General features: G+C 35.9%; 2 protein-coding genes and 4 long non-coding RNA genes across 6 annotated transcripts; 3 read left to right on the forward strand and 3 right to left on the reverse strand.

The window, feature by feature from the left end:
- Positions 1–11,263: 11,263 nt before the first annotated feature.
- LOC123717643 lies at positions 11,264–12,816 on the forward strand. The gene is made up of 3 exons (XR_006754863.1): positions 11,264–11,359; positions 12,051–12,188; positions 12,774–12,816. It is a non-coding gene; the product is annotated as an uncharacterized LOC123717643 (long non-coding RNA).
- Positions 12,817–15,021: 2,205 nt separating this feature from the next.
- On the forward strand, positions 15,022–16,265 carry LOC123717644. Its single transcript, XR_006754864.1, has 3 exons — positions 15,022–15,167; positions 15,412–15,578; positions 16,060–16,265. It is a non-coding gene; the product is annotated as an uncharacterized LOC123717644 (long non-coding RNA).
- Positions 16,266–22,419: 6,154 nt separating this feature from the next.
- On the forward strand, positions 22,420–25,287 carry LOC123717860. The gene is made up of 4 exons (XM_045674109.1): positions 22,420–22,622; positions 24,049–24,208; positions 24,813–24,941; positions 25,159–25,287. Exons 1-4 carry the CDS (start codon positions 22,477–22,479, stop codon positions 25,285–25,287), a joined length of 564 nt encoding a protein of 187 aa, XP_045530065.1. The 5' UTR covers positions 22,420–22,476.
- Positions 25,288–33,392: 8,105 nt separating this feature from the next.
- LOC123717645 lies at positions 33,393–34,693 on the reverse strand. Its single transcript, XR_006754865.1, has 3 exons — positions 34,291–34,693; positions 33,701–33,783; positions 33,393–33,476 (listed from the first exon to the last, which is right to left on the reverse strand). It is a non-coding gene; the product is annotated as an uncharacterized LOC123717645 (long non-coding RNA).
- A 477-nt stretch (positions 34,694–35,170) lies between these two features.
- LOC123717641 lies at positions 35,171–36,363 on the reverse strand. The gene is made up of 3 exons (XR_006754862.1): positions 36,109–36,363; positions 35,711–35,812; positions 35,171–35,252 (listed from the first exon to the last, which is right to left on the reverse strand). It is a non-coding gene; the product is annotated as an uncharacterized LOC123717641 (long non-coding RNA).
- A 28,407-nt stretch (positions 36,364–64,770) lies between these two features.
- Positions 64,771–65,765, reverse strand: LOC123717633 (protein insensitive-like). Its single transcript, XM_045673725.1, has 4 exons — positions 65,735–65,765; positions 65,309–65,421; positions 65,071–65,214; positions 64,771–64,856 (listed from the first exon to the last, which is right to left on the reverse strand). The coding sequence occupies exons 1-4, from the start codon at positions 65,735–65,737 to the stop codon at positions 64,784–64,786; spliced, it is 333 nt and encodes a 110-aa protein (XP_045529681.1). The 5' UTR covers positions 65,738–65,765; the 3' UTR covers positions 64,771–64,783.
- Between the last annotated feature and the right edge of the window lie 6,324 nt (positions 65,766–72,089).

Below are 72,089 nucleotides of genomic sequence, written 5' to 3' on the forward strand. Positions count from 1 at the left end.
TTCTTTTCAGAACGAATTATTGTTTCATGACGACACGTACTAATCACCTACAGGATTCCCCCTCTAGCGAAGCGTACCGGCAGGCGTATAACGCGGCCTCGGCGAGTTGTTCTTGTAGGTATTGAGGTGTTCCCAGTGTCTTGTTGTTTCAGGTTGTTGTCATTTTGATGTTTCAGGCTATTTGATGGTTCATGTAGTTCGCTCGCACTTGATGTGTTTTGCTTGTTGCAGGTACTCGTTGTTGTATCAGTAGGCACATCTTGCTCGGTGATAGTGTAGGCAGGTTTGAGTCTGTCGATAGAGATATTCATTTCACGGTTAGGTAACTGCAGCGTGAATATCTTACTGTCTCGTTTCAGCACGCGATAGGGTCCGTCGTAAGGTGCTTGTAATGGCTTCTTTACGGCGTCTATGCGTACAAATACGTATTCACATGATTGTAGGTCGCGGTGAACGAATATGGGTTTTGTGTTGCTGTGTGGTTGACTCGGCATTGGTTGTAGGTTACGTATTGCGTCGCGCAGCTGATCGATGTAGCCAGAGTCCATGATGACGTCATTGCAGGTCGTTGATAACAAATCACCGGGTAAGCGTATGTTGCAACCGTAGGTAAGCTGAGCAGCGCTTACGCCGGTGTCACTTCGCATAGCGGCGCGTAATCCGAGTAGGACGGTTGGGAGCTCGTTGATCCAGCTTCTTGCGGTCTGTAGTCTTGCTTTTAATGCGGCTTTAAGGACACGGTGCCATCGTTCGATGATACCGTTACACTGTGCGTGGTATGAAGTTGTACGCGTTTTTTCGATTCCTAGTAAGCGAGAAAGAGATGCAAATACTCTGCTTTCAAATTGGCGTCCTTGGTCCGTTGTTATTGTTACAGGACAACCGAAACGGGAAATCCAACCTTCGTATACCGCTTTGGCGACGTCTTCAGCTGATATTTCGCATAATGGGTATGCTTCGGGCCATCTTGTTGCTCTGTCGATCATTGTCACGAGGTATCGATGACCGCTGGCCGCGGTAGGTAGCGGACCAACGATATCAATGTGAACGTGTTCGAATCGTTCGGTTGGTGAAAAATTTGATAATTGACTTGATGTGTGGCGTTGTATTTTGGCGCGCTGACACTGTAGGCATACTTTTGCCCACTTGCCGACGTCTGCGTTCATTGAGGGCCAAAAGTAACGTTGCGTAATTAATTTTCTCGTAGTCTTGATTCCAGGGTGGCTAACGTTATGTACTGCGTTGAATGCGGTACGTCGGTATTCTTCTGGTAGGTACGGACGTAACTGTGAGGTTGAAGTTTCGCAGTGTAATTTGATATTTGAGACGGGCAGGTTGACTTTCTTGAAACATAAGTTGCTCTGTAGACTGAGTGCTTTAATGGTATCGCTATCGCGTTCTTGAGCTTCTGCAAGTAGATTGTTCTTGCGGTCTGTAGTCTTGCTTTTAATGCGGCTTTAAGGACACGGTGCCATCGTTCGATGATACCGTTACACTGTGCGTGGTATGAAGTTGTACGCGTTTTTTCGATTCCTAGTAAGCGAGAAAGAGATGCAAATACTCTGCTTTCAAATTGGCGTCCTTGGTCCGTTGTTATTGTTACAGGACAACCGAAACGGGAAATCCAACCTTCGTATACCGCTTTGGCGACGTCTTCAGCTGATATTTCGCATAATGGGTATGCTTCGGGCCATCTTGTTGCTCTGTCGATCATTGTCACGAGGTATCGATGACCGCTGGCCGCGGTAGGTAGCGGACCAACGATATCAATGTGAACGTGTTCGAATCGTTCGGTTGGTGAAAAATTTGATAATTGACTTGATGTGTGGCGTTGTATTTTGGCGCGCTGACACTGTAGGCATACTTTTGCCCACTTGCCGACGTCTGCGTTCATTGAGGGCCAAAAGTAACGTTGCGTAATTAATTTTCTCGTAGTCTTGATTCCAGGGTGGCTAACGTTATGTACTGCGTTGAATGCGGTACGTCGGTATTCTTCTGGTAGGTACGGACGTAACTGTGAGGTTGAAGTTTCGCAGTGTAATTTGATATTTGAGACGGGCAGGTTGACTTTCTTGAAACATAAGTTGCTCTGTAGACTGAGTGCTTTAATGGTATCGCTATCGCGTTCTTGAGCTTCTGCAAGTAGATTGTAGTCAATCGGCGATGGACAGGTGATTGCTTCGACACGTGATAATGCATCTGCGGCTGCATTTTGAGATCCACTGACGTGTCGTATATCAGTGGTAAATTCGCTGATATAAAGTAGCTGTCGGGTGCGTCTCGGTGATTCGCTGTTTGTATTTGTTTTTGTGTAAGCGAAAGTTAGCGGCTTGTGGTCGGTGAATATTATTATTTCTCGTCCCTCGAACATTTTGCGGAAATGTTTAACAGCCATGTAGATAGCGAGTAGCTCTCGATCGTAGGTACTGTAGCGAGTCTGTGCGTCGGTGAATTTCTTCGAGAAATAGCCGAGTGGTTGCCATGAGTTGTTGATAAGTTGGTTGAGTGCGGCACCAGCTGTTTTGTCGCTAGCGTCGCTGAATATAGCAAGTGTCGCCTGGTGAGACGGATGAGCAAGTAAAGCGGCGTTTTTTATGCTCTCTTTACATGCTTCATAAGCTTGCGTTGATTCAGTGGTCCAGTCGATCTTAGTTTTGTCACGCTTTTTGACGTTGTGCAGGTAGGTATTTAACGGCGCTTGTATGGTGGCGGCATCTTTGATATTTTCACGGTAAAAGTTTATCATACCGAGAAAACGTCGTAGTTCTTCTACGGTTTGTGGTTTTGGAAAGTCTGTAATAGCTTGTACCTTCTCTTGGGGTGGCTGTATTCCTTCCGCTGTGACTTGGTGACCGAGGAATTTCACAGTTGGCTGGCCGAAAACACATTTTGATGGGTTGATGGTGATGCCGTATTCTTCTAGTCGCTGTAATACGATGCGTAGATGTTTTCGGTGCTCTTCCTCGTCGATTGATGCTATGAGTAGATCATCAACGAAAGGGAATACGAAGTTGAGTTCGCGCAGTACTTCGTGAATAAAGCGTTGGAAAGTCTGTCCGGCGTTCTTTAGACCAGGACACATGCGCGGAAACTCGAAAAGACCAAAAGGTGTGATGATGGCGGTTTTCTCCACATCTTGCTCGCTGACTGACAGTTGTTGGTACGCGCGATTGAGGTCGAGTGTGGAGAAAATTTTCTTCCCTGCGAGTTGGTATGTGAAGTCACGTATGTGTGGTATGGGATACCGATCGGGCTTGGTTATGGCGTTGAGCCTTCGGTAATCGCCACACACGCGTAGGTCTCCATTCTTCTTTGGCACGACGTGAAGAGGTGATGCCCAAGGGCTTTTGCTTGGTCTGCATAACCCTTGATCGATCATGTTTTGGAATTCTTTCCTGACCATTTCGTAACGATGCGGTGCAATGGGGCGTGGCTTGCAGTGAAGGGGCGGTCCATTTGTTTCAATGAAGTGTTCAACGGAATGTTTGGGACTAAGCTTCATTGAAGTGATTCTGGTTGTGCCTGGGAAATCTGCTAGAATGCTGTGGTAATTTTGCTCAATGTCAATACTACGAACTGTAGGTATGTCTGCAGTACTGAGTTGAGCGTTTGTTACCAGTTTTGTTTTCCCGTCGATCAGTCTTCTGTTTTTTACGTCGACAATGAGGTGGTGGTGCTGCAAGAAATCTGCTCCCAGGATTGCCTTAGACACATCTGCTACGACGAATTTCCATGTGTATGGTCTTCGGAGGTTAAGATCAAGTTGGAGTGACTTCTCTCCGTATGTTGGAATGACCGTGTTGTTGGCGGCGTAGAGTTGAAATGGCAGTGGTTTTTCGCGTGAGCCTTTTGCCTTTGGTAGCACGGAGATATTGGCTCCTGTGTCGACCAAAAAGGTAAGTTTCGTTACCCTGTCGGTAACGAAAAGGCGGTGTGATGATTCGGTAACGCCGGTTCCCGCCGCGGCCAGCGTTACTTTTAGTTTTCCGACTGATTTATGGGCTTGAATCTGCATGGTGGTGCGCATTTCTTCGCGTCCATACCGTAGCGATGATGGTAATAGCAGTAGGGCATTGGAGATTTTTTCCGGCTTCGATCTTCCATCTGCGACTCTCGTCGGTTTTCGTTGCGCTTTGTTGATGCGTTCCACGAGCGTGATTGTAAATGTGAATGGTGGCGAGAACGACTGTTGCGGTAGTTGTCGCGAGGTTGTGCTCGTAGCTCAGCGACTTCCAAAAATAACGTTCTTATTTCACCGATGAGGGTGTCGATGGTTGGTTGTTGTTCTGGAGGTGGCACACGGAGTGACAGTGAGATACCGGAGACTTCTTGGCTCGACGCTTGTGATGAAACTTGACGCTCTGCACCGGAATTTTCTGTGTTCGTCATCTTCAATTTTCTTGGTGTTCTTCTCGGGGTCACCACTTTAGGTAGTTTGGTTAGGTTGTTTGGTCCTTATTTGGTTAAAATAAAACTTCCTAATAATTCGTTGAGAAGAGGTGAAGATGGAATGTGGAATGTGTTTAATTTTTAAAAACTGTAGATTTATATACAAAAATTATCCTACCTGGCCACTAGTGGTAACATGTGGTACCAAGATGCGAAGGGTGCGTAGACAATAAAATCGAGGCGCGGCAAAAAGTTGTCCTAACGGTAACGCAATTAACTGTTCTTTTCAGAACGAATTATTGTTTCATGACGACACGTACTAATCACCTACACCTATATAGACTATATATTATTTAAACAAATCATGCTCTGTATTCAACAAAGTGAGATGATAAAGTCGTTCTTATAAAAAAGCTCTGGCGACTTGATAGGTAGATGTGGTATAGATGTTAGTCTAAATATATCGATTATAATTAAACATAAGAACATTAAGGTTTGTGAAATACCTACATATCTTCAACGATATCACGTGACGAAATCGAGTTTTAGATTTTTAAGTGGAAGTGCAGCAAGATATATCGCGCTCCTATGTAATATTTTTTTATTACGGTAAGGTTAGGTTAGCACGATGGAGGGCGGGGCACCCAAATTCGCGAGCCCGTAGCATTTGCTACTCTTGCTATATGGCTAATCCGGCACTGTGCGTAGTTACGGTAACAAATCTTCGTGATGAATCCAGCATCTCACAATCTATGACGTATGTTAGGTAGCTACTTGGGATGATTCGATACGCGTTAAATATAAACAGTCACAAGCTTTACATAAGATTAAAGGTTTAAGAATTCAGTGTAATAATTAAAATAAAATAAATAACTGTTTATAATTAAAATTTACATTGATAAGATCATTGTAATTCTGTATTTTATATAAAGTAGCTGATAAGGTAGTGATAAGTAATTAGCCAGGGTTTTGAGAAAGATATCTCCGGAACTGTTACTGCTCTCGAAGCTTCCAGCCTACGGGCTTCCCGAGAAATTATGCGACTGGATCTCCAGCTTTCTGGCCGATCGGAGCATCAAGGTCGTCGTCGACGGAGCATGTTTCGACCTTAAACCCGTGAATGCTGGGGTCCCACAAGGCTGTGTTCTATCCCCGACCCTGTTTCTTCTGCATATCAATGACATGTTCCAACTTAGCAACATTCATTGCTATGCGGACGACAGCACTGGGGATACTCTTTACACTGGCCGGGCAGGTATTTCTCGGGCAGTTGTCGATGAGTACCGGAACAAACTTGTGTCTGAAGTCGAAACTCTACTAAGTGGAGTCTGCGCGTGCGCGCGTCGGAAGTTTGCGCGTTTTCCGCGAAAAAAATACCCTTTGTCGCTACTCCTCTTTTCGAAAACACTCTCCTTGAAACCACAGTCAGCATCGGAATACTTGGCATTGACATATCGAACGACGTTCAGTTTCGCGGTCATTTGGAGGGAAAGGCTAAATTAGCCTCCAAAAAGCTTGGTGTGCTCAGCAAGGCGAGACGGTACGTCACTCCGGGCCACCGCTTGCAACTCTATAAAGCGCAAATACGGCCCCACAGGGAATACTGTTCTCACCTCTGGGCGGGGGCTCCCCAGTACCAGCTCCTTCCACTTGACCGTATCCAACGAAGAGCGGTTCGAATCGTCGATGACCAATCCCTCTCCGAGCGGCTCGATCCTTTGGCGTTGCGTAGAGATGTGATCTTCTACCGCATTTACCATGGAGAGTGTTCAGAGGAGTTGTTCGGATTAATACCTGCAGCTGAGTTTCATCATCGGACGTCGAGGCAGAATACAAAATTCCACCCGTATCACCTCGACGTCCGCCGTTCCACGACTGAGCGTTTTTCAAGGCAATTTTTGCCGCGCACCACCGCTATGTGGAACCAGCTGCCCACTGAAGTATTTCCGAACCAATTCGACTTAGGGTCCTTCAAGAAAAGAGCGTACAAACTCTTAAAAGGCCGGCAACGCACTCGCGAGCCCTCTGGCATTGAGAGTGTCCATGGGCGGCGGTATCACTTAACATCAGGTGAGCCTCCTGCCCGTTTGCCCCCCATTTTATAAAAAAAAAACTGTTAGAGATTTCGCTGCTGCAGTGCTGCTTTCCAAACTTTTTTTTTAGTTTTGGTCAGCCATGAGCGGACGGCCAAGAGCAAGTTAGGTTGCGGAACTTTGAAGTGAGACATAACACGGAAATACCTACTACTCATAATGCAAATATCACAATTGGGGCGAAACGTGGATCAAAATATCATCCGTATCACCTTGACGTCCGTCGTTCCACAAACTTTCGCAGCTCTATATAATGATGTATAGGTATAAATAAGTGATAACAATCCGAAAATAATATTTTATATTTTAAGGGCAAATGTTTCATTGTTTTTCTTTGTTATTTGTCTCTTCATACCTAATTAATTAATTGCATATTATTAAACATAGTTGGTGCAATTGTGTGTATGTGTCGCAGTAAAGTAGTTAAATCAGAGAGTTAATTGTATCTCTAGACAGTTAATTAAAGATCGATATTCAATCAGCACATTTTGTTTGGTTTATAAAATTTGTGTAAATGCAGTTTTACCTCTTCCACAAATAAGTGAATAAGATCTTCTCTATCTAAATTAATTATCAATTAAAATATTTCATAGCCTCGCAGTGAGCGTAATAGGCTAGTTTCACCATAATCTCTTAGAACAAGTCGAATTGTATTAAGATTGTTTGCCTATGATATACAGTAATAAAATCGTAATTAAATGTAATAATTATTAGTTTAGCTGGCGTTTAAGTCTAAGTATGTAGTACGTGTAAACCTTAGGCAAAGGTGATACATATATGTAGCAGGACAGCTACCACAAAGGAAAAACTATGAGAAGAGATACAAAGTGACGTCAAGTATCACAAGTGAGCATTTTCATACGATGGAGTTTATCCGGTCACGCGTTATCGCGTATCGCGTTTAATATAAATAATTATAGTATCGCGTTAAGTGTAGTACCTTTAACTGGGGCTGCAGTATCCCTAAATCTATAATGCTTAAAAATTATGAAAAATAGTCATACGGTGTATAATCTTCATTTAGACTGTGATGATAATGGAACATGAAGGTTAGGACACTGGTTTGAGTCAATGTAACGTATCTTGTTAATTACTGGTGATTCCTGGGCCCGTATCCAACACAACACGACAAATAAAAATCTTTTGCTCTAATATAGAAACCTCAACAAAGCCACCGACTTCTACCCGCGGTGTAAATTTGTAAATTTTATAGAATAATTATTATACTCGAGCATTGTCCTCAAGATTAGCATAGATTACAAGTAGTGGCACTGTTCCTGTTCTTTGCCTAACGACGATCGTCATTCACATTTTAGTGCTCCGCCACTTGGCACATTTATTTCGTTGAGCAGCACAGCGCATTTTTTTCTTAAAATATTTAAAGATTAGTAACGATTTCGAGTATTTATGGAAAAAACACAAGAGTTTAAAGTTAAATTGCGTATGCACAAGCACAACGTCCTCGACATCGACAACATCGAGGTGATTCAAGATTGGATGTCCCGCCACTGATGCCATCACGAAGCAGATCGCCGTCACGTCCCGCGCATCGTGCTTCCGCTCGAGCCGCTCGCAGCTTGGTCGCTGCCCCATACACCGTCGCAGGAGCCGTCGAGATACGAAGGTTGGTTTAGTTCTGCATCGACGTTTCTACGTGTTCTTTATAAATCAACTTTGCGGTTAATCTCTGAGGTTGTCACTTAATTGAAGAACACGTTATTTACCTACATATGTGGGTACTTTCAACGTTAATATTTAGTGCTGCGGGTCGTCGTCCAATACCAAGACTCAGTCTCGATAAAAAAAACAAAGATACTTATTTTTTCATTTGGTCGAGTTTTTGCTTTTCAAGAAGACTGTTGGCGAGCCCTTGTCCTACCAAATACCTATTCTTCATCATGATATGTTTTATGCTTTTTCCCCCTGACGTAACATTTTACTCTCATCGGCGCATTTGTTTGTGATAGCCGTTCTGGAAACGTAATACATATGTTATATTTTATTGTTCTTCTAATTTAATATACAATAAGATAAACAGAAATGTTTAAGCACAAATATCGGGAGCCGACTTTACAGTTAAACATGGGATTGATGGAGTAATGAATGAAACGCAATATTTTCGGCTACACCACACTTGTCCACGACAGTTTTTATAATGTCATTGACAAGCTTGGAGTCTAGTTTCTCTTTGGCCGGTCTGTTGGGGAACGCTGGTGACCGTTTCCCAGTAAGAGAATGTGTTGCGAGAATGCTGCAATACAAAGTAATACACACTCAACCATATCATTTTGAAAATATAATTGATAATAAGTACTTACTGTCGAGGAAATACGGCTGTCAATAGTTTCCTGGTAGCCATCGTATACGAACTCCACTTAATGGATTTGTAAATTATCACTGGGATTTTTGCGTTTCCATCGCCGATTGTCATCTATAACATTATTATTTCAAAATATATATTTCAAAGTGCATACTTACACTAGCATAAATCAAGAATCGAAAAGATTATTGATTTACTAAGCAAAATAAAAATATTTTTTAACAATATTACATTTGCCATTGTAACAATCAAACATACAGTATTAACAATTTTCTTAACCTACATAGTAATAAAAATGAAGAAAGCATAAATGGAAATCTCAAAATATTTAATGACAATTAAAGAATTACTTACCATATTCTCCTCCAGTGGCTCCGGCGCATGTAAAAACTCACTTTCGTCAGTTACACTCTGGTCTGATGACTCCTGTTGTAAAGAGATTTAATAATATTTTAGATAGTTTCCCATTTAGTTAACAAGACAATGTTTAAGTTATTTTTATGTGAAAAAGGGAATTTTTAGTTATTCTAGTATTATCAAACTTACTGAAGTGCAACTGCGAGTCCGTTTACGACTAGTCGTTGGGCCTTCTTCCTCCATCGTCATCGATGAACTGCTTTCGTCCACTGTTACTGAAGAAAGCCTCTCTGACATACCCACATCTTCGGTTTCCTGAAACGTAGATGGCATACCACATTTTGAATTACAGTTTTGTAGTTCAGGCATCGGATTGATAGGACAGCAATTGTATATATGCCAAACTAAGCCGTTTAACAGCGAATTGATTTCGACCATTCTTTTTAGAATTCAATAGGATCCTATAAAATATAATTAAAGATATAATAATTACAGTAAGTACTTACGAGTCTTTGGAGGACACTGAATTCCGTTTCCCCGAAGTTGTAATAAGGCTTCTGCGGCGAGTATTTCAGCGATGCCCATCTCTACGTTAAAATAATAAATATGAATTTCTTCTCGAACCAAAATAGTAATTAAAAAAGTTTTCAGAACTAAATTTGTCATTACATTTCTATGTTACACATTTTCTGTAGTCTAATGCGAATTTCGTGTACCTAGTTCTCGAATCTCACTGTAAATATAACAGTAGACTCTCGCTAAAAACCACTAGAAGTTTACAGTCACCATTTTATATTTTATCAGGGACTGAAATATATAGGTTATTTGACATCATTGTGTGGGGGCAAACATATTTATGAAATTAGCAATATTTTTCTTCTATTTAGTTGTTTACAATCTGTCAATAGGAAATGTCAACAATACCAATTAGAATAATCTAACATAATAATATTATAACAAGTTTAAGTTTTAATTTTAATTGTTATGAGGATTTTAATAATTTATCGTAAGTATTTCCTTAAAATCATTCAGCAAAGTGAAGTTCTCTAAATAGTGCCTAGATCCCGTGCGGCGACAAATCTTTCTTCTGCCTGTGCGAGGTAAAACAATCTAAGTACAAAATATCAGCACATTTTGATTTAGTTTATAAAATCTGTGTAAATGCGAATTTTTGACTAAATGTGGTTTTTCCTCTTCCACATATAAATGAATAAGATGTTCACTATCTAAATTAATTATAAATGAAACTAATTCAAAGCCTCGCAGTGAGCGTAATAGGCAAGTTTCACCATAAATTATAAGAACAAGTCGAATTGTATTAAGATTTCGTTTGACTATGATATAAAAACTAATCGTAATTACATATTATAATTTTTTTGCCCAATTCTTGATGCTACATTTTTATGTGAGTTACGGCCAACAGCAAAATTCAGAGCTCGAAGTCCACTCTGTGTTTCTTAATTGTGACCTTGAGGTGAGTGTTTAATATAAAACGCGAAATATTAGTTTAATTGGCATTTACATATAATTACGTAAACCTTAGGCAAAGATGATACATATATGTGATGCAGGACAGCTACCACAAAGAAAAAACTAAGAGAAGAGAGACAAGGTGTCGGCAAGTCTCGCTGGAATGCGTGAGCATTTTCATACGATGGAGTTTCGCGTTTCTTCGCGAGTTTCTTCGCGTTTATATATTTATAGTATCGCGTTTAGGATACCTTTAACTGGGGCTGCAGTATCCCTAAATCTATAAAGCTTAAAAATTATGAAAAATAGTTTAAATTATATAAATCTACACGGTTTCTAATCTTCATTTAGACTGTTATGATAATTGAACACAAAGGTTAGGAAACTTCTAGGTTAGATTCAATATAACGTATCTTGTTAATTACCTATAGACAATGTTTTGTACCAAACCCATTGTTTTGACTAGTGATTCCTGCGTCCGTATCCAACACAACAAAACAAATAAAAATCTTCTACTCTAATATAAAACCCACACCAAAGCCACCAACTTCTACCCACGGTGTAAATTTTATAGAATAATTATTATTGCAATCGCTCTTTTAAGGACGTCATCTCCTTTCCTGATAATGAAGTTATAAGATTTCAACGTGAAGAAATTTTGAAGCACAATACACTTCGTAATTGTAAAAAGAAACTCGCAGTGACAGTGAAACTGTGTGATATTCCATCAGTAAGTATTTAGTTTTATTACCTGGTGACCAGCCACTGCCACGAAAGTAACACGAACCTAATAACCAAAAGCTACCCTTTAGTGGGCTATTTCTAATGCAATTCACTTCCAATTGGCAAGTTGGTGATCAGTCTACTGAGAAACGTCTGGGACTTTTGGGTCTAAGGTATGCCGTTTTCCCGCAATGTTCTTCCTCACCGTTCCAGATGTGCTCATAGAATGTTTATTGGTGCACGGATCGGCCGGATTATGTTTATCTGATAAACAAGCTTAGCGAATAGGCATAAATGGCAGGAAGTCTATCGACATGATTATGTAATTTGACGAGTCGTTCTCGGAGAAACTTTAACCACTTGAAACTTTTTCCACCGGTGTCACTTCGACGTGCGTCGTTCCACAACTGAACATTCTTTAAGGCAGTTTTTGCCGCGCACCACTGGTATGTTGAACCAGCTGCCCACCGAAGTATTTCCGAATCCATTGGATTTAGTGTCTTTCCGTTCCGTTCCGAAAAGAGAGTTCCAATTAAAAAACCGGCAACGCACTCGCGCACTCTGACATTGAGAGAATCCATGGGTCACAATATCACTTAACCTCAGGTGAGCCTTCTACCCGTCTGGTTCTATAACAAAAAAATATTGGATGTAAAGGCGAAAATAAAAGCTTTGCTTGATGGGATTATTCATTTCAGAAAACCACGGGTGATGAATTCATACCAATTGAACACGTTTTAGACGCTCACAATAAACGCATAAGGCTCTTAAACCCGTACATATTACGTCTACGGAGGGAAAAACCTTCTCAATTGTATAAAATTCGGAAAATGGAAGTAGGTACAATATTATCTACCCTTTCTTAGCGTTCTGTTGATTAAAAGAAAATCCTGTATATACGCATATGGTTGGTTGATGACCTGCCGAGATCGAAAGTTGTGAACGTTTACCCCAAAGATTACCTAAGCACCCTGCTACAACCTTATAAATAAAATAAATCAATGGCACTACAATCTTTTTAGTTCTGGGCCTCAGATTTCTGTATCTGTTTCATGTTCATTTGTTAATCATGGAATAGGCAAGTAGGTCATCAGCCTTCTGTGTCTGACGCACGCCGTAGACTTTTTGGGTCTAAGACAAACCGTTCCTCACGATGTTTTCCTTCACCGTTTGAGCTTATGTTAAATGCGCACATAGAAAGAAAATCCATTGTTGCACAGCCGGGGTTCGAACCTACGACCTCAGAGATGAGAGTACGCTGTAGCCACTAAGCCAACACTGCTCCACAACCTCATAAATAAAGAGGAAAATTTTGTGAAATGGTAGGAGGTAAACTCTTGATTTACTGAAGTTAGTTGTGGCTATGTTGTTTGGACATTTCACAGGCCCGGAAAATTAATCGATTCTTCCTATGGTTACAGATCGTAACTGGAGTATTCGGTGCCAATATTCAAAAAGGTAGTCGAAGTGTAAGTCTTATCTTTCGAAAATTTATTTTGTCTTTGTCGGCGAGAGAGAGAGAGAGATCCCGTTTGTATTCGCGCTCTCTTTTAATTTAGTATGGATTACGCAAAAAATGTTTACCATGTATATGCTATGTTTGATGTTTTCAATATGATTTTGAAAAAAAACCTCATTCTTGGGATCGGGATCGTTAGAATGAAGACTCAGTTCGCGAAAATTGACATCCGTATGTCAAATGAATGTTATAATTACACTCATTTAGTTAAGGTCTATCAAATTGCTCGAGTACGCTGTGATTAAATGATTATGTCATTTGAATGTGATGTATTGATGTCTCATCTCTAGTCCAAACATAGACACTTGATCCGTCTTTCCGCCATCTTGTCGTCTTTGCATGAACTAAAGAAAATTATGAGTTTTGATTTACAGCATTTAGTCCATAAGAAATATTCCGAGGATACAACGTCTACAAAGTATGACACTCTAGATAATAGTGGTGTATATCATGTGGATACAAGCAATGCTTTCTCAGGTAATTTTACAAGCTGTTTCAATCTCACGTTTAGTAATGCTATCTCTACCGGGTTAAAAGGAGTAACTGCGAGTGACGGGCCTTCATAAACTTATTTATGTGTTGATAATTTACAATCATACAGAAAATTGTTTTGACTCTAATTTGAGTTACTTCTTCAAGAATAGCGCTAGCCGCGGGTGTTGCAGGTGTCCATGGGCCATCGATTTATCGCTGTTTTCAAAGTGACCCTAAAGTTAATAAAACAATTGGTCGAACGAACGTAGCGTTAAAGACGAGAGATTGTTATATTGAGTTCCAGTGAAAGTCTAAAACAGCTGCATACTTCTAAAGTCCACACTTTATTGCGATATTTAGCATGATTCATAAGAAAGGTTTTTGTTAAAAGATTTAAGCGTCACTAGTTACCATAATAGCACAAAAGGGAATGATTAATTTTTAGATTTGCATCGTTTTAAGCTATGGCTTAACAGTGATCAGCCATATCAAACAGATTTTTCTGTCTCGTTATGTCAACATTTACCTAATCGTGGGATAAAGTATATATTTCTAATATAGTCCTGTGGAACACTGTGTAGGCTGTAATACCAATGCCATTTGAATTGTAAGTACAATCGTCATTTTCTAGCCAATGACAACGCTAAATATCTTTTTTTATAATCTGTAGTCTGCATCCAGTATGGCATCGTTTTAGTGCTCTGTAATATTTGAAAAAAGAATTCAGAGCGCCGATTGGACTTTTGGCGGGAACTCCAAACGTGGCGGTCGATTTAATTATTGTTTCGTTAAAATATTACCAAAACTTATTTTAGTCAAGTGTAAATAATTGTATATTTTGTTAATTTTAAAAATGAATGAACCGGAAGACCTCGAATCGTTCCAAAATTGTTGTGAGTGCTTTTCGTTTGACAGACTGATTCTTGTCAGTGAAATTAGTGAGATAGTGCAAAATCAAATGATAGAGCAAGATCCCTCCCGCCGCCTGAGTGATATGTAAAAAGGTAGATCCTATTACGTGGCTCTACATAAATTCATCAAAAATAGAGTTGTGAAATTATAATAAGCCGAATTAAAATACTGAAGACTTGGTTAAACTCCAAAAAAAAAGAATTCAGAGCGCCGACTTCTAATTTTAATAATAAACAATTCCGTTTCGCTTAATCCGCCGTTGACACGTCGTATTTTTAAATTATTATTGATTTTCTTTTTTAGTTAAGTTTAGGGTCAGCCATGATACCCGAAGCACTGTTGCTCATCGGCCTATGCCAATTGAGCACGGGGATTCCTTAGTCATTTTTATAAATACTGTATATATACTGAAATAACATCCCATATCTTAATAGTTCTTATTAAATATTTATATTAGAATTTTTGCGTGAAACGTTAATATTAGTTTGATAACGTAATAATGTAATATAATAATATGATATTTTATCGCTAGAAATAATATAAGAATTAACTAATTGAAATGACTTGTAATGTAAAAACAACAACATCAATTAATTGAACCATATTCTTGAAAATAAATTATTATTCTTATTCTTGAAAATAAATATGAAATCTGAATTCTTTCAGAAGACAGGGCTCAAATGTCATATTTTGAAAATACCGAATACCAGTCTGTCATACATAACAAAGGTAAAATATTATTTCATAGTGGTAAAAACAAAATAAATAACTTAACAAACGACAATCAATATGTTTTATATGAAATTGGAAATGCCGAACTTTGGTACAAATCTCAAATAGAAGTTTTCGAGAAGATGACACTGGAAGGCAAAATAATGTGGAATGATTTGACTAAACGCGAAATCGCAAGGTAATTGTAATTGATGGAAATACTTTCATCACACTTGCAGCACAGTATCTGGCGAGCGACTAACCGTGGATACCGCTGTTTAACAATTGGTCTTTATTTCTATGTATTATCCTTCGTTACTTTTTGGAAGTAGATTAAGGAATCTAGTACACATCCTTATTTGATCCCATAAAATATCTCACGAGAATCTAAAATTCCGAGGACAAATGAGAGTCGTTCATATCAAATAAAACATTTGTTTCAGTGTGAGTAGTTTAGATCCTTTATGGAAAAACCAAGATATGAGTGTAAGTTACCTTACCAATGATGTCGTGAAGAGAGAAGATTTCGACTTGCCCTCAGGTGGCTTGTGTTTAGTCCTACCATTAAACTATGCGCGGGAAAATTTACTTCCAAAAGATATAAATATTAGTAAGTGACAAATATTATAAATCTATTTACATTATATTACCGTGTCGAGAGCACGTAAGACAGGCCGTCATGTATAATGAAAAATATAATGAGTGTTGTTAAGGCTTTAACTAATAATCCTTTAAAGCGTTGACCATTTTTGAGTTGTAATGTATTGTAATTTTTTAAATTTAGTCATAAAGGCAAAAAAATAATAATTTACAACTATGTTTTTCTTGTTTTATCGCTGCGTATTTATCAATTTAAGACAATAATTATTGATACAAATTTAAAAGTGCGAGACGAAGAACAATGTTTTCTTCGGGAACAACGAAAAAACGGGGATACTATAGCAAATTGTCACCTCTATCAGCCCCTGATGGGCATACGTCGATTTGCCAATAACCCTGTATCATATATTTGCACCTCGAAGGCGTCTGGTCAATTACTCCATTGTGTCCTTAGACACAGCGTCTGTAATTGTCTTGTGTTGCCATTACAGATAATAATGGTGAATTCATAATAGTGCCAATCAGTGATGTTATTGTTGTCAAATCAAAACAAGAAGGTTTGAAAGACTTAAATCTCACAGAAATTAAAAGAAAACAGGTAACACACCATCCATGAGCCTATCGTAATCCTTTCCTGCTCAATAGTGACTTTTGTAATTCTTGTATTTCTTATTCTTTTGTATTGCATCGCAATTCATGAATCCGTGAAATTAGCTTTTTAGATTTTAGTTTATGTTATAAAAAATGTTTGAAGTGACATTTCCTTATCGGCGTTGGAAAAAATTCACATTCACCGTCACATTTTTCGGTTAAGCGCCATCATTTTCTTGTCCCTTCCACGGTTGATTAGAAGAGTACTTCTGCAGCGGATTAGAGATAACATGTCGTTTACCAATGATAGTAATAATTCTATTACAATTAATGAAATTCTGTAATAATCTTAGTAGTAAATTAGGTAAAATGAAATAATTGTATTATTTGTATTCATGTCTATGATAATAAAAGCCTTTTGGTAAACTTTATCTTATTTAACCAATTTCTGTAAAGCTGCATATAGTAGACATTTTTCGAAAAATAAGGTCATAAAGAAATTGTCACTTCTTACGTGTGTACACTAGTACACGCACACATTTTGTATTATTTTAAGTGTCGTACCCCGTGAATGCACGCCGCGCATTGAAGACTCATCGAATACCCAGAAATCTTTAATTCCACCAATGCATACAAATATCTTTACCATGGAACTACCCTTAGAGATATCGCACGATGACTATTGATGTTCAAGTAAGAAATTAATGTGTTTCTGTAACAAAACCTGTAACCTCGTTACTTCATTAACAAATCTGATTTCAATATTATTGTTAGATCTTATTAGAAATGGCGTTTTATTAGAAATAGACGATTCCAGCCATAAGAAGTCGGAATACAACTTAATTATGTAATTTATTATTTGGTTGCGGGGAGCGTCAAATATAACTTTTCGTGATTTCGTGTATTTTGACAAGATTTTTTGACTTCCTCCGCAATAGACACCATATTTCAGTTAATTAACCAGTGGGATAGGGTGGCAGATTTTTGGGGAGGCAAATTTGGGAACCGGAGTTGTACATTTGGTGTAGCAAACTTCAATATTCTAGAGTAAACGCTGACTCCCGAGGAAGGTTTTTAGATAGATTCAGTTGCTTATTTTTAATTTTACCCGCAATTAACTTCTGCGCCTTCAGCTTACACTTTGTACGAGTGAATAGAAAAAGCAGAAAATGGGAATCCCCCCTATTAACCCACGCATATCACTCTTAGTACTGGTTGGTGGCTGCAAACTGCGTGGTTTGTGTATAATTTTGTGCTCAAAAATCAGATCCAATAATTTTTCGTGCAATTTCAATAAAATTGTTGGATTGTAAACATCTAGAACACGACAATTGTTATATAGAGGCAAAGACGGCTGAAATGTCACCGGTGTATATAATATACTTGTATGTACTTGCATATAATATACTTATAATAATACGTGTTAATAAATTTTAGTTGCATTGATCAATGGAGACGGAGTAGCGGTCGCAACAAGAGATGTGGCTATCAAGAAGAATGATCGCTGTTTTTGTGTTTGGCATTGCGATTGCGTTTGTTTAGGTAAATATAGTTTTAGGCGATCCTTGCGAGTAGTCAAGAAAGTAAATATACATTAATTGCGGCGGGCGGTGGTGCGCGACGGCGCGAGAGCGACGTGTCGATCACGTGATTGGTAAATCAGTTGACGTTTGTGTCCCGCGCTGTGTACGATGCGCAAACTTTCCCCCAGTCTCTTGTTTAATGCTCAATGCTTAGTTTGTTTTTCTTTATATTACAAAATAATATAATAACATCATTACCATAGGCGTCTTGTTTAGGAGACAAATACATATAAAAGTAGTTTCTCAATTTCCTTTTTTGTCTGTAAACGTTAGGCTATCTACGTATAATATCTGACTGGGTTGTCAATTTCTTAGCCGCGGTAGCAAACACCTCAACATTCTGTGTCCTTATACGTTGTTTGCTCTCGATTTACAGCGCCGAATCTGCGTTACCGCTCGAGTCTGTACGTCATGCAGCATGCTTCACTCGTTTTTATGTCATCTCGAAAAAAGTGCTCGACTAGAAGGCATTTACTTACTTTTTCTGTTATGGCTAGTATTTTGTAGTGTTTAAAGATTCCTCTTCGTTTTTAATGAATCGAGCACATTTCTCGAGACAAATTGTTTGACGATTCGCATTTGTAGGTAATATATTAATTGTTATTGTGACGATAAAAAAGTTTGTCGAGTGGGAAATGAATTTAAAACTAAATTCAAAATTGACATTAAAACTAAAATAATAAATGAACTTTATTTGAAACATCTATTGACTGATTTTTATGAATTAGATTTTTGGCATATATGCTCTCAGGTGACGATCCGAAATTAATATGCCGAGATATGTCTGAAATGGATGTTCTAGCAGCTGGTTTTTCTCCTCACGAAGGAAGAAGACGCGTGCGGTCGGCATGCTATCACGATGATGTGACAATTAACATGTATATTATTTTTGTTGGCGTTTTATTTTTATTACTTCTGTTTGGTGAGTTTCTTATAATAGATTTCATTTTTTGTTACTTTAGGTAGTTTGAGTTTAGGTTGATTGGTCCTTATTTGGTTAAAATAAAACTTCCTAATAATTCGTCGAGAAGAGGTGAAGATGGAATGTGGAATGTGTTTATTTTTTCTCATAGTTAGTGCTACACCCTCCCTCGCGAGGGGGGTGTTTTGTCCTGTTCGGGGCGTATGCCCCCTTCAGGTGGTGTCTATGTTCGCGCCCTGCTGATACAGGGCGGTACGGGGGCGGGCATATAGCCCTTGGTGAGGGCTGCAGGCGCGCGGGGAGACTCAGTCTCTACCCGCTGCGCGCAGCCGATGGGGTCATGTCCGGAGTGTCAAGTCCGGTGGTGATGATGATGAGGAGGGGGCCAAGGAGGAGGAGTAGTCTCAACTTGGCCCTGGTGTCGTGATGAGTGATGGTATCGGGCAGCTTGCGCGACTCGCGGTCAAGCACCGCCGGGTGAGACCCCCGGTGGACCCGGGAGAGGCCCAGCGAGGCGACCAGCGGTCGAAGCCGCGGTTGCTGCCCTGGTGTCGTCGGGACCCGCGGAGAAGAGCTCACGCGGGTACTTGTATTGGTCGGGCGGCCTGGAGTGCCACGGCGCGATGTTTTGGAGGTGAGGATGTTGAGAGGCGTCCGCTCGATCAAACATCCTCATCGCGAGCCGTGCGACGAACTCGTCGATCGACTCCATCCGCAAGTCTCGCGCTATGGTGGCGTTTCTCACGTAGCGTGGTGCCTTTACAGCGCGCCGTAGGACGGTGTTTTGTACGGTGCGCAGTCTTCGGCGGTTGGTCTCCTTGGCATAGGAGAACCACGCCGGTGCCGCTTACGTGAGGTGAGGGCGCACATACAATTTGTGTAGCGCGAGCTTGGTACGGAGAGGTAGGTTGCCTGTGAAGAGTGGGCGAAGCGTGTGCGCCGCCCACTTGGCTCTCCCTACAGCCCTGGAGATGTGGTGCGCATAACGCATCGCGTCAGACTCCGGTCTATGGTGACCCCTAGATAGGTGACCGGCGTCTTCCACGGCACGTCTCGATCCAGGAAGCGTAGGGGTGGTGGCAGCCTACCCCGGCCGAAGACAATGGCCTGTGTCTTGTCCGGGCGGCGGCGAGTCTCCACTTGTCCAGCCACTCTGGCAGGAGGTCCAGAGTGCGTTGGAGTTTTTGAGCAGCGTGCGAGGCCCTCAGCGCTGACGCCACGTACGCCGTATCGTCGGCGTAGAGGGCGAGTGTGCACCCCTCGGGGCACGGAACGTCGTCGGTGTACATGGTGTAGAGCAAGGGCGATAGCACGCTGCCTTGTGGGACGCCCGCCGTGATGGGTCGCGGTCTCGACGCAGCCTCTCCCGCCGCAACGAAAAACGTGCGCTCGGTGAGAAAGGCGCGGAGCACGGCGACCATTCGGCGGGGCAGTGGAGACTCGATGAGCTTCAGCACGAGGCCGTCGTGCCAGACACGGTCAAAGGCCTTCGCCATGTCCAGCATAACGGCGGCGGCCCCCTCCTTTTTGTTGAGGGCCGAGGCTGCAGTGAAGAGTACCTTCGTCAGTTGCAGCGTCGTGCTGTGCTCGCCGGGAAACCGAACTGTTCGGGCCTCGGCTGCAGGTACTGTTCGATCCTCTGCAGCAACAGCCACTCGAACAGTTTCGACTGCGTCGAGAGCAAGGTGATGGGTCGATAGCTCTCGGGTCGGGTAGAGTCCTTCCCGGGCTTCGATATTAAGATCACCTTGCCCTCTTTCCATGATATGGGGAAGTGCGTATACCGGAGGATACCCGTGAAGAGGCGCGACAGCGCGACTATCCACCTCATGGGCAGATGGCGCAGCGCCTCGTGGGTGATGCCGTCCGGTCCCGGCGCCTTCCTGGGTCGCAGTCGTGAGATCCTCTTCCGCACTTGTGACGGCGAGAAGAAGATCTGGTCTTCGTCGGTAGAGATCGGGCACGTCAGCCACGCCTCGACAGCGTTCACCACCTCTGCCACGCGCGTAGGGGACGTCGCGGGGTTCGGCGAGAACTGACGCTGGAGGTGTTCGGCGAATATTTCGGCCCGATCTGTGTCATTGTAGGTTATGGCGCCGTTGCTGTCACGCAGGGGACGCTTCGGCTCTGGAGTCCTGTAGAGACGACGGCAAAGTTGGTAGAGGCGAGTAGGCTCTGTGGTGGCCTCTCCCAGTGTGCTCACCCATGTGCGCCGTTCGTGAGAGGCCAGCTCGGCCTTGACACGTTCGGCGAGGCGATTCAGCTGCGTTTTGAGCGCGGGGCAGCGGTTGCGCTGCCATTGCCTCCTGAGCGCGCGCTTGCGCTGAATCAGCCTTTGCACATAGGGTGCAAGGTTCTGGCAGGTGATCTCCGGCGTGCGCGTTGAGGTCGCTGCCGCCAGAGCTGCCTGGAGTTGCCGCGTCATGGACTCCGCCATGTCGTCGTGGAATGTGTTTATTTTTAAAAACTGTAGATTTATATACAAAAATTATCCTACACTGGCCACTAGTGGTAACATGTGGTACCAAGATGCGAAAGGTGCGTAGACGATAAAATCGAGGCGCGGCAAAAAGTTGTCCTTTTCTGCGCGCAACCGTCGAAGGGTACGAACGTGTTCTTCTCAGAACACTTCGATATCGTGGTCTAACGATAACGCCAATTAACTGTTCTTTTCAGAACAAATTATTGTTTCATGACGATAACGTTTACAACTGTCCTTGTCGGGACACATCACTGTTTCATTACGACACGTACTAATCACCTACATTACCATGGTAACGATGTTATGTCAAATATATGGTAACCATGGTAACAGCCTTTTATATTTTATCTATTAATTAGGCTCTTTTATTAGGAATTTAATTTTTTTTATTACCTAAACAATTTGTTTTGGGAATAGTAAATGGCAAACACATATAATTATAGTTTATTAATGATTGTTTGTAAGCAAGAAATATTTTTTGCTTACATTTTTATAAGAGGTGTTGGCCTAGTGGCTTCAGCGTGCGACTCTCATCCCTGAGGTCGTAGCTTCGTCCTCATGCTGTGCACCAATGGACTTTCTATGTGCGCATTTAACATTCGCTCGAACGGTGAAGGAAAACATCGTGAGTAAACCGGCTTGCCTTAGACCCAAAAAGTCGACGGCGTGCATCAAGCACAGAAGACTGATCACCTACTTGCCTATTTGATAAACAAATGATCATGAAACAGCTACAGATATCTAAGGCCCAGACCTAAAAAAAGTTATAGCGCCATTGATTTATTTTGTTTTATACATTTTTGTATTGAAGTGCCTCCAGTTCATTAATATACTAAACAGTTGAATACTATCAAAATCATTTCTTGTAAAAAAGACCCAGTCTTTCAACTCATTTCTACCGTAAACAGTTGTTACCAATAAACCACGCCGTGTAATTTAATCAATGCCAACATCAGTTGTCTAGTGACCATATCATTATTAAAAGTCTTTAATGTTGTAAATAACAACTAAACAATCTAATTTACTGCAATGCCAATATCAATGACAACTAATTAATAAACTGTTGTGGTCTCTGGCAGAATGACCAGCGCTATGGAACAGTTTGCTCCTCAGCAAAATACCGAGCCAATTACCACCTCAACACACAAGCATTACACACTTAAAACGTAACGTGTTCGATAAAAGAAAAAAATGTGATAACAATTTTTTATTTTGTGTGTTTTGTTAGTGATAAATGTTATAGCTTTGTCTTATGTATACAATAGACAAAAGCTTCTTTTCAGGGTTATTAAAAGCCTGTGTTGGTATAATTCTGCCATGTGTTGGCTTAATGGGAATGGAATATATACTAAAGATACCACGAAAGCTGGACCAGTACTATGAAGGTTCTTTGAGAGGTCGACCTGTGGTTTATGATAAGGAGGGGTGGCCTGTTCATCCAGACACCAAAAAGAGAACTGTACGTCTTGTGAGCAAGTATGTTTATTTAAACAGAGTTGTAACACTTATTTTTGGCCTTATGTCTTCTATTTACGTTTATCGTTTATCGTCCTTGATATTTATTATCTTTGGCTACGTTTTAATAAAACCTAATATATTGGTAATACTGGTTATTGAAGTGAAACTTATCGGCGTTGGAAAAATATTTACCGTCACATTTTTCGGTTACGCGTCACATTCTTCGGTTTCGCGCCATCTTTTTCTTGTCCCTACCACGGTTGATTCGAAGAGATTCGAAGCCATTAATAACAAAAATATATAATAACGTATAACAATGATAGTAATACATCTATTATAATTAATGAAATTCTGTAGTAATCTTAGTAATAAGGTAAAATGAAATAATTGTATTATTTGTATTCATGTCTATGATAATAAAAACCTTTTGTTAAATTTTATCTAATTTAACTTTATTTATCCAATTTCTGTAAAGTTGCATATAGTAAATAATTTTTCGAAAAATAAGGTCATAAAGAGGTTTCACTACAGGTACTAGTACCATAATTTAATTTATTTACTAGCAATGCCCCGCAGTTTCACTCGCGTAGATAACGACCTCGTGGTAGTAGAAAGTCTACTAAGTCGGACTGTAGATATATTTTTGATATCATTTTTTTATTTTACTTAGTTTTTAATTATTTCCTTTAAGATTATTAGATACACACTTACACTTATGATCAAATCAATATACAGATTTTAGTTTCCAACAAATATATATCTAATACATTTTGGAATTCCTAACATCTTTTACGTAAAATTTCCAACATTAAAACATTATTTTTGTAAATATTCGTTCTATAACACTGTACGTATTTTTTTTTGTTCTATCAACAGTTTCTATAGCGCACGCGAAGGCTGATTTTTTCACACCTATATTAGTGTATTTTTACTAGAGAACCCTTTTTATTAAAAAAAATTAGATGGTGTTGCGAAAGACTACTTCCATGTAGATCCTAATACCAGTCACTTAAGAATTGATAATCACAAATCATATAATAATTAATATTTTTTCATTAATACATACACTTCACTTATTCTAACAAAATCACATTAATTGATATTAATATCTTCAGCTAGGTAAACTTACAATGTATGTAAACCGTGTCGCTAGACTTATTAGTCTATATAGTCATCATGAGACTAAGGGACTCCCAAAAAAGGTAGTCATCGCAGCCCATGGACACCCATTTTAGTGCGTTACCGTACGTACGGGACAGAGTTTAGTTTGTTTTTTTATAGAAAAGGTTGCAAACTGGCAGGAGGTTCATCTGATGTTAGATGATATCGCCGCCCATGGACACTCTGAATGCCAGAAGTCTCGTGAGTCCGTTGCCGGCCTTTTAATCCGCAAGTTACGTTGTAATCCCACTGAGACGGATATTTAAAATTGACTCTATTCCAGGCCAATGGAGTTCATATTAAACTTGATAATGTTTATAATCTTACCGTGTATACTGTTATGGGAAGCAGCAATGCAAATGATAAATAAATGTAAAACAGAAGAAAAATTTCGAGGAAAGTACCAAAACACGAAGAAATGTTTCAGCAGTAAAGATATGCAGGTGGGCTTATCGCATAATGGATAAATTAATAGATTTGTTGACCAAGGGAGAAAATATTAGCTTGTGTTAAATTATACAAATCTGTCGTATACGTACACGAAACTGATGATGATGATTCGTGATATCGCGAGATCTGGGCGTGTCACAGGGGAGGGCCATTTGGGCCCTATAGTTTCGTAAAGATTATTATTTTTGATTCACTCGACAAAATTTATTTTTATTTATTGTATAATCATGATAATGTTGATCTTTTCATTTGCTTTTTACTATTTCTATCCACTGTACCTACTTTTAATAACGTCCTCATCAAATAAACAAAATAAAAATAGCCTTATTCGACTACACTATAATTACACTTAATCCATGTCTTTTATGTTTTCACTAGTACTCGACCTCCGGCGGAGTGAAGGCCTCCTCCAGCTTCTTCCATTTATGCCTATTCCTTGCGACAATTTTCCATTTATTTCATCTTCCAAGTTTTTGGTGGGCATCCTCTCTTTCTTCTTCCCACTGGGCTATTCCAATTAAGGGTATTTTTGATCCAGCTGCCATCACAAATGCCTCATTAATATTAATTAGAAAAGAAAGAGTCCAAATGTTCTAGAACGTGGAGCCAAGATGGCGGAGGCGTAAAGGTGACATGAGGAAATGGATGACACCTCAGGCCGAAGCTCTCAGTGCAGACATTTGGGACTACGGTCTATCTCCAACAGGCGAGAAGAAATGCGATTGCGTAAGATTTTCATGTGCTAATTCGTGTAGTTTAAGTGTTTATTATATACACTAGTTGTTACCCAACATTTCTTTGAGAGAAATGTTTCGTAGACTTCGCGATAACCAAAACAATATCGGTGGTACCACTTAACATCAGCTGAGCCTCCTGCCAATTTGCCTTCTATTACATAAACAAAAATGAAAATATTAATTATAAAGATTAAATTATTTTACAGAGACAACCACTCCTCAACGACATCACCAGGAACGAGTTGAAACAGCAAATACTCCACGATTCCGAACAAGACGACACTGCTTATGTCTTAACACAAATACAGAAGAGCAAAGAGTCCTTAAAACATTAGCTTAATTCTTTCAAATAAATGTTCTACAAACATTTTGTTTTATTACAATAATTTTGATGGGAAATGTTTCTATCGGTCGGTTGTTTTGTCGGACGACGGACGTATTTATTAGCGACACTGTTATTTAGAAAAAATAAAATTTTATTAGTTACGTTCTGAGGCTTGAAGTCGTTGCTCAAAATTAAGCGGAATAAAAATAATCGTGGAACTTCGTGGCATTCGCTAAATTGCTATTGTTATGTTTTCTAGACAATAAAATATCTAGAAAAGTGTGTAGGCAGTCTATAATATAAACTTGCAACAATCTAGAACCATTGTAATCTCATATTATATGTAAAAATAATAATTTATTTGCAAGAATACTATACTGTCGCATATTCTGCCACACATATTTTCCTTAAAAGGTAAACTAGAAGTTACAATAACATTGTGAGTATATAGTACTTACTTATATTATTTTATTTATTTATTTACACGTTCTAAAACAATGTTGATGCCTTAGAAAATACAAGAAGATATGACATCACAAATTTAACACACATAAAAAACACATCAATTATATTAGAATATAATTAGTAATCTATCCATGGAGAAAATAAAACAAACAAACACGATACAAAAATTTATAAAGCTAAAATGATAAAATAACAATAATAACCTAAACTAAATGAAAACTTAAACCTCATTAAGAGCATGATAAACAAGGTTACGGTAACTTGGCAGACTGTTGTAAAACCCATCAATCATCATCGATGTTAGTAATCAAGTTGTAAGAGCGAGATAGCCTATTTACAGGACCATTCAAAGTAGCAGATATTTTTTTTTCAAAAGCATTATGTCGAATTTTCACAACACTATTAGGAAGATCTTTAGATGTCTACAGCTCTCCATGTCTACTTCGACAATGGACTTAAAAATATTTATGTTTTTGTGAACGAACAAGGACATTCCTAAAATATATATACGGGTAATAGATACTTTGAGCTTCTTAAGCAAAGGAACGTAACTAGATAGTTTGCTTCAGAAAGTTACAATTATACCATTCTGCGTCTATTTATTGTTAAACTTTTAATTCCATCTCGATCAAGTTTAAAAAATATTATAGATGTCTATATCCAGTTTGCTATTTGAATATACTTTTGATATCGTAATTTTGATCGAAGAAAGTGGTAGTTGCGCACTAAGAACACCAGAGCGTAGCTCCATTGTCAGAATCATAGAAAAATTAGAAAAAAAACTTAATAACAGAGAAAACTCATGTCAGCGTTTCATTATTTTGAATTGAAACTAAAATGTTCATTTGTTTGCTACAATTCAATTCATTTATTTTACCTGAAAAACAAATACTCAGTAACGCGATATATTGAATGAAAATTGACGTAAGTACTTCACAAGACAGAATTATGAATGAACTACTTTTATGGCTTACCATACTTCTAATCTCACATAATAGTATTTTTATTAAAATTCAAATGTATCTCTTGAAATGTATGTCTCGACTCACCGTGGTAGCATACAACAAACTAAGACTCATATAACACAAAATAAGCGCAGCTACAACCACCTGCTCAGCAAATCTGTAAAATTTATCAAATTAATTATTAAAGTAATCCTTAAAACCAAATTTTATTAAAGTGAAACCTCTTTACTTTTTGGTTACGTGTCACATTATTGTATTGTACACACGTAACGGAACTTTTTAAGACCTTATTTTTCGAAAAATTATCTGCTTTACAGAAAATGGTTAAATTAGATAAAGTTTAACAAAAGGCTTTTATTATCATAGACATGAATACAAATAATACAATTATTTCATTTTACCTTATTACACGAAGATTAATTAAGAAGAAAGAGAGAAAGAAGAATTTAAAGAATTTCATTAATTGTAATATAATTATTACTATCATTGTTATAGTTATCATATATTTTTGTTATTAATGGCTTTGAATTATTATATATCTTTTAAGAAGTAAGATAACTAAGATATGTAGGCAACGGTCATATTATATGAAATTTCAAGACTTCTAAAACGGTGGTACGTTGACATAAAAAAACCAGTTTATAAGCTTCAAATATTAGGTCCTTACATATGAAATTGGCGTTTTATACGGGAGGAACAAAAAGTCGAATATTTTTAAATATAATATATTTAATTAATCAACGTATCAACCATTGTTTTCTATGCACTTTTGCCATCTCATAGGTAGTTCATTGATCCCTTTACTAAAAAAACCAGTCGGACGGGAATCAATAAAATCTGTGAAGGCGATTTGGACTGCCCCATCAGAGTTAAATTATTTCCCTTGGAAGAAGTTGTCCAAATTTCTAAAAAAAGGATGTCTTAGACATTCCAATTGAAGCTCTTCTAATTTGGTAGCCATCTGTTGTGCAGTGTGTGGTCTAGCGTAGTCGTGAAGTAGCAGTGGCGTGGAGCGATTGACCAGCCTAGGTTGTTTAGCCGCTAGCTTTTCCATCATGGTTTGCAATTGCTGACAATAGACATCAGCCGTAATAGTCTGGCCAGATTTGAGAAAACTGCAATGAACAATACCGGCACTAGTCCACCAAACGCTTACAAGTAACTTTTTTGGGGTTAATTTTCGCATGGGGCAGGATTTGGCTGGCTGACCAGGATCCAACCATTGCGCTGAGCGCTTCCGATTATCGTAAAGAATTCATTTTTCATCACAGGTAATGATTTAAAATACTTTCATTATTGTACCGGTTCAGTAATGTAACGCAGCAGTCGACGCGCGTTTGCCGGTTTGTTTCAGTCAATTCGTGAGGTACCCACCTTTCAAGCTTTTTAATCATCCCAATTTGCTTCAAGTGAATTAAAACAGTTTTATCACTAATACCGCAGCCTGCAGCTACCTCAGACGTGGTTTGGGATGGATCCGCTTCCACAATAGCCTTCAATACTTCATTATCAACTTGGGTCTCAGGCCGTCCACGGGGCTTGTTCTGCAGGTCGAAATTTCCAGAACGAAAACGTTGGAACCAAAAACGAACCGTGTTTTCTTTTGCAACATGATCGCCATACACATCATTCACCCTTCGAGTGGTTTCGTAAATTTCATAAATAATGCGATACTACAACTTTTCCATTTTGTAAAATGAGTGACGCAAACAGAAAAAAAAACCAAATGAATGACGGTCATCGAAGCACAAATACATGAGTAAATAGCTGTACAAATTTGAATTTGGAATTCCTTACCAAAGAGGAGGTATTTGAGGTTAAAGTGGCCAGTACGAAATACGCCAATTTCATATGTAAGGACCTAATAGTTATACAATACCTATGTGAAATTGTGTGGTGTGTGTGTGACACACACTTTAATTACTGATTTTTACATAGGTTTAAAAGCATTGTGCGCCATGGCCAGAGGGGGATCTACTTAATATAAGATTTTCTATATAATATTGGAATAAAGTAAATATTATTTGAGAATAAAGCGATTCTTAAACAGAACTCCGGTGTTTACTCCTTACATGGCAAGCCTGCCCGTTTAGGATCAATGGTGCGCGCGTCGCAGATCGAAGAAAAAAATCGGAACATTATAAGGAAAATAGATTATATATGGGATATATTAGAATTGGAAACTCCGCGATAACCGCAAGAATACCCCAGACTCATCATACTATTGGTGAAAACAAACAGTGTCTCACAACACCACGAGCACACTTTGTGAAATACATTTCGCAAGAAACCAATGTTTTTATTGGTTCTTGATTGTAGCCCTGCTAGCTACATTTTTCCTAGTGCGAAAAACTCCCATCCTTAAAGTAGGGAGTAAAAGATTTAGATGTACACTTACATAAAACGCGAATAGTTATTGTTTGATACGCATTTAGAACACATCCATGAAGTGCCTATAATGGAAATATTAATTAAAACCACAAGCGCTCCTATAAATAAATACCAAAAAGATACTCTTTATGGTAACAATGAGTTTGACGAAATATTAAATGCTTATTTAAAATTTATGAGGCTACTAAATTCTTCACTTATGTATAAACATGAAAAATGCAACAATCAGTGGTATAAAATAAAAAATAAATCAGTGACGCTACAACCTTTTCAGGTCTGGGTCCAGTGCCGGTATAAGCCAGCGCTGGGCCTGTAAGAAATTCTATCAAGGGGTCCTGGGTTTGCTTTAGTTTCTCAAGTTTAGGATATTGAATAAAACAAAACCGTTACGAATAAATATTTCTGGATCTGGATTGGCAAATTGAGAGTTAGTAACCCTATATAGACTATATATTATTTAAACAAATCATGCTCTGTATTCAACAAAGTGAGATGATAAAGACGATCTTATAAAAAAGCTCTGGCGACTTGAAAGGTAGATGTGGTATAGATGTTAGTCTAAAGATATCGATTATAATTAAACATTAGAACATTAAGGTAAAAAGTTTGTGAAATACCGACGTATCTTCAACGAATTGACGTGACGAAATCGAGTTTTACATTTTTAAGTGGAAGTGCAGCAAGATATATGACGCTCCTATGTAATATTTTTTTATTACGGTAAGGTTAGGTTAGCACGATGAAGGGCGGGGCTCCTAGCTATTGCTTCTCTTGCTATATGGCTAATCCGGCACTGTGCGTACTTACGGTAACAAATCTTCGTGATGAATCCAGCATCTCACAATCTATGACGTATAGTAGGTAGCTACTTGGGATGATTCGATACGCGTTAAATATAAACAGTCACAAGCTTTAAATAAGATTAAAGGTTTAATAATTAAGTGTAATAATTAAAATTAACATTGATAAGATCGTTGTAATTCTGTATTTTATATAAAGTAGCTGATAAGGTAGTGATAAGTAATTAGCCAGGGTTTTGAGAAAGATATCTCCGGAACTGTTAGAGATTTCGCTGCTGCAGTGCTGCTTTCCAAACTTTTTTTTTAGTTTTGGTCAGCCATGAGCGGGCGGCCAAGAGCAACTTAGGTTGCGGAACTTTGAAGTGAGACATAACACGGAAATACCTACTACTCATAATGCAAATATCACAATTGGGGCGAAACGTGGATCAAAATATCATCCGTATCACCTTGACGTCCGTCGTTCCACAACTCTTGCAGATCTATATAATGAAGTAGAGGTATAAATAAGTGATAACAATTCGAAAATAATATATTATATTTTAAGGACAAAAGTTTCATTGTTTTTCTTTATTATATGCTCTTCATACGTAATTAATTAAATGAATATTAATAAGCATAATTGGTGCAATTGTGTGTATGTGTCGCAGTAAAGTAGTTAAATCAGAGAGTTAATTGTATCTCTAGACAGTTAATTAAAGATCGATATTCAATCAGCACATTTTGTTTGGTTTATAAAATCTGTGTAAATGCAGTTTTACCTCTTCCACAAATAAGTGAATAAGATCTTCTCTATCTAAATTAATTATCAATTAAAATATTTCATAGCCTCGCAGTGAGCGTAATAGGCTAGTTTCACCATAATCTCTTAGAACAAGTCGAATTGTATTAAGATTGTTTGCCTATGATATACAGTAATAAAATCGTAATTAAATGTAATAATTATTAGTTTAGCTGGCGTTTAAGTCTAAGTATGTAGTACGTGTAAACCTTAGGCAAAGGTGATACAGGTGATACATATAGCAGGACAGCTACCACAAAGGAAAAACTATGAGAAGAGATACAAAGTGACGTCAAGTATCACAAGTGAGCATTTTCATACGATGGAGTTTATCCGGTCACGCGTTATCGCGTATCGCGTTTAATATAAATAATTATAGTATCGCGTTAAGTGTAGTACCTTTAACTGGGGCTGCAGTATCCCTCAATCTATAATGCTTAAAAATTATGAAAAATAGTCATACGGTGTCTAATCTTCATTTAGACTGTGATGATAATGGAACATGAAGGTTAGGACACTGGTTTGAGTCAATATAACGTTTCTTGTTAATTACTTATAGACAATATTTTTTTCACTAGTGATTGCTGGCCCCGTATCCAACACAACACGACAAATAAAAATCTTTTGCTCTAATATAGAAACCTCAACAAAGCCACCGACTTCTACCCGCGGTGTAAATTTGTAAATTTTATAGAATAATTATTATACTCGATCTTTGTCCTCAAGATTAGCATAGATTACATGTAGTGGCACTGTTCCTGTTCTTTGCCTAACGACGATCGTCATTCACATTTTAGTGCTCCGCCACTTGGCACATTTATTTCGTTGAGCAGTACAGCGCATTTTTTTCTTAAAATATTTAAAGATTAGTAACGATTTCGAGTATTTATGGAAAAAACACAAGAGTTTAAAGTTAAATTGCGTATGCACAAGCACAACGTCCTCGACATCGACAACATCGAGGTGATTCAAGATTGGATGTCCCGCCACTGATGCCATCACGAAGCAGATCGCCGTCACGTGCCGCTCCAGCTGCTTCGCGTTGTCCTCGGCATCGTGCTTCCGCTCGAGCCGCTCGCAGCTTGGTCGCTGCCCCATACACCGTCGCAGGAGCCGTCAAGATACGAAGGTTGGTTTAGTTCTGCATCGACGTTTCTACGTGTTCTTTATAAATCAATTTTGCGGGTAATCTCTGAGGTTGTCACTTAATTGAAGAACACGTTATTTACCTACATATGAGGGTACTTTCAACGTTAATATTTAGTGCTGCGGGTCGTCGTCCAATCTTGGTATTGGTCTCAGTCTCGATAAAAAAAACAAAGATACTTATTTTTTCTTTCGGTCGAGTTTTTGCTTTTCAAGAAGACTGTTGATGAGCCCTTGTCCCAAATACCTATTCTTCATCATGATCTTCTATTTTATGCTTTTCCGCTGATGCAACATTTTACTCTCATCGGCGCATTTGTTTGTGATAGCCGTTCTGGAAACGTAATACATATGTTATATTTTATTGTTCTTCTAATTTAATATACAATAAGATAAACAGAAATGTTTAAGCACAAATATCGGGAGCGGACTTAACAGTTAAACATGGGATTGATCGAGTAATTAATGAAACACAATATTTTCGGCTACACCACACTTGTCCACGACAGTTTTTATAATGTCATTGACAAGCTTGGAGTCTAGTTTCTCTTTGGCCGGTCTGTTGGGGGACGCTGGTGACCGTTTCCCAGTAAGAGAATGTGTTGCGAGAATGCTGCAATACAAAGTAATAGACACTCAAACATATCACTTTGAAAATATAATTGCGTTATAAAACTTTTATGAATTGATAATAAGTACTTACTGTCGAGGAAATACGGATGTCAATAGTTTCCTGGTAGCCATCGTGTACGAATTCCACTTAATGGATGTGTAAATTTTCACTGGGATTTTTGCGTTTCCATCGCCGATTGTATTCTATAACATTATTATTTCAAAATATTTATTTCAAAGTGCATACTTACACTAGCATAAATCAAGAATCGAAAAGATTATTGATTTACTAAGCGAAAAAAAATATTTTTTAACAATATTACATTTGCCATTGTAACAATCAAACATACAGTATAAACAATTTTCTTAACCTACATAGTAATAAAAATGAAGAAAGCAAGAATGGAAATCTCAAAATATTTAGTAACAATTAAAAAATTACTTACCATATTCTTCTCCAGTGGCTCGTAGTGGCATGTAAAAACTCACTTTCGTCACTTACGCTCTGGTCTGATGACTCCTGTTGTAAAGATATTTAATAATATTTTAGATAGTTTCCCATTTAGTTAACAAGACAATGTTTAAGTTATTTTTATGTGAAAAAGGGAATTTTTAGTTATTCTAGTATTATCAAACTTACTGAAGTGCAACTGCGAGTCTGTTTACGACTCGTCGTTGGGCCTTCTTCCTCCATCGTCTTCGACGAACTGCTTTCGTCCACTGTTACTGAAGAAAGCCTCTCTGACAAACCCAGATCTTCCGTTTCCTGAAACGTAGCTGGCATACCACCATTTTGAATTACAGTTGTTAAGTTCAGGCATCGGATTGATGGGACAGCAATTGTGTATATGCCAAACTAAGCCGTTTAGCAGCGAACTGATTTCAACCGTTCTTTTTAGAATTCAATAGGATCCTATAAAATATAATTAAAGATATAATAATCACAGTAAGTACTTACGAATCTTTGGTGGAACCTGAATTCCGTTTCCCCGAAGCTGTAATAAGGCTTCTGCGGCGAGTATTTCAGCGATGCCCATCTCTACGTTAAAATAATAAATATGAAATTCTTCTCGAACCAAATTGTAATTGTATTTAAAATTGAGAATATATACTTTTTATCTCCGACCTTCCGAAGACTATTTGGTTACAAAATTTTAGAAAAATATACTCGCTCCTAAATGTACATATTCCACTTAATGCACTGATTTAAGTGGTGGTGGCAAAATTTTCATAAACCGACAGTTTTCTCATAGGTACACTTACCACTCAACGGAGGGAAGCTGATCGATCCCTGCAACGCCAACAGAGCTTGGACGGCGGCGATTTCGAAAGTTTCCAGAGACATTCTACAAATATTAATAAATTTAGGATCACTCTTAAGTATTATTATTGAATATTAATTGAATCTTACAGCAGTATCAAACTCTTGTACTGCAAGTAATTTGAAATACTTGCCTAATACCGAAAAGATTATTTAGAAAGACTGTACACGTAGTCTATGTTGCTTATTAGAAATAAAACAGAAAAATTTAACCGACTTCAAACACGTGTTGATGAAACTTTTCCTATTCCCCAAGTGGCACTGACACTATAACTATAACATACAGAGACCGAAACTATAACATACAATGCAAAGTTGGCTTACAACTTAAGTAAAGGTTTTGTAAATTTTATAATAAGTAGTTGGTACTAAAAATTATAACAGTATATATCTGTGAACTAAAACATTATAATATGAAGAGTACTTTGTACTCTGGTCTGATGACTCCTGTTGTAAAGAGATTTAATAATATTTTAGATTGTTTCCCATTTAGATATTGAATTTTTAGTTATTCTAGTATTATCAAACTTACTAAAGTGCAACTGCGAGTCCGTTTACGACTCGTCGTTGGGCCTTCTTCCTCCATCGTCATCGACGAACTGCTCCCGTCCACTGTCACTGTACAAGGCCCCGCTGACATTCCCAGATCTTCCCAGATTTCTTGGAGTAACTGACGTAGACTTACGAGACTCTGGAGTACATTGAATTCTTGTTCCCCAAAGTTGGCTTCTGCTGCAACTATTTCAGCGATGCCGATTTAAGAAGTTATTGTGTTTAAAATTTAGATTAGTTCCGAAGACGGATTTGTTTCAAAATTTAAAAAAATATCCATGTAATACTTCTGAATGTTTCGAATTGTTCTACACGTTCCTGATTATTATTTTTGTAGCTTTGGGTCGAGTTTTTTTTCTTCCCCTATTAGTAAAGCAATTTTGATGAGGCTTGTTATAAGATATTCTATCACATATAACTAATTTAATACACTTATTGAAGTACTTGGGTGGTGTTATTAATTGTCACAACGTAAGACTTCTCTTCTACACTAAGTAGTCAACGGAGAAAAGGTGCTCGACCTCAGAGACACCGAAAGCTCCAACAACAGGGAGTGAAAGGCGGTGGCACCAGAAAATTCTACAAATTTTAATAAATAGGTACACTCTAAAGTATATATAAAATATAAAAAAGGCAAACTAAGTAAGGGGATTTATCTTAGTCAAATAGGGTCTCCATAGTTTCTCCCGATTTTGTTTTTACCTGATAGACTAGAACAAGATGCAAGACATAATGAAGCCCTTATTTTAAATACTTTGAAAATACTTAATCCCCTGTCTCAATAAGCTTATTTTTAATTAGGTTTTGTTCATTATTCAATAACATGCGGAAGCTGTAGAATACAATTAAACGAGGATCAATAAAATATATTTACTTTATTTTCAGTTGTGCCTATTGTGTTGTTGGGTTTGAGTTAGCACATGCCCATGTTTTGGGAATACTCTACAATAAAAAGAAATACAAATCATCACTATTATAGCAAAGTGTTTTGAAAATTATGACCTAGAAAGCTTGATATTAAACATTAATCAATATGTTGTTAGTCCAGTCCAGTTCTATTTCTATTCTAATAACTTTGACTACAGTTTTTGAATTAATAACTAACAATTTTTATAAGACATATAATACAAATCAATATATACAATTTCCTTAACCTACAAAGTAATAATTAAAAATAAAATCAATACAAATTTTAAAAGTTTGGTCCCGATGACAGTTTACCTTTAACTTAAAAACTTAAATCTTTAATAAGTGACTGTGCACTTGAATCCCACGGCCCAAGAGTCTCTACTCCAAAGGGAACAAGATCAAAGTTGAAGAAAAAAGTCTTGTTTGTGGCGTTGATTATTTTTGAATTACAATGTAAAAATGTGCAAATCGCTATGCATATAAGTACTTACTAGCGAGTATATATGACAGTTTTCTTGTTGCCATAGTATACGAATCCCACTTTATGCCAAGATTTCCTTTGGGACAAGTACATTTCCATCGCCTGTTTGTATCTATAACATTATTTTTAAATATTATATAATTATAAGTGAAATCCATTCAACATCGATTCTTAAATTTAACACAAAAATATAGAAATAAATGCATATTTCAGAAATAGAAATCGAAAATCATTTCAAATCATATCATATGTTGGTAAATTTATTCGTCGTATCTCGTCACTAGCCCGAATTATTATAATTCGAAAAGATTAGGTAACTTACGAACAATAATTGTGATACCACTTGCAAACTTACAATATGTGTTTTGTGTGTGTTATTGCAATACTTAATAAACTCGCTAAACTTACGTTGAGTATCGTCCATTTTTGAATGTATCTATAAATGTCGTGTTGGTGCAGTTGTCGTAATTGCTCTAAGAAAATCTTTAAAACTACCCTCAGTGTTCATTTAATTGAAATTGTAACAATGCCAATGACAACAATTTGATAAAGATACTTAACACTTGAGCGGATACAAAGCTTTTCGACAAACCAGTAGATACTATAGTCTCTATTCGTGAAGCATTTAGTAACTCTAAAAAAAGCATGGGAAGATAATATTTAATATCGTAACGTGTAGTTAGCTTTTTAATATAAATACTGATAAATAGAATTTGTTTTTTTAGTGGTGTATGGTGTATGGTGCACGTAGCGCTATCTAGCGTCGACAGAAAATGCAACATTGAAATACATTTAAAAAAAGCAATTGCGGTGAAATAAAATTATTATTATAAATTTCGTTAAATTATAGGTTTTATTTAAAAAAATATTATTAATAACAGTAAAATAATATTATTGTATGTTAGTATATACTATATACGATTTCATGTTTATAGGGTTTTACAAAGTTGAAGTTAAAACAAATATTAAGAAGATCAAGAAAAAGTTAATTAATTTTATTATATATTTTGATTACCTATTTACCTATTTATTTATTTATTTTATATTTTATTTATTTATCTATTTCGATATTTATCTTTTAATATAATTATTTGATGATATGGTGCTAGTAAACTTGTATAGAAATATAATGGACATATAAATAAAAAACTAATAACTGGAATAAGCATAGTATTATTTATTGTCTTTTGTTAAAAAAACATGTTATTGATCTATGTAGCCCTTTTTAATTCAAATTAATATTTTACTATACCGGTTACAATGGTGTTTGGCTCAAAAGACTAACTTATAATCTATTATTTGCGACTGGGAGCTAGACAGTCCGTGAGCAGTATTTTTGAGTTTACGCGTGGGTGTTTCTCATTAAAGATTAGAAAATATGTCTTGGGACTGTGTAACTGAGTATAGTTTTTATTATTCATTTAGATCCATAGGTTATGTAAGATTAGTGAATGTAGGAAAGTTGATAACTATAATGATGCATTCGTACTGAGTCACACAGAGCGGGAAACTTCCCGGTGCAGATAATAGTAGCTGATAAGGTGGTCATAAGTAATTAGCTAGGGTTTTGGGAAAGCTATATCAGGAACGGTTACAAATATCGCTGCTGGAGTGAGTGATGTCGACTCAGCTCAGCCAAACTTTCAACCAAACTTTCTGTCCAAACTTTTTTTAGGTTTGATCAGCCAGGGTCAATGCACTATGGAAATAATTCCAAATACAAATCCAACCAACAAAGTACTTTTTAAAATAATTCTAAATTCGAAAAATACAGCAAAGCACTAACGAACATTATTCGAAATTCAAACCGCTAATCCAAATCACTACTCAACATGATTCGACAAAAAGGAAAATGCCTCCGGTTTCTGCAATTTGTGGCAAATTAAACAAATCCAAATATATTTCGTTCAAAAACAGTCTCCGACGGAATTAATCTCCAAGACAGTATTGGGATTAGACAGGCGAAGAAATTTAGAAGAATTTAGTTGTGTCAGGTGACAGACGTTTAGAATTGAATGTTTTTATTGATTTTTGCATAAATTTATGTATAAGTAATTTTACTCCATAACGCTTTTAAAAGCTATGTTTTATATAGATTAGTATCTTATGAAATAACCTATTTATATCGAATCGCTTTTGTTGTGACAGCATCACGCAGACCTACAAAAAGGAATTATTATTGAAACAGGTGATCTTCTTTTTATATGTAATAAATGTCAGGAGTATCTGTATAGTGTATGTATATGTATAACCAAGCTGCACTACATAACTTAATATATAAGTAAGGAAGAACAAAGAAACTCACAACACTACGGATACGTAGTAGCAGAATCCCGTACTTCATATATGTACGTTATGTCTGCACCAAGAGACGAGAAGAGGTTTAGTTATTTAATATTAATATATAGGATGGAAACTCTACTCTCGAACATGCACCAGAGCACATAAAAATATAAATATATCTTTCCTCCAAATTTGATTTTGTTCCCTTTGGAGTAGGGCTTGATTCAAATGCTATCCTCGCGTAATGATATTGCAAGAGAAATGCCAGCATTCAAAGTCTAGCACAAGACGTTATCAAAAGCCATTATCCACTCACCTTGGGTTACACACCTAGTAATAATTAACGTTGGTGGGTGGTGGTAAGTTTTCAAGTATGCTAAAATTCCAAAATAATTGAGTTATTTTTGTATATAAAACACATTAAGTTTCGTTTAAATCGAATATGAATATAGTCTGGGGTCCTATAAGTACTTGAATAAATGTTAGGCTCAAGCAGGTAGAATACAACATACCATCCGTATCACCTTGACGTCCGTCGTTCCACAACTCTTGCAGATCTATATAATGAAGTAGAGGTATAAATAAGTGATAACAATTCGAAAATAATATATTATATTTTAAGGACAAAAGTTTCATTGTTTTTCTTTATTATATGCTCTTCATACGTAATTAATTAAATGAATATTAATAAGCATAATTGGTGCAATTGTGGGTATGTGTCCCAGTAAAGTAGTTAAATCAGAGAGTCATTTGAATCTCTAGACAGTTGATTAAAGATCGATATTCAATCAAGTCGCTAAAGTTCCGTCAGACAAGTGCTCAAGATGTTTGCCGGTATCTATACTACAGCGGTTCCAGAACTCACTGTTATAACTAGCAAAGCGCTCTAATTTTATTACGTCCCGTGTTTGTACATACTTCATTCAATTTAAATTTCTATGCAGATCTTGGATGAAGCTAAATCTTACAACTGTTGTATTAAACCGGTGAATTTATTTTGGTTAATTAGAAGTACTTGCATAGAATTTATAGGTTGTCATTGATAGCTTAGTAAAAAATAGTAATTTTAGTTTGTTTTTCTTTATATTACAATATAATATAATATAATCATAATATGTTACATTAGAAAACCGCTGTGGTTTGTATAAATGTAACCATAGCAGTCTAGTTCAGGAGACAAATGCATATAAAAATAGTTTTACAATTTCCTTAATTGTTTGTAAACGTTAGGCTATCTACGTATAATAACTGACTGGGTTGTCAATTTCTTAGCCGCGGTAGCAAACACCTCAACATTCTGTGTCCATATACGTTGTTTGCTCTCGATGTACAGCGCCGAATCTGCGTTACCGCTCGAGTCTGTACGTCATGCAGCATGCTCCACTCGTTTTATGTCATCTCGAAAAAAGGACTCGACTAGAAGGCATTTACTTACTTTTTCTGTTATGGCTAGTATTTTGCAGCGTTTAAAAATTCCTCTTCGTTTTTAAATGAGTCGAGCACATTTCTCGAGACATACTGTTTGACGATTCGCATTTGTAGGTTATATATTAATTGTTATTGTGACGATAAAAAAAATTGTCGAGTGGGAAATGAATTTAAAACTAAATTCAAAATTGACATTAAAACTAAAATAATAAATGAACTTTATTTGAAACATCTATTGACTGATTTTTATGAATTAGATTTTTGGCATATATGCTCTCAGGTGACGATCCGAAATTAATATGCCGAGATATGTCTGAAATGGATGTTCTAGCAGCTGGTTTTTCTCCTCACGAAGGAAGAAGACGCGTGCGGTCGGCATGCTATCCCGATGATGTGACAATTAACATGTCTATTATTTTTGTTGGCGTTATTATTTCTGTTTGGTGAGTTTCTTACAATAGATTTCATTTTTTGTTACCATGGTAACGATGTTATATCGAATATATGGTAACCATGGTAACAGACACGATAAAGCCTTTTATATTTTATTTATTAATTACGAGAAAGATTAGGAATTTAATTTTTTTTATTAACTAAACAATTTGTTTTGGGAATAGTGAATGGCAAAAACATATAATTATAGTTGATTAATGATTGTTTGTAAGCAAGAAATATTGTTTGCTTACATTTTTGTAAGCAGTGTTGGCCTAGTGGCTTCAGCGTGCGACTCTCATCCCTGTGGTCGTAGGTTCGTTCCAATGCTTTGCACCAATGGACTGTGCACATTTAACATTCGCTAAAACGTCGAAGGAAAACATCGTGAGGAAACCGGCTTGCCTTAGACCCAAAAAGTCGACGGCGTGAGTCAGGCACATAAGGCTGAAATTTTTTTTTGTGATATTTATCTGAGTCAGTTTTAAAAAGATTTTTATCTTGTTATTCCAAAGTTTAACTTCTAACGCATGTCCATGAGTTTTTTATCTACATTTTTGTATTGAAGTGCCTTCAGTTCATTAATATACTAAACGGTTAAATACTATCAAAAACATTACTTGTGAAGACCCAGTCTCTCTACTCATTTCTACCGTAAACAGTTGTTACCAGTAAAGTGGTGTGGTGGTAGGTAAGTGTATCAGTCCCAACATAAGTGGTCTAGTGACCATATCATTATTAAAAGTCTTTAATCTTGTAAATAAATAGATTGACTTAACAAACGCACTAAACAACCTTATTTACTGCAATGCCAATATCAATGACAATAAATTAGCTGCTGTGGTCTCTGGCAGATGACCAGCGCTTGGGAACAGTCTGCTCTTCAGCAAAATGCCGAGCCTATTACCACCTCAACACACACGCATTAAAACGTAACGTGTTCTTTGAAAGAAAAAAATGTGATAAAAATTATAAAAAAAAAGTGTTTTTGTTTTTCTGTATGTGTTTTGTTAGTGACAAATGTTATAGCTTTGTCTAATGTATACAATAAACAAAAGCTTCTTTTCAGGGTTATTAAAGGCCTGTGTTGGTATAATTCTTCCATGTGTTGGCTTAATGGGAATGGAATATATTCTAAAGATACCACGAAAGCTGGACCAGTACTATGAAGGTTCTTTGAGAGGCCGACCTGTGGTTTATGATAAGGAGGGGTGGCCTGTTCATCCAGACACCAAGCAAAGAACTGTACGTCTTGTGAGCAAGTATGTTTATTTAAACAGAGTTGAAACACTTATTTTTGGCTTTACGATTTCAATTTACGTCTATCGTTTATCGTCGTTGATATTTATTCTCTTTGGCTACATTTTAATAAAACCTAATATATTGGTAATACTGGTTATTGAAGTGAAACTTGTTTATCGGCGTTGGAAAAATATTTAGCGTCTCACATTTTTCGGTTTCGCGCCATCTTTCTCGGTTGATTCGAAGCCATTAATAACAAAAATATATAAAAACGTATAACAATGATAGTAATACATCTATTATAATTAATGAAATTCTGTAGTAATCTTAGTAATAAGGTAAAATGAAATAATTGTATTCATGTTTATGATTATAAAAGCCTTTTGTTTAACTTAATCTATATTAACTTTATTTAACCGATTTCTGTAAAATTGCATATAGTAAATCATTTTTCGAAAAATAAGGTCATAAAGAAGTTTCACTACAGGTACTAGTACCATAATTTAATTTATTTACTAGCAAAGTCCCGAAGTTTCACTCGCGTAGATAACGACCTCGTGGTAGTAGAAAGTCTACTAAGTCGGACTGTAGATATATTTATGTCATCATAAAATGTTTGTTTTACTTAGTTTAGTTACTTTCAGATTATTAGATACACACTCGCACTTATAATCAAATCAATGTACAGATTTTAGTTTACAACGAATATATATCTAATACATTTTCGAATTCGTAACATCTCTTTTCCTATTATTATGTATTCATAATAATTTTGCACTGATAGTGATGTTGAATTAATAATTCAAAAATTAAATCCTTTTTTTTTCGCGATTTATTTGATGACGTGAAAATATATGCATTTCATGTCATAACTAAAATAAAAATATAATAATATCGCGAAGCCAACCAAATTAAAAAGCAGTACTAATGATTTATAGCTCTTACATTTTTTGATTATTCAATTTGGTCGATCCTGCTACGCGAACACGCACACTGTTTTGATAGATATGATTGAATTTGAACTTTGTGCAGCGATAATAAGTACTCTTTGACGTTAGGAACAAACCTACATTGCTTAGATAACAGTGAGTGCTTGACTTCAAATTGACTTTGCATTTTAGTTAGAAAACGTTTGTATGGGAAAAATAAAAGAGCCGGAAAAACCATCCATGGACTTTAACGAACATTTAAAAAAAGAAATTGTTTAAATTGGTCCAGGCATTGTTGAGTTTTGCGGCGACCAACACATGTTGCGATTCATTTTTATATTATAGATAAGTAATCTATCTATCGAAAAGAAAATTAAAACAAACAAACACAATAAAGAAAAATAGTAATAATTAATAAAACTAAAAAGATAAAACAACAAAATAACAATAATAACCTAAACTAAATAAAAACTTAACCTCATTAAGGGCATGATAAACAAGGTTACGGTAACTTGGCAGACTGTTGTAAAAACCCCTCAATCATCATCGATGTTAGTAATCAAGTTGTAAGAGCGAGATAGCCTGATAGATATTCAATGGACCATTCAAAGTAGCAGATATTATTATAACTACATCGTCACATTATTAAATTCATATTAATTAAAATTTTTCTCGTAAATAACGATTAATAGAATTTTTTTTTCAAAAGTATTTACATTATGTCGTATTTTTAACAACACAATTAAGAAGATATTTGAATGTCTATATCTCTCCATGTCTACTTTGACAATGGACTTTAAAATATTTATATTTTTGTGAACGAATAAGGACATGCCTAAAATATATATACAGGAAATAGATAGTTAGAGCTTCTAAAACAAAGGTTAGTATCTAGATAGTTTGCTTCACAAAGTTAAAAGTATACCATCTCGAACGAGTTTCAAAAATATTATTGGTGTTTATATCCAGTTTGCTAATTATATACACTTTTGATATCGTAATTTTAATCGAAGAAAGTGGGAGTTGCGCACCAAGAACACCAGAGCGAAGGTCCGCGCAAAAAGCATCATTATAATGCCTCCTTACGGCGTTTAACCCAATTTTCCAATTTATTTATTTTAATAAGTTCAATATTGAGATCCCTATTGGAAGCTTTATAGTAAGCGCCAATGTCTTGTTACTCCCAATAGCATCAGTGACTTCAGGTTTTGTAGCCATCACAAGGTTCCTACTTCAGTGCTAGGGATATTGAGGCTGTGGAGGAATGAAGGGCATGACGAGTCAAACCGCTGACTAGCTTCAGTTGGCCTTGTACCTTCAGCGCGCGACGCTCATCCCTGCGGTCGTAGGTTCGATCCCCGGCTGTGCACCAATGGATTTTCTTTTTATGTGCGCATTTAACACTCAGGCTCAGACGGCTGATCACCTACTTACCTTTTTATTTTATAATGAAACAGGTACAGAAATCTGAGGCCCAGACCTAAAAAGGTTGTAGCGCCATTGATTTTTTTTATTTATACCCATAGCCTTGGATTATAGGTATCGCTATAGGCTATTTAAAGTATCACCTGTGGTATAATAAAATACGAACACGTGTTTTCATATATTTTATTGTATTTACAAAACTAATAAGCCATCTATTGAACATTTTGTGATTTAGAAAATTTAAAAGCGTTTACGCAGGTTCTGATTGGCACACACAGAACGACACCAATAAGTGGCGTAAGAGCAATATACATGAAGATCTGTGGCATCTCTGCTGAAGTTAATGCCGTGGCTTTCATGACTAACACCACCTGGAAATATATTATATATTATTATGTAAATACCGAAAGCTGAGGCTAACGGTCGAAGCTCCAACGATTTTTTTCAATACGGGTAATTTTGTTTAATCTCCATGACGCTTCTTAAGCGGGATCTTATACATATACGTACATATGTATTTGTAATTGTCGTTGAGAAGATGAAATGGCTGCAGCATCTTACGCCTCAAGATATGGAGACTGTCAGAAATGTATTAATATTACATAACTACATTCAAAATATTGTATTTTCGTTTATAGCAGTTTTTACCACGCACCACTTCTATGTGGAACCAGCTGTCCACTGAAGTATTTCCTAACCAATTCGACTTAGGGTCCTTCAAGAAAAGTACCAATTCTTGAAAGGCCGGCAACGCACTTGCGGGCCTTCTGGTAATGTGAGTGTCCATGGGCGGTGGTATCACTTAACATCAGGTGAGCCTCCTGCCCGTTTGCCTCTTATTGTCCCGTATACCTATTGCCAGAACTTATGGCTGGACTAGGTATAATATTAAATTCATAACATAATCGCTACTGTGACGTCACTCTGCGAACATAATATAAGAATGTCAAAGCGCAACGTCATTTAAAATGTTGCAAGGTTTTATTGACAAAGATAATGTCAGTAAAAACTTGCATCTCCTAGCATTGGAGAACACTTCGATACCGCAATTCAAGAAATGACGTCGTAATGTTAGCCGTACATTGTGGAGCCGTACTACACTAAAGACAGATACTTACAAACGTAATTAATGGTATAATCTGCCATTGGGCATCGATTCTGTTGGAACACACGTTCTCTTCAGTTGCAATATTCACATCGAATAAACAAACAAGGCATCGTTAATCCAGTCATAATCGAATCCACAATTTCCAGCAGCGCTATGCCACCCGAAATAATGCCCCAGAAATAATGAATAAATAAATAGCCAGAAAGCAAAAATAGTCCAGATAGACTTCGAGATCGAGAGAAATTGTTTTACAAAAGGAAGTCATCAATTCCTTACAACACACTAATCTGTTGCAAAAGATTTTGAGAAAATAATGTATTTTATATGAGTTAAGAACTTGTGAATTTGTGAGATAGAAATAGAAATAAATGAAGAAGGAATAACATCCTTAATTCTTAGGAAACAAGATCTATTTAAACTTGTATCAGAATCATAGAAAAATTAGAAAAAAAACTTAATAACAGATAACACTCATGTCAGCGTTTCATTATTTTGAATTGAAACTAAAATGTTCATTTGTTTGTTACAATTCAATTCATTTATTTTACCTGAAAAACAAATACTCAGTAACGCAATATATTGAATGAAAAGTGACGTAAGTACTTCACAAGACAGAATTATGAATGAACTACTTTTATGGCTTACCATACTTCTAATCTCACATAATAGTATTTTTATTAAAATTCAAATGTATCTCTTGAAATGTATGTCTCGACTCACCGTGGTAGCATACAACAAACTAAGACTTATACAACACAAAATAAGCGCAGCTACAACCACCTGCTCAGTAAATCTGTAAAATTTATCAAATTAATTATTAAAGTAATCATTAAAACCAAATTTTATTAAAGTGAAACCTCTTTACTTTTTGGTTACGTGTCACATTATTGTATTGTACACACGTAACGGAACTTTTTAAGACCTTATTTTTCGAAAAAATATCTGCTTTACAGAAAATGGTTAAATTAGATAAAGTTTAACAAAAGGCTTTTATTATCATAGACATGAATACAAATATGTAATACAATTAATTCATTTTACCTTATTACACGAATAATTTCATTAATTGTAATATAATTATTACTATCATTGTTATAGTTATCATATATTTTTGTTATTAATGGCTTTGAATTATTATATATCTTTTAAGAAGTAAGATAACTAAGATATGTAGGCAACGGTCATATTATATGAAATTGCAAGACTACTAAATACCATCGTTGACATAAAAAAAACAGTTTATAAGCTTCAAATATTAGGTCCTTACATATGAAATTGGCGTTTTGTATGGGAGGTACAAAAAGTCGAATATTTAATTAATCAACGTATGAACCATTGTTTTATATGCACTTTTGCCATCTCATAGGTAGTTCATTGATCCCTTTACAAAAAAAACCAGTCGGACGGGAATGAATAAAATCTGTGAAGGCGATTTGGACTACCCCATCAGAGTTAAATTATTTCCCTTGGAAGAAGTTGTCCAAATTTCTAAAAAAATGGGTATCTGTTGGAGCAAGGTATCCGGGGAGTACGGAGGATGTCTTAGACATTCCAATTGAAGTTCTTCTAATTTGGTAGCCGTCTGTTGTGCAGTGTGTGGTCTAGCGTAGTCGTGAAGTAGCAGTGGCGTGGAGCGATTGACCAGCCTAGGTTGTTTAGCCGCTAGCTTTTCCATGATGGTTGGCAATTGCTGACAATAGACATCAGCCGTAATAGTCTGGCCAGATTTGAAATAACTGCAATGAACAATACCGGCACTAGTCCACCAAACGCTTACAAGTAACTTTTTTGGGATTAATTTTCGCTTGGGGCAGGATTTGGCTGGCTGACCAGGATCCAACCATTGCGCTGAGCGCTTCCGATTATCGTAAAGAATCCATTTTTCATCACAGGTAATGATTTAAAATACTTTCATTATTGTACCGGTTCAGTAATGTAACGCAGCAGTCGACGCGCGTTTGCCGGTTTGTTTCAGTCAATTCGTGAGGTAAACACCTTTCAAGCTTTTTAATCATCCCAATTTGCTTCAAGTGAATTAAAACAGTTTTATCACTAACACCGTAGCCTGCAGCTAACTCAGACGTGGTTTGGGATGGATCCGCTTCCACAATAGCCTTCAATACTTCATTATCAACTTGGGTCTCAGGCCGTCCACGGGGCTTATTCTGCAGGTCGAAATTTCCAGAACGAAAACGTTGGAACCAAAAACGAACCGTGTTTTCTTTTGCAACATGATCGCCATACTCATCATTCACCCTTCGAGTGGTTACGTAAATTTCATAAATAATGCGATACTACAACTTTTCCATTTTGTAAAATGAGTGACGCAAACAGAAAAAAAAACAAATGAATGACGGTCATCGAAGCACAAATACATGAGTAAATAGCTGTACAAATTTGAATTTGGAATTCCTTACCAAAGAGGAGGTATTTGAGGTTAAAGTGGCCAGTACGAAATACGCCAATTTCATATGTAAGGACCTAATAGTTATACAATACCTATGTGAAATTGTGTGGTGTGTGTGTGACACACACTTTAATTACTGATTTTTACATAGGTTTAAAAGCATTGTGCGCCATGGCCAGAGGGGGATCTACTTAATATAAGATTTTCTATATAATATTGGAATAAAGTAAATATTATTTGAGAATAAAGCGATTCTTAAACAGAACTCCGGTGTTTACTCCTTACATGGCAAGCCTGCCCGTTTAGGATCAATGGTGCGCGCGTCGCAGATCGAAGAAAAAAATCGGAACATTATAAGGAAAATAGATTATATATGGGATATATTAGAATTGGAAACTCCGCGATAACCGCAAGAATACCCCAGACTCATCATACTATTGGTGAAAACAAACAGTGTCTCACAACACCACGAGCACACTTTTGTGAAATACATTTCGCAAGAAACCAATGTTTTTATTGGTTCTTGATTGTAGCCCTGCTAGCTACATTTTCCTAATAAGAAGTAAAAGTTTTAAATGTACACTTACATAAAATGCGAATAGTTATTGTTTGATACGCATTTAGAACACATCCATGAAGTGCCTGTAATGGAAATATTAATTAAAACCACAAGCGCTCCTATAAATAAATACCAAAAAGATACTCTTTATGGTAACAATGAGTTTGACGAAATATTAATTGCTTATTTGAAATGTATGAGGCTACTAAATTCTTCACTTATGTATAAACATGAAAAATGCAACAATCAGTGGTATAAAATAAAAAATAAATCAGTGACGCTACAACCTTTTCAGGTCTGGGTCCAGTGCCGGTATAAGCCAGCGCTGGGCCTGTAAGAAATTCTATCAAGGGGTCCTTGGTTTGCTTTAGTTTCTCAAGTTTAGGATATTGAATAAAACAAAACCGTTACGAATAAATATTTCTGGATCTGAATTGGTAAATTGAGAGTTAGTAACCCTATATAGACTATATATTATTTAAACAAATCAAGCTCTATATTCAACAAAGTGAGATGATAAAGACGATCTTATAAAAAAACTCTGGCGACTTGAAAGGTAGATGTGGTATAGATGTTAGTCTAAAGATATCGATTATAATTAAACATTAGAACATTAAGGTAAAAAGTTTGTGAAATACCTACTTATCTTCAACGATATCACGTGACGAAATCGAGTTTTAGATTTTTAAGTGGAAGTGCAGCAAGATATATCACGCTCCTATGTAATATTTTTTTATTACGGTAAGGTGAGGTTAGCACGTTGGAGGGAGGGGCCCCCAAATTCGCCAGCCCGTACTAGAGATACAAAGTGACGTCAAGTGTCACAAGTATATGTGAGCATTTTCATACGATGGAGTTTATCCGGTAATGTCTTCGCGTTATCGCGTATCGCGTTTATATATTTAGTAGTAGTATAGTATCGCGTTAAGTGTAGTACCTTTAACTGGGGCTGCAGTATCCCTAATTCTATAATGCTTAAAAATTATGGAAAATAGTCATAATAATTTTATGATTCTCCATCTACACGGTGTCTAATCTTCATTTAGACTGTTATGATAATTGAACACAAAGGTTAGGAATCTGGTTTGAGTCAATATAACGTATCTTGTTAATTATATATTATATACATAGATTACATGTAGTAGCACATATCGTGTTGCCATACCGCACAGTGGTTGAGGGTAGATAAAACACATATTTTTAACATTTTCACTCATTTTTGAAAATGAAGGTAATGTTGAAATGTTCCTGTTCTTGCCTAACGACGATCGTCATTCACATTTTAGTGCTCCGCCACTTGGCACATTTATTTCGTTGAGCAGCACAGCGCATTTTTTTCTTAAAATAACTAAAGATTAGTAAGCGTCAACTCAAGTGTAATGATTTCGAGAATTTATGGAAAAAACATAAACAAAAAAACATTAAATTGCGTATGCACACACAAGCACAACGTCTTCGACATCGACAACATCCAGGTGATTCAAGATTGGATGTTCCGCCAATGATCGTCATCACGAAGCAGAACGTCCCGCTGCAGCTGCGTCACGTCGTCCTCGGCAACGTGCTTCCGCTCGAGCCGCTCGCAGCTTAGTCGCTGTCCCATACATCGTCGCAGGAGCCATCAAGATACGAAGGTTGGTTTGTTTCTGCCTCGACGTTTCTACGTGTTCTTTATAAATCAATTTTGCGGATAACCTCTGGGGTTATCACTTAATTGAAGAACATGTTATTTACCTTCATATGTAAATTACTTAACTTTTCACGTAAATATTTAGTGCTGCGGGCCGTCGTCCAATACCAAGACTCAGTCTTGGTAAAGGATTTGCGTGCCTTGCCAGTTTAGGGCAACCAAATCATGGGATACATTAATATTGTTTATGTTATCTTCAAAATTGGATAACAATACTTTATAGAAATCGGAAGAGGTTCGCAGTAGCTTAGCAAATATAGTAACAATATTATAAATTTTTAATAGGTCGTGCCGATATATTATTTATCTTTGAATCGGAATAACAAGTTAGATATCAATGTTTCTCATCCTCATGTTCAAGTGCGTTCTACCTATAATAATAATTATAACACTAATAATAAATTTCAAAAACCAGGACAGCGACCAGGAAATCAAATAAAAACATTTCTGAGTTATAAAAATAATATTAAATACAAAATTTTCATATATAATTTGTGATAAGAATCATAAAATTGTCCTAAGGCAAGGTAATTCCGTAAATGATTGTCGCATGGGACCTTGTCGCGTTGCTGGATGAATGGAAAAGCGCAACAGTATGCTGCATTGCTCGGTCAACCCATATACCTCAAGCTCTCGTTCTAGGGACAACAATGAAACAAATATTTTTGTGAATTATGCGAATGAAGACACATGTAACGTTCTGTAGTCTACTGATTTTATTGAGGTGTCGAATCCACTTGGTCAGCAAAAGATTAAGGTTCACGCGCTTCTAGATTGTGAAAGTCAAGCTTCTTTTATTACGAAATCTTTGCAGAACAGTCATCGGCATTGGAAACTGTTCAATTAGTGTTACTGAAACTTATAATATTCTAATAAATTCATTAAACAGCAATTATAGTTTTGCTATGTTTTAAAGGAATTAACAGGGAATTACCTAAAGGCCCAATTGAAATAAGATTTATGTTGCCTAGGAACATGCCGTTGGCTGATCCAAGGTTTGACCAACTTGCTCCAGTAGACGTCTTTATAGGTGCAGACTTATCCTGGGATATGATAAGCGATGGTATTCAATAGGCAACTGTGGTCCAAAATTATGAAATCCCCATTTAGGTTAGTCAATATGTAGTCCTATTTATTCAGCAAGGTCTCATAAGGTCTTTAGCTAGAAAAAGATATTTTAATTTATAAAAAAGTTTCAGATGAATATTTTATATGTATATATTTCGCCTAATACTTCGTAAGCACTAAAAGGGTATGTAATTCCGTACTTGGGTAGTTAAATTCAAGCGCATTTGCCGACTTTTCCAGATTTTTCGCGTCGCCACGGTAGTTGCATTGCACCGGCCGGGAGCCGTGAGTGAGCAACGATAGCATTGCGTGGCAGGCACCAATGAATCGAGGAACGTGAGCCAATTTTATTTAATTTAAATTTTTGTTTTAATTGTAGCTTATCATGTCTCAAGCAAAATTAAGATTGAAAGAATTAGTTATTAAAAGGTCGTCTACAAAAGGACAAAAACCTAACTTTAAAAATTATTGAAGTAGTATTCCTGATAAGTTGGAATTAAATAATGTCGAGTTTCCAGAGTTACAGTTAAAACTAGCTAAATTTAAAGCTTTGTCGGTTAGGGTTGATGATTTGCAAGGTGAAAAATAAAATTTAGGTCCTGAAAACATTTTAACCGAAATTGATGAGCGTGATAATATTGAACAGGATATTATAATAAGCATTGCAATCGCCAAAACTTTAGTTGAAAGGTTCTCAAAGGCATTTGAGTGTGAACATAAGCGAAATTCAATGCATAATGTTTCATGTTGCGTTAATGAATCAAATTTTTGTTTAATTTGACGGTGCATATTTCCGTTACATCGAGAGATTTAACCAAAAGTTAAGTGTTCCTTGTCCCATTCTTTTTGTGTTCCGAACTGTGTCCTTAATTTAATTATTTGTGCAAATAAGTATTTTATTTTCTAATATTTTAAAGTCGTGAGATTAAGTAATTGGTTAAAATTATTTTTAAATTATCATAGCGGCTACCTACATGTAGGAAAAAAGTGGTATTATTTTTAGTGTAGTTTCATCTTTTGGTTTTGTTATTTAAAATTTAATTTGATACCAAAGACACGGAGATATAAATTATTTTTTTAAATATATTTTCGCATTTTTTATATGCGATATATATATATATATATATGTTATAGATATACATAGATATGTTTAAGTATTTCGCCTAATACTTCGTAAGCACTAAATAGGTATCGAATTCCGTACTTAGGTAGTTAAATTCAAGCGCATTTGCTGACTTTTCCAGATTTTTCGCGTCGACACGGCAGTTGCATTGCACCGGCCGGGAGCCGTGAGTAAGCAATGAAAGCATTGCGTGGCAGGTACCACTGAAACGAGGAATGTGAGCCAATGTAATTTAATTTAAATATTATTTTTTTTGTTATTGTTTTAATTGTTGTTGTTGAGGGGAGTTAGACAGGGCCACCCTCTTTCAGCATTGCTGTTCCTAGCAACACTGGAATCAATCATTAGTCAACTTAATTGGAAAGGTCGGGGTATAAAATTAAAGATGCCTACTTAAGCCACCTACGGCTTGCAGACGACTTGGTTCTCTTATCTGAAACAGGATAAGAAATCCAATATATGTTAGAATCACTTAATGATGCCAGGAAACTAGTAGGTTTAGAAATGAACTTGTCCAAACAATGTTGATGACTAGCAGGGAAAAGAGAGTCGTATACGTAGGTAGCGAGCCTCTCAAGCTGCCTGAGGTGAATTTAGATGGTGTCGCGAAAGACTACTTCCGTGTAGATCCTTATACCAGTCACTTAAGAATTGATAATCACAAATCATATATCAATATTATTTCATTAATAATATAACAGGATGCAAACTGGCAGGAGGCTCGTCTGATGTTAGGTGATGGACCCATGGACACTCTCAATGCCACATGTCTTGCGAGTGCGTCGCCGGCCTTTTAATCCGTAAGTTAAGTTGTAATCCCGCAGAGACGGATATTTTAAATTGAATCTATTACAGGCCAATGGAGCTCATATTAAACTGGATAATGTTTATTATCTTGCCGTGTATACTCTTATGAGAATGGGGTCTTTTTATATACATGCGGTTTTTCTTTTGAAAAACACGGAGCACGATACACCAACTGGAGGTACACCGAGCAGGTTTTAAAAGGTATTAAAAGGAAGTGAATTTGGTAAATGGTTTATTATGAGACGCAGTTTGCGAGTTCCCAAGCAATGATGTGATAATAAATTTCTTAATACAAAATTCATTCTTGAAACTAGTCAAAAGTCCTTCTTAATTTCTTTTCTTCCAATTGCAGTTTACGGCCCTCCTTGTACTCTCGGGAGAGATCCACAATCGCTGGAACAGTTCAATCGAAGCTCAATCGATGCATCTGGAATATGAATACAATATTAAGATCTATTGACGTAATTGACAGTTATGTTAAACAAACAAAGATACTTATTTTACAGTCGATGTTTTGCTTTTAAATTAGTACACCTAGATGACCGATGCCCTTGTCATACCGAATACCTATTCCTTATCATCATTCTATTTTATTTTTTTGCCGATGTCGTAACATTTTAGTCTCATCGGCACATTTGCTTGTTATAGCTTTCCTGAAAAGATAATATTATTTTGTAGTATCGGTACTTATTATAATTACGAGACAATAAAATAAACAAACCATCTGCATATAATTTGATTAAATGTAGCTAAATCAAATCAATTTTATTTATCAAATTACTTGAATAATAACACTATCGAAATTTCGGATGAGGACTTTACTGTTGAACGTGGAATTAAACGAATGAATAATATAAAAAAAAATACCTCACAATATTTTCCGGTACACCACACTTCTCCACGACAGTTTTTACAATGTCGTGTACTAGTTTGGGGTCCAATTTCTCTTTGGCAGGTTTGTTGGGGAACGCTGGTGACCGGTTTCCGCTTAACGAATGTGTTGCGAGAATGCTGCAAAAAAGTAATACATATCATCAAACACATCACTTTTTTTAATAACAAACATTGCGTTATTTAATTATTATGCACAGATTATAAGTACTTACTGGCGAGGAAATACGGCTGATAGTAGATTCCTAGTGGCCATAGTATAGGAATCCCACTTAATGGATGTGTAAATTCCCACTGGGATTTTGGCGTTTCCATCGCCAATTGGCACCTAGAACATTATTATTTCAAAATATACATTTCAAAGTTCGTACTTACACTAGTATAAATAAATAAAATTTTCGATACTTTATTTAGGCTAGTTCTTGGATTCGAGATTCTATCACCAGGTCTACTCTTACATATCGTTTTACTCTACTCTTACTAACAAAAATAAAATATTTTTTAACAATATTACATTTGCCATTGTAACAATCAAACATACAGTATAAACAATTTTCTTAACCTAAATAAAATAAAAATGAAGAAAGCAAGAATGGAAATCTCATATTTAATAACAATTTAAAAAATACTAACCATATTATTCTCCAGTGGCTCCAGCGCATGTACAAACTCACTTTCGTCAGTTACACTCTGGTCTGATGACTCCTGTTGTAAAGATATTTAATAATATTTTAGATAGTTTCCCATTTAGTTAACAAGACAATGTTTAAGTTATTTTTATGTGAAAAAGGGAATTTTTAGTTATTCTAGTATTATCAAACTTACTGAAGTGCAACTGCGAGTCCGTTTACGACTCGTCGTTGGGCCTTCTTCCTCCGTCGTCATCGACGAACTGCTTTCGTCCACTGTTACTGAATAGGGCCTCTCTGACAAACCCAGATCTTCTGTTTCCTGAAACGTGGCTGGCATACCACCATTTTCAATTACAGTTTTTAAGTTCAGGCATCGGATTGATGGGACAGCAATTGTGTATATGCCAAACTAAGCCGTTTAGCAGCGAACTGATTTCGACCATTATTTTTAGAATTCAATAGGATCCTATAAAATATAATTAAAGATATAATAATCACAGTAAGTACTTACGAGTCTTTGGTGGAACCTGAATTCCGTTTCCCCGAAGTTGTAATAAGGCTTCTGCGGCGATTATTTCAGCGATGCCCGTCTCTACGTTAAAATAATAAATATGAATTTCTTCTCGAACCAAAATAGTAATTAAAAAAGTAATGGTGTTTAAAATTGAGAATAGATACTTTTTCTCTGCGACCTTCCGAAGACTATTTGGTTGCAAAATTTTAGAAAAATATACTCGCTCCTAAATGTACATATTCCACTTAATGCACTGATTTAAGTGGTAGTGGCAAGATTTTCACAAACCTACAGTTTTCTCATAGGTACACTTACCACTCAACGGAGGGAAGCTGATCGATCCCTGCAACGCCAACAGAGCTTGGACGGCGACGATTTCGAAAGACATTCTACAAATATTAATAAATTTAGGAAGACTCTTAAGTACTATACAGACAGCATATACTTTAAAGGAAAGTAATTGAACCTTACAGCAGTATCAAACGCTTGTACTGCAAGTACAATTTGAAATACTTGCCTAATACCGAAAAGATTATTTAGAAAGACTACACGTAGTCTATGTTGTTGTTAATAAAACAGAAAAATTTAACCGACTTCAAACACGTGTTGATGAAACTTTTCCTATTCCCCAAGTGGCACTGACACTATAACTATAACATACAGAGACCGAAACTATAACATACAAAGCAAAGTTGGCTTACAACTTAAGTAAAGGTTTTGTAAATTTTATAATAAGTAGTTGGTACTAAAAATTATAACAGTATGTATCTGTGAACTAAAACATTTATAATATGAAGAGTACTTTGTGAAATCGTATGGTATAAGTCTATAGTAACTAACAAATCAAATTAATCCCTTACAAGATGCATATCCAACTTTAAGAAAACACTAAATTGTTAAAAGTACCGATATTTACAAATGACCGCCTGTAACATTTTGTGAGGTCGGTAATTTTCGTTTAGAAATTAATTCAATAAAATTAATTAATTAACAATAAAAGTAATTTCATATAAATAATACTGAACATTTTGATATGATTTATTAAATAACTTTTAAAAATGATTCACTGATACTAAATAAACTAATAAACATTCCAATCAAAAGTTTTTAAATATGTACCTTATAAACAAAAAAGTGTGTATATTTATTAATATTATATTTTAATAGAATGAAATAATTTAAAGTCCCACAAAACAGAAAAATGCCAAGTACTTACATCAAAAAGTAGATTTTACGCGAGTCAAATCACAAAAACCAATGAAAAGAACACTGAGGTACTTTCGAGACCTTTTCACTCCAATAGGCTAAAAGACACTGATTGAATTAGCAAAATATCAAAAGCCAAAAGTATGGGGGATGATCATAGTCAAATATAGCCTCTTTTGTTTCTCCCGATCTTGTTTACCTGATAGACAAGAGCGAGATGCAAGACATAATGATACCATTGTCTTTAATTCTTTGAAATTGCTTAATCCCTATCCCAATAAGCTTAATTTTCAAAAACATTTTGTTTATTATTACAATTAAAATACCGTGCAGATTTTTATGACTCCAGATAACATTGATGCTATTTCGGTGAATTAGGATTTTACTTTAACCGTGAAATATTTTAAATTAACAATTACTTACCGCGTCGTCGCGCATTTAAGACGAAAAAGCCAAACAAAACATTGGTATCTCATAAAACTTGGAAATCAGAATTCAGTTATTTTTATGATGATTTTATGTTAGTGTTTATGACAATGAAACGGGAATCAGTTACAAATATAATTTCCTTTCGCAAGGGGTTTGACTTCGTCAAACGCAAGATGTTTTTAAAACCAAGGATATTGCTAACATTTCCATTGACAGCCTTCCTTTGCGACTGATAGTGCAATTGTAAGGCCAAATCACAAATATTAATTTAAAATAATATCAGTCGCATTTACTATACTCACTAGTAATTCAGATTTTTTTGCTCCAGTTAAAATATTTATGGCTACTGTGCGTTACACACAATTTGTATGACTCAAAACTTGGCGTATAAAAAGAGTGGCGGAGAGTTTCTTGGCAGTTCTTCTTGCCCACTCTACGCCCTTGACTTGCGAACTGGTAGTAAATGTAAATTAAGAATCAATTTAACAACTTTTCTGTTGATGTTCATTAGAGTACTTGGATAGGTAACCAGGTAGGATAGGTGAATAAAGTTATTTTGAATAAATGTTTTCATTAGCAATGTTTCTAACTGGCCAGTTCTAAACATTTTCAGTGCTAACCACGTACATCGATATAACGACGAACTACCTAAAGCGTCGAAAAGCCTTTGGTTGGTTCAGCTTGTCTTCCATAAACTCTACATAGCATTACCACACACTATCAATAACGACAACAATTATTGGGTAATAAAGTACTTTTTAAATGGCTAAATTAGTAAAATGTGCGCAGCTGTACGTTGTTTTCCGCTTTATTATCCTAGCCCGAAATTAACTCGAGTGTCGGCGGACAAAAACCTAACTTTAAAAATTATTGAAGTAGTATTCCTGATAAGTTGGAATTAAATAATGTCGAGTTTCCAGAGTTACAGTTAAAACTAGCTAAATTTAAAGCTTTGTCGGTTAGGGTTGACGATTTGCAAGGTGAAAAATAAAATTTAGGTCCTGAAAACATTTTAACCGAAATTGATGAGCGTGATAATATTGAACAGGATATTATAATAAGCATTGCAATCGCCAAAACTTTAGTTGAAAGGTTCTCAAAGGCATTTGAGTGTGAACATAAGCGAAATTCAATGCATAATGTTTCATGTTGCGTTAATGAATCAAATTTTTGTTTAATTTGACGGTGCATATTTCCGTTACATCGAGAGATTTAACCAAAAGTTAAGTGTTCCTTGTCCCATTCTTTTTGTGTTCCGAACTGTGTCCTTAATTTAATTATTTGTGCAAATAAGTATTTTATTTTCTAATATTTTAAAGTCGTGAGATTAAGTAATTGGTTAAAATTATTTTTAAATTATCATAGCGGCTACCTACATGTAGGAAAAAAGTGGTATTATTTTTAGTGTAGTTTCATCTTTTGGTTTTGTTATTTAAAATTTAATTTGATACCAAAGACACGGAGATATAAATTATTTTTTTAAATATATTTTCGCATTTTTTATATGCGAAATATATATATATGTTATAGATATACATAGATATGTTTAAGTATTTCGCCTAATACTTCGTAAGCACTAAATAGGTATCGAATTCCGTACTTAGGTAGTTAAATTCAAGCGCATTTGCCGACTTTTCCAGATTTTTCGCGTCGACACGCCAGTTGCATTGCACCGGCCGGGAGCCGTGAGTAAGCAACGAAAGCATTGCGTGGCAGGTACCACTGAAACGAGGAATGTGAGCCAATGTAATTTAATTTAAATATTATTTTTTTTGTTATTGTTTTAATTGTTGTTGTTGAGGGGAGTTAGACAGGGCCACCCTCTTTCAGCATTGCTGTTCCTAGCAACACTGGAATCAATCATTAGTCAACTCAATTGGAAAGGTCGGGGTATAAAATTAAAGATGCCTACTTAAGCCACCTACGGCTTGCAGACGTCTTGGTTCTCTTATCTGAAACAGAATAAGAAATCCAATATATGTTAGAATCACTTAATGATGCCAGGAAACTAGTAGGTTTAGAAATGAACTTGTCCAAACAATGTTGATGACTAGCAGGGAAAAGAGAGTCGTATACGTAGGTAGCGAGCCTCTCAAGCTGCCTGAGGTGAATTTAGATGGTGTCGCGAAAGACTACTTCCGTGTAGATCCTTATACCAGTCACTTAAGAATTGATAATCACAAATCATATATCAATATTATTTCATTAATAATATAACAGGATGCAAACTGGCAGGAGGCTCGTCTGATGTTAGGTGATGGACCCATGGACACTCTCAATGCCACATGTCTTGCGAGTGCGTCGCCGGGCTTTTAATCCGTAAGTTAAGTTGTAATCCCGCAGAGACGGATATTTTAAATTGAATCTATTACAGGCCAATGGAGCTCATATTAAACTGGATAATGTTTATTATCTTGCCGTGTATACTCTTATGAGAATGGGGTCTTTTTATATACATGCGGTTTTTCTTTTGAAAAACACGGAGCACGATACACCAACTGGAGGTACACCGAGCAGGTTTTAAAAGGTATTAAAAGGAAGTGAATTTGGTAAATGGTTTATTATGAGACGCAGTTTGCGAGTTCCCAAGCAATGATGTGATAATAAATTTCTTAATACAAAATTCATTCTTGAAACTAGTCAAAAGTCCTTCTTAATTTCTTTTCTTCCAATTGCAGTTTACGGCCCTCCTTGTACTCTCGGGAGAGATCCACAATCGCTGGAACAGTTCAATCGAAGCTCAATCGATGCATCTGGAATATGAATACAATATTAAGATCTATTGACGTAATTGACAGTTATGTTAAACAAACAAAGATACTTATTTTACAGTCGATGTTTTGCTTTTCAATTAGTACACCTAGATGACCGATGCCCTTGTCATACCGAATACCTATTCCTTATCATCATTCTATTTTATTTTTTTTCCGATGTCGTAACATTTTAGTCTCATCGGCACATTTGCTTGTTATAGCTTTCCTGAAAAGATAATATTATTTTGTAGTAGCGGTACTTATTATAATTACGAGACAATAAAATAAACAAACCATCTGCATATAATTTGATTAAATGTAGCTAAATCAAATCAATTTTATTTATCAAATTACTTGAATAATAACACTATCGAAATTTCGGATGAGGACTTTACTGTTGAACGTGGAATTAAACGAATGAATAATATAAAAAAAAATACCTCACAATATTTTCCGGTACACCATACTTCTCCACGACAGTTTTTACAATGTCGTGTACTAGTTTGGGGTCCAATTTCTCTTTGGCCGGTTTGTTGGGGAACGCTGGTGACCGGTTTCCGCTTAACGAATGTGTAGCGAGAATGCTGCAAAAAAGTAATACATATCATCAAACACATCACTTTTTTAATAACAAACATTGCGTTATTTAATTATTATGCACAGATTATAAGTACTTACTGGCGAGGAAATACGGCTGATAGTAGATTCCTAGTGGCCATAGTATAGGAATCCCACTTAATGGATGTGTAAATTTCCATTGGGATTTTGGCGTTTCCATCGCCAATTGGCACCTAGAACATTATTATTTCAAAATATACATTTCAAAGTGCGACTTACACTAGCATAAATAAATAAAATTTTCGATACTTTATTTATGCTAGTTCTTGGATTCGAGATTCTATCACCGGGTCTACTCTTACATATCGTTTTACTCTACTCTTACTAACCAAAAAAAAATATATTTTTTAACAATATTACATTTTCCATTGTAACAATCAAACATACAGTATTAACAATTTTCTTAACCTACTAAGTAATAATAAAAATGAAGAAAGCAAGAATGGAAATCTCAAAATATTTAATAACAATTAATAAAATACTTACCATATTCTCCTTAAGTGGCTCCGGCGCATGTAAAAACTCACTTTCGTCACTTAAAATCTGGTCTGATGACTCCTGTTGTAAAGAGATTTAATAATATTTTAGATAGTTTCCCATTTAGTTAACAAGATATGTTTAAGTTATTTTTATGTGAAAAAGGGAATTTTTAGTTATTCTAGTATTATCAAACTTACTGAAGTGCAACTGCGAGTCCGTTTACGACTCGTCGTTGGGCCTTCTTCCTCCGTCGTCATCGACGAACTGCTTTCGTCCACTGTTACTGAATAGGGCCTCTCTGACAAACCCAGATCTTCTGTTTCCTGAAACGTGGCTGGCATACCACCATTTTCAATTACAGTTTTTAAGTTCAGGCATCGGATTGATGGGACAGCAATTGTGTATATGCCAAACTAAGCCGTTTAGCAGCGAACTGATTTCGACCATTATTTTTAGAATTCAATAGGATCCTATAAAATATAATTAAAGATATAATAATCACAGTAAGTACTTACGAGTCTTTGGTGGAACCTGAATTCCGTTTCCCCGAAGTTGTAATAAGGCTTCTGCGGCGATTATTTCAGCGATGCCCGTCTCTACGTTAAAATAATAAATATGAATTTCTTCTCGAACCAAAATAGTAATTAAAAAAGTAATGGTGTTTAAAATTGAGAATAGATACTTTTTCTCTGCGACCTTCCGAAGACTATTTGGTTGCAAAATTTTAGAAAAATATACTCGCTCCTAAATGTACATATTCCACTTAATGCACTGATTTAAGTGGTAGTGGCAAGATTTTCACAAACCTACAGTTTTCTCATAGGTACACTTACCACTCAACGGAGGGAAGCTGATCGATCCCTGCAACGCCAACAGAGCTTGGACGGCGACGATTTCGAAAGACATTCTACAAATATTAATAAATTTAGGAAGACTCTTAAGTACTATACAGACAGCATATACTTTAAAGGAAAGTAATTGAACCTTACAGCAGTATCAAACGCTTGTACTGCAAGTACAATTTGAAATACTTGCCTAATACCGAAAAGATTATTTAGAAAGACTACACGTAGTCTATGTTGTTGTTAATAAAACAGAAAAATTTAACCGACTTCAAACACGTGTTGATGAAACTTTTCCTATTCCCCAAGTGGCACTGACACTATAACTATAACATACAGAGACCGAAACTATAACATACAAAGCAAAGTTGGCTTACAACTTAAGTAAAGGTTTTGTAAATTTTATAATAAGTAGTTGGTACTAAAAATTATAACAGTATGTATCTGTGAACTAAAACATTTATAATATGAAGAGTACTTTGTGAAATCGTATGGTATAAGTCTATAGTAACTAACAAATCAAATTAATCCCTTACAAGATGCATATCCAACTTTAAGAAAACACTAAATTGTTAAAAGTACCGATATTTACAAATGACCGCCTGTAACATTTTGTGAGGTCGGTAATTTTCGTTTAGAAATTAATTCAATAAAATTAATTAATTAACAATAAAAGTAATTTCATATAAATAATACTGAACATTTTGATATGATTTATTAAATAACTTTTAAAAATGATTCACTGATACTAAATAAACTAATAAACATTCCAATCAAAAGTTTTTAAATATATACCTTATAAACAAAAAAGTGTGTATATTTATTAATATTATATTTTAATAGAATGAAATAATTTAAAGTCCCACAAAACAGAAAAATGCCAAGTACTTACATCAAAAAGTAGATTTTACGCGAGTCAAATCACAAAAACCAATGAAAAGAACACTGAGGTACTTTCGAGACCTTTTCACTCCAATAGGCTAAAAGACACTGATTGAATTAGCAAAATATCAAAAGCCAAAAGTATGGGGGATGATCATAGTCAAATATAGCCTCTTTTGTTTCTCCCGATCTTGTTTACCTGATAGACAAGAGCGAGATGCAAGACATAATGATACCATTGTCTTTAATTCTTTGAAATTGCTTAATCCCTATCCCAATAAGCTTAATTTTCAAAAACATTTTGTTTATTATTACAATTAAAATACCGTGCAGATTTTTATGACTCCAGATAACATTGATGCTATTTCGGTGAATTAGGATTTTACTTTAACCGTGAAATATTTTAAATTAACAATTACTTACCGCGTCGTCGCGCATTTAAGACGAAAAAGCCAAACAAAACATTGGTATCTCATAAAACTTGGAAATCAGAATTCAGTTATTTTTATGATGATTTTATGTTAGTGTTTATGACAATGAAACGGGAATCAGTTACAAATATAATTTCCTTTCGCAAGGGGTTTGACTTCGTCAAACGCAAGATGTTTTTAAAACCAAGGATATTGCTAACATTTCCATTGACAGCCTTCCTTTGCGACTGATAGTGCAATTGTAAGGCCAAATCACAAATATTAATTTAAAATAATATCAGTCGCATTTACTATACTCACTAGTAATTCAGATTTTTTTGCTCCAGTTAAAATATTTATGGCTACTGTGCGTTACACACAATTTGTATGACTCAAAACTTGGCGTATAAAAAGAGTGGCGGAGAGTTTCTTGGCAGTTCTTCTTGCCCACTCTACGCCCTTGACTTGCGAACTGGTAGTAAATGTAAATTAAGAATCAATTTAACAACTTTTCTGTTGATGTTCATTAGAGTACTTGGATAGGTAACCAGGTAGGATAGGTGAATAAAGTTATTTTGAATAAATGTTTTCATTAGCAATGTTTCTAACTGGCCAGTTCTAAACATTTTCAGTGCTAACCACGTACATCGATATAACGACGAACTACCTAAAGCGTCGAAAAGCCTTTGGTTGGTTCAGCTTGTCTTCCATAAACTCTACATAGCATTACCACACACTATCAATAACGACAACAATTATTGGGTAATAAAGTACTTTTTAAATGGCTAAATTAGTAAAATGTGCGCAGCTGTACGTTGTTTTCCGCTTTATTATCCTAGCCCGAAATTAACTCGAGTGTCGGCGGACAAAAACCTAACTTTAAAAATTATTGAAGTAGTATTCCTGATAAGTTGGAATTAAATAATGTCGAGTTTCCAGAGTTACAGTTAAAACTAGCTAAATTTAAAGCTTTGTCGGTTAGGGTTGACGATTTGCAAGGTGAAAAATAAAATTTAGGTCCTGAAAACATTTTAACCGAAATTGATGAGCGTGATAATATTGAACAGGATATTATAATAAGCATTGCAATCGCCAAAACTTTAGTTGAAAGGTTCTCAAAGGCATTTGAGTGTGAACATAAGCGAAATTCAATGCATAATGTTTCATGTTGCGTTAATGAATCAAATTTTTGTTTAATTTGACGGTGCATATTTCCGTTACATCGAGAGATTTAACCAAAAGTTAAGTGTTCCTTGTCCCATTCTTTTTGTGTTCCGAACTGTGTCCTTAATTTAATTATTTGTGCAAATAAGTATTTTATTTTCTAATATTTTAAAGTCGTGAGATTAAGTAATTGGTTAAAATTATTTTTAAATTATCATAGCGGCTACCTACATGTAGGAAAAAAGTGGTATTATTTTTAGTGTAGTTTCATCTTTTGGTTTTGTTATTTAAAATTTAATTTGATACCAAAGACACGGAGATATAAATTATTTTTTTAAATATATTTTCGCATTTTTTATATGCGAAATATATATATATGTTATAGATATACATAGATATGTTTAAGTATTTCGCCTAATACTTCGTAAGCACTAAATAGGTATCGAATTCCGTACTTAGGTAGTTAAATTCAAGCGCATTTGCCGACTTTTCCAGATTTTTCGCGTCGACACGCCAGTTGCATTGCACCGGCCGGGAGCCGTGAGTAAGCAACGAAAGCATTGCGTGGCAGGTACCACTGAAACGAGGAATGTGAGCCAATGTAATTTAATTTAAATATTATTTTTTTTGTTATTGTTTTAATTGTTGTTGTTGAGGGGAGTTAGACAGGGCCACCCTCTTTCAGCATTGCTGTTCCTAGCAACACTGGAATCAATCATTAGTCAACTCAATTGGAAAGGTCGGGGTATAAAATTAAAGATGCCTACTTAAGCCACCTACGGCTTGCAGACGTCTTGGTTCTCTTATCTGAAACAGAATAAGAAATCCAATATATGTTAGAATCACTTAATGATGCCAGGAAACTAGTAGGTTTAGAAATGAACTTGTCCAAACAATGTTGATGACTAGCAGGGAAAAGAGAGTCGTATACGTAGGTAGCGAGCCTCTCAAGCTGCCTGAGGTGAATTTAGATGGTGTCGCGAAAGACTACTTCCGTGTAGATCCTTATACCAGTCACTTAAGAATTGATAATCACAAATCATATATCAATATTATTTCATTAATAATATAACAGGATGCAAACTGGCAGGAGGCTCGTCTGATGTTAGGTGATGGACCCATGGACACTCTCAATGCCACATGTCTTGCGAGTGCGTCGCCGGGCTTTTAATCCGTAAGTTAAGTTGTAATCCCGCAGAGACGGATATTTTAAATTGAATCTATTACAGGCCAATGGAGCTCATATTAAACTGGATAATGTTTATTATCTTGCCGTGTATACTCTTATGAGAATGGGGTCTTTTTATATACATGCGGTTTTTCTTTTGAAAAACACGGAGCACGATACACCAACTGGAGGTACACCGAGCAGGTTTTAAAAGGTATTAAAAGGAAGTGAATTTGGTAAATGGTTTATTATGAGACGCAGTTTGCGAGTTCCCAAGCAATGATGTGATAATAAATTTCTTAATACAAAATTCATTCTTGAAACTAGTCAAAAGTCCTTCTTAATTTCTTTTCTTCCAATTGCAGTTTACGGCCCTCCTTGTACTCTCGGGAGAGATCCACAATCGCTGGAACAGTTCAATCGAAGCTCAATCGATGCATCTGGAATATGAATACAATATTAAGATCTATTGACGTAATTGACAGTTATGTTAAACAAACAAAGATACTTATTTTACAGTCGATGTTTTGCTTTTCAATTAGTACACCTAGATGACCGATGCCCTTGTCATACCGAATACCTATTCCTTATCATCATTCTATTTTATTTTTTTGCCGATGTCGTAACATTTTAGTCTCATCGGCACATTTGCTTGTTATAGCTTTCCTGAAAAGATAATATTATTTTGTAGTAGCGGTACTTATTATAATTACGAGACAATAAAATAAACAAACCATCTGCATATAATTTGATTAAATGTAGCTAAATCAAATCAATTTTATTTATCAAATTACTTGAATACTAACACTATCGAAATTTCGGATGAGGACTTTACTGTTGAACGTGGAATTAAACGAATGAATAATATAAAAAAAAATACCTCACAATATTTTCCGGTACACCACACTTCTCCACGACAGTTTTTACAATGTCGTGTACTAGTTTGGGGTCCAATTTCTCTTTGGCCGGTTTGTTGGGGAACGCTGGTGACCGGTTTCCGCTTAACGAATGTGTAGCGAGAATGCTGCAAAAAAGTAATACATATCATCAAACACATCACTTTTTTAATAACAAACATTGCGTTATTTAATTATTATGCACAGATTATAAGTACTTACTGGCGAGGAAATACGGCTGATAGTAGATTCCTAGTGGCCATAGTATAGGAATCCCACTTAATGGATGTGTAAATTTCCATTGGGATTTTGGCGTTTCCATCGCCAATTGGCACCTAGAACATTATTATTTCAAAATATACATTTCAAAGTGCGACTTACACTAGCATAAATAAATAAAATTTTCGATACTTTATTTATGCTAGTTCTTGGATTCGAGATTCTATCACCGGGTCTACTCTTACATATCGTTTTACTCTACTCTTACTAACCAAAAAAAAATATATTTTTTAACAATATTACATTTTCCATTGTAACAATCAAACATACAGTATTAACAATTTTCTTAACCTACTAAGTAATAATAAAAATGAAGAAAGCAAGAATGGAAATCTCAAAATATTTAATAACAATTAATAAAATACTTACCATATTCTCCTTAAGTGGCTCCGGCGCATGTAAAAACTCACTTTCGTCACTTAAAATCTGGTCTGATGACTCCTGTTGTAAAGAGATTTAATAATATTTTAGATAGTTTCCCATTTAGTTAACAAGATATGTTTAAGTTATTTTTATGTGAAAAAGGGAATTTTTAGTTATTCTAGTATTATCAAACTTACTGAAGTGCAACTGCGAGTCCGTTTACGACTCGTCGTTGGGCCTTCTTCCTCCGTCGTCATCGACGAACTGCTTTCGTCCACTGTTACTGAAGAAGGCCTCTCTGACAAACCCAGATCTTCTGTTTCCTGAAACGTGGCTGGCATACCACCATTTTCAATTACAGTTTTTAAGTTCAGGCATCGGATTGATGGGACAGCAATTGTGTATATGCCAAACTAAGCCGTTTAGCAGCGAACTGATTTCGACCATTATTTTTAGAATTCAATAGGATCCTATAAAATATAATTAAAGATATAATAATCACAGTAAGTACTTACGAGTCTTTGGTGGAACCTGAATTCCGTTTCCCCGAAGTTGTAATAAGGCTTCTGCGGCGATTATTTCAGCGATGCCCGTCTCTACGTTAAAATAATAAATATGAATTTCTTCTCGAACCAAAATAGTAATTAAAAAAGTAATGGTGTTTAAAATTGAGAATAGATACTTTTTCTCTGCGACCTTCCGAAGACTATTTGGTTGCAAAATTTTAGAAAAATATACTCGCTCCTAAATGTACATATTCCACTTAATGCACTGATTTAAGTGGTAGTGGCAAGATTTTCACAAACCTACAGTTTTCTCATAGGTACACTTACCACTCAACGGAGGGAAGCTGATCGATCCCTGCAACGCCAACAGAGCTTGGACGGCGACGATTTCGAAAGACATTCTACAAATATTAATAAATTTAGGAAGACTCTTAAGTACTATACAGACAGCATATACTTTAAAGGAAAGTAATTGAACCTTACAGCAGTATCAAACGCTTGTACTGCAAGTACAATTTGAAATACTTGCCTAATACCGAAAAGATTATTTAGAAAGACTACACGTAGTCTATGTTGTTGTTAATAAAACAGAAAAATTTAACCGACTTCAAACACGTGTTGATGAAACTTTTCCTATTCCCCAAGTGGCACTGACACTATAACTATAACATACAGAGACCGAAACTATAACATACAAAGCAAAGTTGGCTTACAACTTAAGTAAAGGTTTTGTAAATTTTATAATAAGTAGTTGGTACTAAAAATTATAACAGTATGTATCTGTGAACTAAAACATTTATAATATGAAGAGTACTTTGTGAAATCGTATGGTATAAGTCTATAGTAACTAACAAATCAAATTAATCCCTTACAAGATGCATATCCAACTTTAAGAAAACACTAAATTGTTAAAAGTACCGATATTTACAAATGACCGCCTGTAACATTTTGTGAGGTCGGTAATTTTCGTTTAGAAATTAATTCAATAAAATTAATTAATTAACAATAAAAGTAATTTCATATAAATAATACTGAACATTTTGATATGATTTATTAAATAACTTTTAAAAATGATTCACTGATACTAAATAAACTAATAAACATTCCAATCAAAAGTTTTTAAATATGTACCTTATAAACAAAAAAGTGTGTATATTTATTAATATTATATTTTAATAGAATGAAATAATTTAAAGTCCCACAAAACAGAAAAATGCCAAGTACTTACATCAAAAAGTAGATTTTACGCGAGTCAAATCACAAAAACCAATGAAAAGAACACTGAGGTACTTTCGAGACCTTTTCACTCCAATAGGCTAAAAGACACTGATTGAATTAGCAAAATATCAAAAGCCAAAAGTATGGGGGATGATCATAGTCAAATATAGCCTCTTTTGTTTCTCCCGATCTTGTTTACCTGATAGACAAGAGCGAGATGCAAGACATAATGATACCATTGTCTTTAATTCTTTGAAATTGCTTAATCCCTATCCCAATAAGCTTAATTTTCAAAAACATTTTGTTTATTATTACAATTAAAATACCGTGCAGATTTTTATGACTCCAGATAACATTGATGCTATTTCGGTGAATTAGGATTTTACTTTAACCGTGAAATATTTTAAATTAACAATTACTTACCGCGTCGTCGCGCATTTAAGACGAAAAAGCCAAACAAAACATTGGTATCTCATAAAACTTGGAAATCAGAATTCAGTTATTTTTATGATGATTTTATGTTAGTGTTTATGACAATGAAACGGGAATCAGTTACAAATATAATTTCCTTTCGCAAGGGGTTTGACTTCGTCAAACGCAAGATGTTTTTAAAACCAAGGATATTGCTAACATTTCCATTGACAGCCTTCCTTTGCGACTGATAGTGCAATTGTAAGGCCAAATCACAAATATTAATTTAAAATAATATCAGTCGCATTTACTATACTCACTAGTAATTCAGATTTTTTTGCTCCAGTTAAAATATTTATGGCTACTGTGCGTTACACACAATTTGTATGACTCAAAACTTGGCGTATAAAAAGAGTGGCGGAGAGTTTCTTGGCAGTTCTTCTTGCCCACTCTACGCCCTTGACTTGCGAACTGGTAGTAAATGTAAATTAAGAATCAATTTAACAACTTTTCTGTTGATGTTCATTAGAGTACTTGGATAGGTAACCAGGTAGGATAGGTGAATAAAGTTATTTTGAATAAATGTTTTCATTAGCAATGTTTCTAACTGGCCAGTTCTAAACATTTTCAGTGCTAACCACGTACATCGATATAACGACGAACTACCTAAAGCGTCGAAAAGCCTTTGGTTGGTTCAGCTTGTCTTCCATAAACTCTACATAGCATTACCACACACTATCAATAACGACAACAATTATTGGGTAATAAAGTACTTTTTAAATGGCTAAATTAGTAAAATGTGCGCAGCTGTACGTTGTTTTCCGCTTTATTATCCTAGCCCGAAATTAACTCGAGTGTCGGCATCGTGCTGCATAAAAACGTTATAAAAAATCGTTCTTTTGTTCATAAATTGGGATTGCTTGCACGTGAAGAACGTTGTTGACCATGACTAAGAAGTAGGAGACATGGAGAGATGAACGACAACTCTCTATAACGCCATAAAATGCATAGTCCCTTAAGGGGCGTTATATAGAGTTTAGATTTTAGTTGGGACTATAAATGTTTTTAATTAGTGCTTCATTAGGACAAATAAAGAAAGCATTTCCACATTACACCATTGAAACCTATTATTATAACCTATATTTTTTAAAATATAGTTAAACTACGTACCGCGCCGACATCAATGTTAGTAAGAAAAAAAATCGGCGTCTATTGATTATCTAAGTACAGTTAAACAATGAAGCTTTATTTGAAACAGCTGGTTTTAAACAAAAGATTATGGCGTAATATATGAATTAATTTTTGCATTGCAGAAAAAGTATTTATTACGAGATTTTTTTTATCTAAGTTACTGTATAATGTAATATGTGTGTAATATAAATGAAACAGGCAGTGTATATTTTAAATATGTCAACATCTAAGTTCTGGATAAAGACGAGTTACACTTTACTACGAATTGTCGTAATATTTTTTTATTACATGTTTCTATTCTACATTACGATCTAGATTTACTTAATTCTAATAAGTAATTTAAGTGTAACCTAATTTACTAATAGGGATATTAACATAACAAAGAGTCCATTAACATTTACAGTCTCTATGAAGCGGAAAACACTCTGTTTTTGTGTTCTATTTTGTCACTTGCCACTGTTCAGATTACTTTACTAGTTCAAATGGTTCCAATTCCTTTTCAGTCTTCGCACTAGGCCCGTGTGTGCCCGCACTAGCCTCGACATTCGCGTGATGGTGGAGCCTATGTTCGTGGGCTCCAGCAGTCTTTTTTTACTAGGCAACCTCCTCTTCATTAAGGTTCTGATGGCCCTCCATCGTTATTGCGAATGTCTGGTACATTGAAAATCCCCCCGAGTACTTTGTATTGGAATCGTTGAATAAAATGTATGTCGTTGTATCCAAATGATATACTTATATTCTCACAAATTAAGCGTTCCCATTAACATTCTATGGTCAAGAGGTATTTCGTGACAGTAACGGACTTTTCCAACTGAAAAAATGTTTTTTTAAAAATTTAATATTTGTGATTTCGCCTTCCAAATCCCTTTCTCCTGAATTTGTAATTCAGTAGACATTATGAAGAAACATATTGATGGAAATTAGATTTTAAACTGATCCCCGTTCCATTGTAATCAACAGGGTTCAAAACTACAACTATAATAAGTAATCCTTAAGAAAGTAACTAAGTTTGTTGATTGTTATGAGATGCCAATGTTTTGTTTGTCTTTTTCGTCTTAAATGCTATATGACGCGGTAAGTAATTGTTAATTTAAAATATTCAACGACCAGAGTTGTAATAACAAACAAAATATTTTTGAAAATTAAGCTTATTGGGATAGGGATTAAGTAATTTCTATCAGGCATCTCACTCGTGTCTATCAGGTAAAGGAGATAGGGAGAAACAAATGAGGCTATATTTGACTATGATCATCCCCCATACTTTTGGCTTTTGATATTTTGCTAATTCAATCAGTGTCTTTTAGCCTATTGGAGTGAAAAGATCTCGAAAGTACCTCAGTGTTCTTTTCATTTGTTTTTGTGATTTGACTCGCGTAAAATTTACTAAGCATTTTTTTCTATATTGTGGGACGTTAAATTATTTTATTCTAGTGATATATATTATTAATATATACACACACTTTTTTTGTTTAGTAAACACATTTTAAAACTTTTGATCTGAAGGTATTTTTAGTGTAATGCGACGACAAGAATTGAGATGATTATCTATTAATAAACTGAAACTTTTTCTTTGTGGGCTCGCTTTGCGTTCCTGGACGTAACGAGATTTTTCTGGATTACATTTTTTATAACGTAACATTTTGTAAGATTCAATTACTTTCCTTTGCAGTATACGATGTCCTAAATTTATTAATATTAGTAGAATGTCTCTGGAAACATTCGAAATCGCCGCCGTCCAAGCTCTGTTGGCGCTGCAGGGATCGATCAGCTGTCCTCCGTTGAGTGGTAAGTGTACCTATGAGAAAACTGTAGGTTTGTAAAAATCTTGCCACCACCACTTAAATCAGTGCATGAAGTGGAATATGTACATTTAGGAGCGAGTATATTTTTCTAAAATTTTGCAACCAAATAGTCTTCGGAAGGTCGGAGAGAAAAATTATATATCCTCAATTTTAAATACCACTACTTTTTTTAAATTAAGGTGGTATACCAGCTACGTTTCAGGAAACCGAAGATGTGGGTTTGTCAGAGAGGCATTCTTCAGTAACAGTGGACGAAAGCAGTTCGTCGATGACGACGGAGGAAGAAGGCCCAACGACGAGTCGTAAACGGACTCGCAGTTGCACTTCAGTAAGTTTGATAATACTAGAATAACTAAAAATTCCCTTTCTCACATAAAAATAACTTAAACATTGTCTTGTTAACTAAATGGAAAACTATCTAAAAATAAATGAAGAAGGAATAACATCCTTAATTCTTAGGAAACAAGATCTATTTAAACTTGTATCAGAATCATAGAAAAATTAGAAAAAAAACTTAATAACAGAGAACACTCATGTCAGCGTTTCATTATTTTGAATTGAAACTGAAATGTTCATTTGTTTGCTACAATTCAACTTAAGATACAGTAAGATACTTCACAACTTAAGACACAGTGTCGTAACAACAGGGTGGCAGGGCCCAAGAGGCCGCGAGCTCAAAAAATTGTTATTTTTATTTCATTCTAAATGTATGCTGGTTTCCTCACGTTTCCTACACCGAAAAGCTAGCAAATAGATGATATATGCATTGAGATATTATGTTCTATGGATGAATGCAATACGCATTGGGCTAGCTTGGGGACTCAAACCATTCCCTTTCGCCTAAGAGAGGAGTTATAATTGTGGCTTTAGTGGGACATATACAACGTGTAATTGAGCACGCTGTAAATCTCGAAGTTTATTAAAATTAAACTGAGTACAACGTGACGATTTTTACTGATAGGGCCCCATGAAGAGAAATTCCCACGGGCCCCAGATGGTATAGTTACGCCACTGGTTTTGGAACACCTATCTATCAACAAATCCCGTATTTTCTATCAAATAGTATCTTAATACATGTCGAACTGTTACGGTGTCTCCCGAGTGATTCTGCATTGCTATTCATATTAACTTAATACCTCACTAATACCCAGTTACTGTAAGTGTGTCATTTGATATTAAGATAATAAAGGTATAAATAACACGTCTTAATTCATATTTTATTTATTCTACAAC

The sequence above is a fragment of the Pieris brassicae genome, chromosome 13 (genome assembly GCF_905147105.1).
Source record: "Pieris brassicae chromosome 13, ilPieBrab1.1, whole genome shotgun sequence".
Taxonomy (NCBI): Eukaryota; Metazoa; Arthropoda; class Insecta; order Lepidoptera; family Pieridae; genus Pieris; species Pieris brassicae.

Bases quoted from the DNA above. Each gene is read 5' to 3' on its own strand.
- LOC123717860 (XM_045674109.1), top strand. From the start codon at position 22,477: ATGGGAATGGAATATATACTAAAGATACCACGAAAGCTGGACCAGTAC. The intron at 22,623-24,048 runs GTATGTTTATTT...ACTCTATTCCAG, and splicing joins ACTGTACGTCTTGTGAGCAA to GCCAATGGAGTTCATATTAA. The intron at 24,942-25,158 runs GTAAGATTTTCA...ATTATTTTACAG, and splicing joins GCGAGAAGAAATGCGATTGC to AGACAACCACTCCTCAACGA.
- LOC123717633 (XM_045673725.1), bottom strand. The intron at 65,215-65,308 runs GTAAGTACTTAT...ACTTTTTTGCAG, and splicing joins TCAGCCGTATTTCCTCGCCA to CATTCTCGCTACACATTCGT. The intron at 64,857-65,070 runs GTATTTTTTTTT...TTATCTTTTCAG, and splicing joins GTACCGGAAAATATTGTGAG to GAAAGCTATAACAAGCAAAT.